This window comes from Lates calcarifer, linkage group LG16_LG22 (assembly GCF_001640805.2).
Source record: "Lates calcarifer isolate ASB-BC8 linkage group LG16_LG22, TLL_Latcal_v3, whole genome shotgun sequence".
NCBI lineage: Eukaryota > Metazoa > Chordata > Actinopteri > Centropomidae > Lates > Lates calcarifer.
In genome coordinates this window covers 12,631,951-12,704,039 of record NC_066848.1, presented here as the reverse complement: position 1 = coordinate 12,704,039, position 72,089 = coordinate 12,631,951, and the positions used below count along the sequence as shown (strand labels likewise).

The following is a 72,089-nucleotide window of genomic DNA, read 5'->3' as shown; positions in this document are numbered from 1 at the left end:
GGTCCCTGCTTTGTCTCACCTCGCAAACCACCTGTCAGACTTCTGCTACAGCTACAGCTATGTGTCTGATATTCTGAGTTTCTGAACAGAGAGGAACAGAATTTCTCTCCACTCACAGCAGCAGCATGTTTCCTGGATCGTGCAGTGGCAGTGAAAGCACTTGTTGATAATGAAAACATATGGTTCAAGAAACGAGAGCACTATGCAGAAGAGCACCTCCTCCTAAGTGCCTTAACTGCTCTACAAGAAAATCTAGACACGTTTGACAGTTCGACACACAGCTGATATTCTAATGTCACAGATATTACCACACTAAGTCCCTAATAATTATTTGTGACAACCTGTGCTTGCCTGTCATCAAGTAAATGAATGCTGCACATATATTGCAGTCTCCAGGCTTGGGTTTAGCAAACTAACATAACCTAGTTAATGGTGTATTCCTTGGCCTTGGAAAAAAGGACTGGTTGCCATCATCACTGGTCAGGGGAGGAGTTTTGTACACAATTTAGAAACTATACATTAAACCTGTTATCCTACCGTATTTGGGAATTAGGTAACAAATCTGTTGCACAGCCTTCCTTACAACAAGTACAAAACAACGTGCCAAAAAGAAAAACCAGCAACACTTGATCGTTTGCTACAGTCATCTTCCCAGACTGCAGAATGCATGACTTCTGGGATTTAAAGTTAACAAAAGCTACCTCTTGTTAAGTTTTCTCTTACAACCATTTGGAAATCACAATGTGTGAAGCCCTCCGCTGATGAAGCTAGAAATGTGCATGTCCCACACACTTCACTTGGCATTCTGAGAATCACTTTGACAGCCAAAGCACTGTTCCCTACAACCATCTCATTACCTCGCTGGTAATTTAAAAGCAGTAGTTTGGTTATAATTACCCAGTACTGTTGCAAGGCACATTATCTGAGCCAGTATGTGATGCCTAGCCCCAAGTAAAACTCCCTTGGTTGAATGATGTTGCAACAACAGCACATTATTTCCAGGGTCTGCAGCAAAATTGTCTGTTGTGGGTATCAATAATTTGTCAGGGAGCTAGGCTCTGTGTTACAGTGACTCCCAAATAATTCCTTTGAAGTGGATTGTGAGGCTGTTGCTTTCCGTCTCCCCTGACAATACTCCTCTCCGTCTCAATCTCTTATTGTCTCTCCATTTCTCGTCTTCCCTCTAGTTCCCTCTCTTCACAGATCATTATGTTAGAATTATTGCTCACTAGTGTTCTGCTCCACATCTGTCCCTCTGTTTAAGTCTGGGTGGCCGACAACAGCCATGTTTGCAGTCCCTGCGGGTGTGGCTGAACTGGGGCAAAGTGGCTCATGGCTTGCTAGATTCCCCCCTCCCCTCCACCCATATTTCACTCATAAAAACAAAAGGAAAAATACAAGGCAAGCAATGTTAACTGGCACAGCAGTAAATTATAGACGAAAGCCATAAAAATTGGAATTAGCTGAGTTTTACAAAGTGATAATTAAAGCAGGAGGCTGTCATTTGAAGCTCAGTATTTAATTAAACAGCAACGACAGAGACACAGGCAGAAGAAACAACAACAGGACAGCAAGAATGGACATATACTTACATTGGCCAGAGACCTCTGAAAGCATATGTCTGTGCAGCTTGTGGTGAGCTGATTCAATTATTGTACACTAGTGATTACTTGCTACCGATTAATTAATAGATAACCACATATATCTCATTAGATCCTGTTTGTTTGCCATTTCATTTAACTTGATTTACTGGTTTACAGCTTACACTCTCTGAGCCAAACTTTCTTATGACACTGCTGCAATTTCATTTATTTATTAATCTGCAAATAATTTGATAACCTCTTAATCATTCGAGTTGTTTTTCAAGCAGAAATTTTCTGATTCTAGTGGATTAAAGGAGAAGATTTGGATATGACATTGGATGTAATAACCCTGGGCTCTCTTGTAATTTACTGTTCACTGATGATCTAAAGATAAGGAACATCATTTGCTCACTTTACCATCGAGCTGATTAGCCACAGAAGTTTACTTGATCTGATACACTTTTCACTGTACATTTTAGTGTCCCTCCCTCCCCTCATTTAGTTGCATTTTTGCTGTCAAGACAAATAATACAAAAAACCTTCAAGATGACAGAGGACCAGGTTGCTGCATTGGAAGACATCATTTAATGCACGTGGTCGCTACACTGCCCCTTTGCCCTTTGCAGGAGAGGATGAGTGTGAAAGTTAGGGAGATGTCGTCCCAAGCCTGTGCTGATAAATATTTCAGGGAGTGAACTTCGCCTCGTCTCTCTGCATCAGTTCACAGTGACCCTGTCCCTTTCACATACTCGCACATAAAGAACAGACACAAACAGGCAAACACACTCACGAGGACAAGTTGTATTAAAGAGCTGCAGTCAGGTAGACAGGTAACCTTTTCCTGCTGCTCACTGCTGCAACTTCACACGGCAGCGCCTGAGCCAGAATTACAGTCAGAGCCTGAGGGAAGAGGACAGTCCCGATGAAAGGAAAGAGGATGGCCAATGAATTCATCCAATGTGTAATGAGGAGACAATAAGACAAAGAGTAAAAGTGTCAGTAAGGGAAGGCAAAGAGTAGGATTTTAACTTGGCTCTAACACCGATAAAAGTAACTAAAAGTAGAATTTACTGCTAAGATCTTTTTTAAATATGTAACTAATTCATGCTAAAAAAGTTTGTATGTCTGCAGCAAACAAATATTTTCATTATCAATCAATTCAATAATTGTATCTCAATCATTTAGTCCTTAAAATGACAAAAAATGGTGAAAATATCTTATTCTGTCCAGCAAACTGCCTGAGATCCAAATATACTCAAACTACAAGGCAAGGAACTAACAATTATTTTCATTTATCTGCTGGTCATTTTCTTCTTTAATCAACTATTTTGGTCTATAAGATGCCACACAATGCTGAAAATTCAAAGATGTATGATTTACTACTATCACAGATAATTTACAGATTCAAGCCTCACAAATGTTAATATTTTGTGGTTTCCTTAGTTGTTGGCATTTAGACTTTAGACAGCAAATGTTTGGCACAAGTTCTTGATAAACACCAGTTACTCAGAATGATCAAAATTGTTGATGATTAATTTTCTGTTGACCGATTCTGTCTTTGTGCTATAAATCAATCTTGCTCATACAATTTCTAAATCACATCCAGTGATGCATAAAATAACAGTTAGGAGCAACACAAACAATAATTTGCACCGCAACACTTGAATTTTCAAAATTAATTAGAAAATGATATACTGAGGTAAGTAGTCTACATGCACAGACTTCAATTTAAAAAAAACACCTGACAACAAAGCAGAAAAATCGAAACACTCCAACCCATGTACACAGCCACAATCACACATGGGAATTGTCAACAACTAAAACCACAAGTCAGTGCCACGGGCAGCAGTAGCCAGCAATACCAGATATAGGGCAGTCTGGTTGGTGTACTTTACTCTGAAAAATGCCACTTAATATTTTGCAGAATCTGGGTCCTGAGTCTAGCCATGCTAGCTGTTCTGTGAAGTACCTCTGCACTTAAGTCTAACACATTTTTGATTAGTGTGTTAACATGCTAACATTACAGATACAAAGAGACTGTCCAACAAAAGTTGACAATGTTAGGGATGTTACTAGTTAATAGTTATTGTCTGATCAACAGTCCAAAAGCCAAAGATATTCTACAATGATATCACAACAGAAAAGGGCAGCAAATCTTCACATTAAAGAAGCTGAAACCTGAGAATGTTTTAACATTTCTGCTTGGAAAAATGAGTTGATCAATTAATCAATGGCTACATATTAATAATCTTCCAATCAACTCATAAATTTATCAACTCAATGTTTCAATTCAGCACGTCCCCACAAGAGATATTTGGTCAATTTCAAACTCTACTACTGCTGTACTCATGAATGTGTCGGTATCATCCTGTGAAGTTTGCAGAGCACATCACCTCTCAGTGTGAAAAAGAGGGAATGACAAATGGACAGAGAGACAGAGAAAAGAAAGAGACTGAAATAGAGAGACACAGGTGCTGACTCATTTTGACCCATACGGCAGAGGTCATATCAATGAGTCGCTGTGGCTGAGTGAGTCCTCTGTCACTCGACATGTAGACGAAGAGGATGTTGAGATCTCTTGAATGGACTTGATAGGGATTTCCTCTGCAGCCTGATGGAGTTGACACTTTTCTACCTCTGTGCCATTTCTGTGAGGGCACTTTACGCCAACCGTCAGTCTACATCAGTGGATCCCACTTTTGCCAAAAAAGGCCCCACCGCAACCTTTCCAATGTGTCCCAGACCATTGCTGAGTAATTGACAAAAATGCGGTAGGCCAAGGCCAATGTGACAACTGAGAAAGTCTGCCTCAAACCCTAAATAGACTATCTGGGGTGAAACAGCAAGCACGAGCAACTGAATATTAGAAATTACATTTATTTCCCCTGCAACCAATTTCAGCTTTGTGTAGCCCGAGTTGAATTCTAAATGCTGCATTCACTGAAAAGCTAGGGAAATGTGTATATTATTCATATGTATTCAGCTGACAAGTGACTACATTTACTGTGGACGTGTAGCTGTCCTCTAAAGCTTGGCCTTTAAGCCACAAGCTTCTCTGAGTTCAGAAAAATTGATATCTGGATGTGATGTCTGAGGTTTATAAAACAAATCGATGAAAAATAGGTCATCCACTGGAGTACAAGACAGGAAAAATATGCCATCATCTCTTGTCTTGGACCATAGCCGTGGTTAGGTGTTTTTGTCATTAATATTTTGTAACCCTGAAAAAAGTTTTTTAGGTTTGTTGTAGAAAGACCTTGATACCTTGATAGTTGCTGTCTGTCTGGCCTGAACAGGTTCAGAGCATGTAATTCACAATTTCAAAAGTAGTTATTCATTGATTTTGTTATGGGATATTTAACTCAAGGAGTATATTTCCTTTGCCATCACTTTTGCAAAAATATTTGCCATAATGGTAGGTTCACTGCCATGATATCATCCAATTGCTAAGAATATTGATGAGCAGTAGGAGACTCTTAAAGCACTAAACTCAGTGAACAAGGGCCAGGCAAGGTTTCCCTCCATTTAAAAGGAAGTTTCATACACTTTCTGCATGCCTGTAGAAATATATTCAAAAATTCTTTGTTCAAGGATGTATGAACTCTTAGAACCTCAGTGTTCCACTTATTCAGGCCATTGAAGTGAGAGTTATTTTCTTTGCTGGAATCATTTTCTCCCTCTCCATCTCGTTGTGTTATGCGTTGGCCTCCAGGGAGGCAGAATTTCATTACAGCCAAAGCCCAGTTTAGCATGTTTGGAATGGTTCGATCGATCTGTTTGGCCCTGGTAGATCACTGTCCGATCCTTTGCATTAGAGGGTTGCAGTTAGGACCTAAGTGTTTGCACCTGCCAGATAACGAGGATAGCTTTGATGAAGCTTAACCCTGTCCCTCTTTGGAGGTGCTCTGCGTGAAAACCTTTTGATCTTGACAACGTTTTTCATTTTTGCCCATTGTTGTAACTCTTTTTCATTATCTCCTCCCCCATGACTGAAATATTATATATAATTAATATTATAAATATTATAATATATTATGAGACCAGAAAACAAGGAAATAATATGTAATATTATAAATATTAATTATATATGGGAGTTTTTAGCACATACGCTGATCTGTAACTAATTGTTCAATGCAACTCAATGTACTGCAACCCAGAAAAAGAAATGTGGTTGTCTGTATACATAATCTTAAAATAATATGGTTCTATGAGAAATTTTGGAGATATACATTCAGAGCATTGACACTTTGAGACCAAAAGATAACATAGTTTCCCAATAAAGCTATTCTTCAACCAGGACCCTGAGAATCTGTATCACGTCTCCTGTCTAACAGTATACTGATGTATCTGAAAAATGGAAAGGTGCTTGACAGATGTGTACTGGCAAGAAAACAGTCTGTGATTGTATCTGTCCATCATGCGACACCTTGTTTCCTGGTCTCACTCAGGAGAATATGGCAGAGCTATATAGTCTGTGTCGAAGTGTATTAGTATGTGCTGGGGCTGACACAACTCTGTCTCTGAATATTGGACAAGTCTATTATGTGCTCTGAGAGAGAAAAGGATTGTGCAATGACATCTAGCACTCAGCAGACACCGAGGGAGGGTGCATATCACACAATTTCTATGTGCAGCACATATAGGTCTCCAATTTCTGAGCCTTTTTTGAGTGCAGCTCCTTTTTGAGCAGATCCTCCTCTGTGAGCCCCAAAGCTGGAGATGAAGGATCTACACTCAATCTGAGCTATGGGCCAAGCCTCAGCAGAGCTTTAAGTACAGATCTCCACTGAGTCCTCAGTTGTTAGAGGGTCTCACAGGCAGCAGATGTGTTTCTAGACCTCACTTAGCCAGACACAGGGAGCTGATCAATGCAGGGGAGCAAAGGCACCACAGAGGTGATGGAGATACCTGCCACCGCAGCAGCACCAGCTGATCTGTTACTGACAAATACTCTCCCTGGGACATGAATCTCCTCCTGTTCCCTCCAACTGAGCTGGGCCAGACGAAGAGAGAGAGAGAGACAGAGGGGGAAAGTCCAAAAAGAATATAGTATGCAGAAAAAGTAAAAGTGTTTGAAGACATGTCCCTCTCTATCCAAAGTTTCAAGGTCGGCCTTATCTTTTCAGTGTAATGTGGATGAAAAGACTCCAGGGACAAATAATCTACAATAAACAGCTTTCTCCTTTGAGAGAGACATTAAAAAGGGGCATAACATGAGTGGAACTCAAACTCAACATGAATGAGCGTCCCTGATCTCATTTTCTTATAGACCTTACATACAGTTTGTGGCTACATGTGCTTTGCCCCCATTCATTCTCCTCTTTTGAACCACAAGATACATCACTTACAAGGATATTTTGTGTGTATTGCTGTTATTGGAAAATGTTTCTTTTATTCCTGTCTTTTCTTTTCCTGTTTACCAATCATCATCATCATCATCATCATGTTGTACCCAGATGGGTGAATGTCAAATAGTTCTATTGCAAAGGCCAAGTGAAAAACATGTCATGTAAGAATGGAATTTATGACAAACACTGACCATGGGTAAAGATATATCGTCATATCTGACCACGTCAACTGCCATTGCATAAATGGCAGCCTTTACTTTTTCCAGAGCTGAATGCTTTGCCTGTGACCTTGCACGCACATACATAATGTATCCTCGCCCATCTCTGCCTCATTTCAGAAAGTTTTACTGTATCAGCCAGCCTGTTGTCGTGTTAGCATCAGTGTGGGAAGATTAACAACAGAAAGACTGGGCAAGTATTCAGTGATGGCATGGGGCTGCCTGGGCCACTGCCCCTGATAGAGTCTTTGTTGTTTTTCAGCCCATGATCAGCCAATATTTTCCCATCTGCTCTGCCACTGGCTGCTTCCTGTGGCTGATCAGACAGCACAGGGCTACCTGAAATTAAAGCAAAAGCAAAACCACTCTTGTGAAAAGGGAATGTTTCTTTGTGTTAAAGCTGATGGATCAACACCTCAAAGTGTGTAGTGCTTTAAAGCAACTTCTCAGTAAGAAGGATCAAGTTGATGTACTTTTTTAAAAAGGTGCTAGGACAAGTATACTGTCCTATACTCTCTATTTGACAGGAAAACCTAATCTTTGTCAGCCACTAAAGCAGGCTGCTGACATCCATCTGTCAAGAATGACATGGTATATTCATGGTGAGTTTTTTGTAATAGATTTTGCTGAAATGTATCAATATCAGTTTTCAACATTTCATAATTGCCTCTATTTTCTTTTATTTTGCCCATCAGATCACTTAACAGTTTATGCCTACACTAGTCATTAGTCATTTAATCAATCAGTCGGATGACAGTCCAGACAGACAATCATTTGAAGTCACTCTGGCTGCTGGTGAGGTTTTCCTGCTTTTTACCATTTCATATCATTATAAACTGACTACCTTTGGGCTTTGGGCAAACAATTTGAAAAACATCACCTTGGGCTCTGGAAACTTCTGAAGGGGAATTTTTCACAACTTCTTCTTCTTTTATAAACTAAGACAGTTGTCGGGTTAATCAATAATGAAAATGACTAGCTGCAGCTCCACTGATGTGGGTTCTTTGGTTTTCAATCTTTTACATTTGTAGAGCCTAACACTGAGAAGGTACTTGAGACTACAGAAAAAAAGAACTGGTCACAGTGTCAACATCAAACAATACACTAATGTAACCCCCAAATAAAATCTTGTGCCTCCTCATCTAATGAGAACACTTTGCAACAGGCCTCACAGAAGGACTTCTCTAGCATGTCACAGTTCTTGTGAGTGAGAAGACAACAAGTAAATGCTGAAAGCAAAATGACTGCCATGATATCATCCAATTGCTAAGAATATTGATGAGCAGTAGGAGACTCTTAAAGCAATAAGCTCAGTGGACAAGGGCCAGGCAAGGTTTCCCTCCATTTAAAAAAGGCAATTTCATACACTTTCTGCATGCCTGAAGAAATATATTCAAAAAGTCTTTGTTCAAGATAATTCATTCAATATTGGCTGAGATCAGTCTATTTTCTGACATTTTTTAGATCAAACAATCTGAAAAAACTATTTGTCAAATGAAGCAATTGCAAACCCTGGCTGATTTGTTGACCTGATTTACATCAAATCAAGGGGGTGAAGATAAAGAACAACAACAACAACAACAAAAAAACTTCAATTATTTGCACAAGTAACAAATCAAGCTAAAAACGGATAATTGTGTTTTCCATAATAATAGTCCACAATAACTGTTGAGATCAATCTGGTAATCTGACTGGCCAACACTAGAGCAATGCTGCTGGTTTAGCTAAAACACACAGCAGTGTAGAAATACTAGGATGCTCAGGATATCTCACAAAAGCAATGCAAATTCAGTCACTTTTGCAGATGCCACCATCAGTGTTGTTGCTGATGTGATCATGAGAAACCAAGTGCAGAGACATTAACTCCACAGCACAAAGAATGTTAATGCTACTCAGTCCTGCCACCACCAGAATAGATTTCCTTTCAATACTTCTTTTATCAAAAGATTATAGTGAACATCATGGTTTTATTTTGTTCAGTGATATTTCCTCATCCTAAAATGGATAATAACCTAAACTAGTCATAAAGTTGTCATTGCTCCATACTGTCTCCCACACAGACAGACAGCACTTTCATAAAACTGAAACTTATTTCCATGTCACCAACAGTCAAAATCTCTGAAAGAACATTAAGAGAGCCACCCCCCACCCCCTCCCCCCAAAAAACATTTCTAAAAGAGCAAGGCACTCATCTCTTCTTAAACTAATTATTCAAGGCTTCAGGCACTTAACACTAGAAAGCAAGCCGGCTGTGCTCTGCATTCAAAATGGACTGAAAATCTATGATATGAGAAGTATTCTGAATCTCCCCAAAATGAACTCACGTCATTCAGGCAAACAATGTTATGCTATATTAAAGTATGCAATGTACTGATGACTCATTTAATTACTTTTTGAGTGTATATGTTCAAGATTGCTTCAGTGGTATTTTCATATCAGCCTGTTTGGCTTGATTTGGCATGACCAGCTTTTTAGCCAGCCTTTTTAGATGTGCTTATACTGTTTGTCTGTGTTTTTCTCTTCATGTTGTTAGTGTCTGTGTGTCTGTAATCTGAGCCTGTGTGCGCTTCATCGCCTGTGGGTGGCTGTGTGGGTGAGTTTCTATTATCCTCGAAATAGAGAAGACAAGGTTTAGGTCCATAAATGCAGGTTTCAAGCCTGAGATTAACACATGCAATACAATTACTGACCTAAGACATTACCTTTCAGACTGTGAGTTTTGCAGATTTCAGACACACTAAGAATTTGAGACATGGTAGATATGGCAAGAAAGCAAAAGCAAAATAGTGGAGATTTTGAGGGTAGGATTTGTGTCCGCTTTCCATACAGCTTACAAATGGACAAGTTGATTTAAGCACTAAACCTGGCCAATAACTGACTGACAAAATCAATAAATCACTTTAGTTATTTGTCAAGCAAAAATGCCAAACTCTCTCTGCTTTCATTTCCTCAAACGTGAGGATTTCTTACAACAGTGACCCTAATATCTTTGGGTTTAGGGCTGTTGACAAAAAAAAGAAAGAAAAAGAAAAGAAAATGAATCAGCAACTATTGTGATAATTAATTAATTGTAGAAGTCTTTTATGGTGGCAAAATATTCTCTGGTTCCAGTTTCTCAGTTATGAGGATGCTCTGCTTTTCTCTGTTTTCAATAATTGTAAATTGATTATCTTTGGGTTTGGGACTGTTGGTCGGTGGTTTCTAACATTTTATAGACCAAATGATTAATCAATTAATCAAAAAAATAATCACAGGTTGCTGCCCCAGCTGACTGGATGCCCTTCTGTCATGTCATCATTTACCCAACCATCTTCATTAATCACATTTATTTAAGACAGTTTAAAAAAATCTAAATTGCTGCTTGGCAAATTTACTTAAAGCTCACGGTAAGCTTACTCTGCAGAGGAGTCTTTTCCCTGCCAAAAGTCACTAATCAATGATCATTAATCCCTTGTAATAAAACACATTTGCTCATTTGTTGTGTTCATCACGGTGACTGTATTTTGTAAATGTGTGGGCAGTAAGTCCTGTGTGCATGCCATGAAATCTGGCCGGTGCTGAGGAAGTGATGAAAATTAGAGGTGGGCGATAAATTAGCAGAAAACAACATCCAGACATCGAGACGATCAGACTGATAGTTTAAATTTGTGTTAACCTGCGGAGGAAAACACCTTTATTGAGAAACAGAGGCACCCTCGACCTCTAGAAATGTGTGGAGAGTGTGGCCTCTTTGGAAGGTATAGTGTTGGTTTAACCCCAGATATCATGGGCTTGACACACTCTTTGCAATTGAAGGCAAATGGAGGAGCGCCTGGGTTATGATTCAGCACTCAAGGTTTTCTAGGTTGCCTGCGGTCTAATGACAATCAACAACCTGGGGTTTAAACCTATTCTACAGTATATTAGACTTTTCTCTATCAGGATGGATGCATGAAGTCAAACAAAGCAGCCAAAACCTTCCTGTCTGTAACACTGGTGCTTGATAGAAATAAAACTTTAAAGGGCACTGAGCTGCCTCCGTTTTACAAGATGCAAGACAAGTTTTGACACACATTTTAGCCTCATACCACAGTGGCTCAAGTTGATTGAAAATAATATATAAACCAGAGCTTTTTTCAGCTGAAGACCCAGATATTGCCCTCAGGAGTTGGTAGAGAACGAAACAGAACTAAAAGGAGAGTGAATATTGGGCTTCCATTCCTCAGGTGGGAGAAAACACTACTCCAACTGAATGACAGTGTTGCTCTGTATATGTTAAATGTGTAGGCAACAGTTTGCTTACAAGTTCATCATATAAAAGCAAAGTTAATGACATGTCTTTGTTGTCTTTACAGTTTGTTTTTGCTGCACTCAAAAGACGTAAAATTGTTTATTGCAGGTTTACTGTAAGTAACCTGATCGCGTAAACATTTCTACAAATGTTGACTTCTGTTAGTTTGAAGGCTAATTAGCAGCTTTTGTCAACTGCTTTGATGTGCAAGTTTTCAAAACGGCAGAAGTCAATTAACAGAGCTCAATGAGTCCAAATCATCTGTGTCCCATTGCATATGCAGAAGTCAAAAAAATAAACTAAATAAAAATGATGACAAGCCAAAGACGAACAACCTGTGCCAAAAGGTGGAGAGCAGGCTCAAGTTGAAATAAATTAAACATTTCCAATGTTTTTGGGTGTAAATGATTGATACGGACATAAATCTTTCGAATCAGCGCAGTATTGAACAAGAACAGTGTACCCAGCAGCCACAGAACAGACATGCAATGTAACTCAGTGGGCAATTGTCCATATAAAAGTATGTCCATTAAAGTGCCTGTTTGTGTCACTCACCAGCTCAGATTGTTATATTTGTCTGACAACATTATGGATAAAATTTCTACAGAGATAGACCTTTTTGTTAAAGACTAAGATCCACATTCAACTTTTTCAAGTCAGATTTAAATTTCAGGAACACGGACAAAACATGTCAATATGTACAGGATTTAGCCTTGCTACAAGGACCTGAATACTCTACACAAGGACATTATTTTCTCCCCACATTTTTTATTGCATAGCTGACAGACACCATTGACAGCCAGCACTCTGAAATGCTAGATGGGTGGTGTGTAGGTCATTAAAGGGAATCACCACAGTATAGCTCAAATTGATCAGGACAGTTATGTACAGCAATGAGCATCTGTGTGTGAATTAAAGCATCAGAGTGAGAGGGTCCTGTCCTAAAGGAGGTAGAAGTCAAACAGCTGTCAGGGGATCCAATTATGGTCATGTTCCTCTACAATCCCACAGCACACACTCAAATGTTGTGTGTCCCCCTCCCTCCCCTCAAAACCTTTCCTCTACACTCAAGTTAAGCCGTCTCGCCTGCAGCGTTTGTGAATATTTGAAAGTATTGCCAGAGGAAGAGAACGAGGCTGGCATTTCTCCTTCAAGAGAAGTGGCCTGGTACCCTGGTGGCAGAAAGTCTTTGCCTGAAAACATAACAAAAGTCAAGTACAAAAAGGCCCTCCGTGCCTTTGTCACTGCTTAACTATTTAGGAAACTCCCCTGCACATTGTCACTGCAGGTCCAAGATTTTAAGCAACAGTGACAGAAAGGTGAGCAAACTGAAAACACAAACAAATCCTTAATTAAAATATCAGCTGGCACACACATCTGGTATTTTTTATCCATCTCTGTGGGACAGAGAACATTAATCAACAGTGACAACTCAGTGGAGTAGATTTAAAGACTCAAGACTGTTTTTTTCACCACGAGTTCAACCAAGTGTTCAGAAAAGATGTTTCAGCAGGGCTACAAATCTCAATGATAGACATTTAATGTAAAACTCATAAATTAAGTGGCATTCAGTATACTTAACCACATCTTAAGGTCCTGTGAAATTACACCATAACTACCTCCCACACACATCACTGCTCAGAGACAAACAAGGAGAGTTAATGAGGAACACAGGAACCCCTGACATACACAGACAATGTGCTATGTTATTACAATATCCCTGTTAAAACTGACAGAGGTGCAAAATACCAGCTGTCAGCTTTGGTCTCACAAAGATGTTCTGCAACACGATCAAGTTCACTCTGAAACTAGTCCCTACATTAACCCTGCTACAACACGCCTGGAATTAAAAATCACATACTGTACAATTACCATTAACAGTGTCCTGTTTACCTTTTATGCACCACTCACCTGTGCACAGTCACAAGAACAAAGACCCAAACTTTTCAAAGCACCCACTTCAAAATACAGTGTAGCAAATGCTCGTCAGCCACTCAACATAATAATAAGGATTTCCTGCAGTTGTCTATAGGAGAGTCAACTTGTCTACAACAAAGACCAACTCCATAACATCATAAAAAAACTTTAGGCAAAAAGAGCAGAGGTGCAATTTCACACAGCTAATGCCATATACTTAATGATATGTGGAGGATATCATCTAATTTAACTGCATCAGGGTCTAAAGTGGCTTTACACCTCTGCTAGACAAATTCCTGAGGGAAATCCGAGAATTGTAAAACATGACCCATTAAATCTGAATATTTAAGATAATATTATACTGACAGCTTTGACAGCGGTCCTCAAGTTTAGTTGGAACTCTCAATAACTTAAATACAAACATTTTACATGCACATATTAAATGCATTTAAATTACAACATTTGGAAATGACTGCTGTCTACTTATAGCAGACTACACATGGTCACATACAACTGTACACCATGAAAGTAGTGGCTTTATCAGCTCACAGGCTCAAGAGATTACCCACTGGACAGGTCTACCTGTCAGACTCCGATATGGGATTATTTGCTCCAAAGTAAATTTCCACTGAAAGAAACTTGGATCCACTGTTAAAATTTACAACATGTCTGTGACAGTAGCAAAACTTTGGTGTTTGATTTCAGTGGGAATTAATTCCAAATTGGAAAAGATCTGTTTCCCAATTAAAAGCTGCTGTTTATGGAACAAAATGAGGTACTGAACTAACAATGTCAGCATGTTAGTTCAGCCCAAAAGAGACTGGAGGGTGACGACACCACCCCCACCAAAACCACATTAAATACAGACTCCATAGTCAGCTACTCTAGTAAGTGCAATCTCCTATGTGAAAGTCAGTCACAAGCTACTATTGTGGCCATTCCCCTGCAAGATCTCTTATGAAGGAACTATGAAGACTATGAAATTAGTGGAATATTCATCTAGAGCATGTGCAGCAGACATTATTAAATTAAGCATATTAAACTCACACAAACACAGTAAAGCAGTGATAAGCAGCAATTGAACACACAGTGGAGTAGGCAGACTGTGAGCTTAAGGCTGGCAATGTGTGCAGCAGCAGTAAATAGTAAGCAGCAGCTGAACAGAAGAAATTATGATATGAAGGACAGCAAAGCAAGCTGTGAAATGAAACCCATTGATTTAGGTTGAATTTTTTTTTTTTTTTTCAATGCTGCTTAGCTGCATATGAAGTGTGTGGATAAAAGCCATGTTAGCAAAGCCATGTTGAGTTTGCCACAAGACCAACATTACAGGGAAATAATCATTTAATTGAGGTTTGCACAAGAAAACAATAATGTTTACATCTCAAAAGCCTATTTACATAATTATCTCCTACCAAGTCTGCAGTGAGCTGATGGAAAATTCCCCCAAAACAACAACAACAACCACAACAGAAATCCAGTCAAGGGGTAAATATGCCTTAAAACCAACTCAGCCCATAACACTGTAATACTCAAATCACGAGTATGCATTTCAACCACTAAGTAAATGAACAACATGAAAGCATGAAAATGCACATGCTAAATAGCCCTTAAGAAAAATCCAACCAGTGCAGGAAGCTAATTCATAAGTCATATCAACACAGTCATTGCGTATGGGTGTATCCGGCAGAAAATTAAAATTAAAAAAAAAAAAAAAAAAAAAAGTAAGAGCCAGCAGAAGCCAAGAGATCATCAACAAGCAGCCAGCAACCTCACAGCATACAACAAAGCCAAAACATCACTGCGGGTTAGTGTAAAAAGAAGAAATCTACCTTGATGGAGTGAAGAAGTGATTTCGGACTTGCTGTGGTCACAAACTTCAGACATCACAGACAGGAAATTCAGCTTCTATCTTGAAGTGACTCTCGGGAGGCCCACAGCTGCGATGATTAAAGGCTAACAGAGACAGTGCAGCGCAAACATCTTAATTTCTCCACAAAGTCTCCTGAAAGCACACGCTGGCAGACGAGCAGAGCAGAGTTTGTTTATATCCATGTATAGGAATAGTAGCGGTAAGTGTTCACAGCAGTGTTAACAGAGCATTCTTTTCAAACGAGCAGTGCAGCAGAGTAAACAAAGCGAGGAATTTAATTAAGCCGCCATTTTGAAACTGACAAAAAACAAAGGTGAGTTACCTTAAAGTTCCAGCCAGGGGAGTACGCACGTCACCACTCCTTCCACCTGATTGGTTAATCGATTAATTCACTTAACTGGTTGCTTCCCACCTTTCTTTTATTGTTGTAAATATTCTGGTCCAGGGAATTATTTTTTCTAATTATTTAATATTTTCTCTGTATTCGTTCTTTATTCTTCTTTATCTGTGTGTGTTTGGGGTTCAGTTAAGTTTTTGATATGATTTCTACGCATGCATGACATACGAAAAGAGAAACAAAGAGTCCTTCCTTAAAGTGGCAAAGTTAAAGTGGCATTCACAGTCAATTCTGTCCATGTATTGGATGCTGGCCCATAGTAGTTGGTATTGTCTTTGGGGAGGATTGAGTTGGCTTGAGTGTTACTGTCAATAGGAGGGGACTGCAGATATTTTCCTGGGTCTGCAAGCTGTTGAGGATCCACGCAGCTTATCGCAGCCTGGTAGAGGAGACACTGATGGTCCGGCACTTGCATTGTTAAACCAGTGGAGTGCTTTTATACACAGTTTTATCTTGGTTAGTTATTAATAAGCCCACAAAGCTTTTAGAAGTTTTTCAATTTTTTGTTTGTTTTTGTCTGTTTTTATGCCCTTTTTATGCCACAGAGCACAAAGACAGAAAGGAGGAGAGGAACAGGAAGAGAAAGCAACAGAAGTTCCTCGCCTGAATCAAACAGGTGATTTGGCAATGACATGTTCATGTGCCTTAAATCTCTAGGCCACCTTAGAACGTCTTTAATTTTAGTAGAGGCTTAAAAAGGCTTTAAATGGCTTCCAGAAGATACATGTATGGCTGAATTTGGATGAAATGTGTATAAAATGATGCAAAAATAATTTATGAATGGTGCAGACATTAAAATCAAGTAGCCTTAGGTCTGAATATTTGACTCAGTGTAAACATAAAGCTTCAGTGTTGTCTGCATTGAATGAACAGATACAGAATTTAAATGTGATAGGTAGGCTGTTTGATAATATGGGAAAAGGTTGATTTTTAAGGCAAAATGAAAAGGGAAAACTTTGCTAAAACACCCTGCTATTAGAGGTGTTCATAGTTAAAATGTATATTATTGAGAAGCACCAATTGTACAGTTTTCTATATTTTTTATGTTACACAAGCATATGCATGTTCCTCAATATTATTCATTAAATTACTCTACTAAACCTGTGTTCTTTGAGTGGTGACCCGCAGCACTCCAAAATTGCAACACTTATTTGACAGTTTATGATAAAAGAGCTCAGCTTCCTTTCAAGAGAAAACCTTTTGCACTCCATCTCCCACGATTCCAAGTTAATGACAGTGTCACGCTACTCCTTGCGCTTAGCAGGCTGTCATCCACCCATCGTCTCTGAAGCGTGTAACCTCATTAGTTAGTGGACTATACACAAGGTGTACAGAGGCTGTATGGTTTGTAATGAATAGAGATGAGTAAAGCTACTCAGATTTAATTTATTTGACAAGAAGGAATATGTCCTTGCTTCAAATCATTTCCTGTCAAGAACAACACAATAAAGTCATATCCAAGCCTTAGTTTACGTGCCTCTTCCACTTTCAGACTTCATATCTTGTATTTTCTCAAAATGAAGGTGTCCATGTACATTGTGGACACCTGTAACCCCCACATTCATTACACCTGGGGTCCTTGAAATCAACAGAAAAGCCTCTGATGGGCCTGAATTTCCTTATTACTCCTGTAGCACATATGTCTGCCTTCTGAAGTTTGCTAAAATTAGAGGGATTTGTAGAATAAAAAACACAAGGAAAAAAAAAGACAAAACATCAGATTTATTTCACAATCATACTTTATTTCAACAGAAATACAACCAGCAGACAGTGAAAACCAGGAAAACAAACCGAGAATGAGGTCTCTCTTTCATCTTGTACTGATATCAGCAGCTTTATGTTTGTGTGTTAAAGTGTTGTTGAGGGTCTATGATCCAGATCAATGAACAGCACGACTATCAAAGTAGTACCTCTCACTGTAGGACTAGCATTTTCACCTGCGGCCTCTCATTGATGGCAGAGCACCATCCTCTGATGTTTAACATTTTGACTCTGATCTACAGTTCAACATTTAAGGTAGTGGAGTTTACTGGTCTAACATGGAAGATGGAAACAACATATTATAGATAGATAGTGAAAGATGATAGAGCTCCAAAGGAAAATTAGCCATAACATCCATGTCATATTTTTGGTTCAACCCTTATTGCTGTTTCACATCGCTCCCTAGAACACTATTGCACTATTAGCTCTGCAAAAAAAGACAAACTGAGAAAGAAGAAAGAGTAAGAGAAATCAAAGCAGGTACTGTAAAACCAAATGAAGTCTAAATAGCTTCTAAATCCAGTCTAACATTTATTCAGCATTAACAACTAATGTCATTTAAAGTGCCTCAGATTAGAATTCTGTTTGCCTTATTCATTTGCATAAAAATATAGTGTAGCGTTCCCTCATCTTTTTGCTTCAAACAATATTGCACAGTATTCTGGAGACAGTGCTGAACAGCTGAGAGCAGCTGATACTGAAGATTACGAGTGATAAATAAAGTGACCTTGCATATTATGTGAAGAAAACATGAACAGCTACACTTTGGTATGTGCCTTATCTGCTAACACTTTAAACGTCTAGTGGACATTCAGTTATGATGAAAATGACAACTGTAAATCTTGAGTGTTGGACTTGAAACTGCTGTTTAAGTACATCAGTAGACTATACCGTGTCTGTTACTGCTTGGACAATAAATAAACTAAACCACAAGTCAAGTATCGCAGTAGAGTTGCTCCAAAAATAAACAAAAGCATACCTGCAGTTTCACGCTTTGGATTTTACTTTAAAACCATCATTAGAAGCAGGTAGCGGTGGCTAAAAAACAACAACTGTTCCTAATGATGGTTTTGAACCAACCTGTAAAGACAGACACATTAATCACCTTATGAAGTTGATATTCAAACATATTAGCAAACAGTAGCTTACAGTATTTACTCATTCATCAGATACAAAACAATGAACTTAAAGGAAGTACCTTTAGCTCATAGTTTTAGCTTAGGTGAACTGTGAGTGTAGGTGAAAATTATCTTTTGAGTTTGTCTTCACAAGTGACTCCTTTTACATATGCATAGTCATTTGATCCATTGTTAATGTAAAAATATTGCATATAGTAGCTTTAAAGTAAAACCAAAAGCTTGTAACACCAGGTATACTTCTGCCTTTGCAGTAACTCTACTATATTGTCTAAATATCAGTGGATTTCCTGGTTACAAGTCAAGTAATGTATCTTAATTGATGTGCATCATACCATAGATAAATCATGTGTACTAAGTGCTGAAATGCAGTCCTGTGCCATTCAGAGAAATAATATAGAACAACATGGCCGCTTTGGTAACTTTTTTTCCTGTTGTGTAATGCAGCACAAGTCTTTTTGCAAAATGAAGTGAATCAAGAGCCCATAGTAGAATTGATCCAAGTTGGTGCAGAGACTTTTAAGCCCAGTTGTGGTATTGTTATAGCAAAGCTAGCAAGACTGATTGGCTTGACTGCTAAACTGAGCAGGGACATTGATTTGGAGATAGTGAATACAGCACAGGGATAGAGGGATGGCACTGCCCTGCTTTCCCTGGCATGGGTTTGCCTTTGGCCTGTGGGCAGACACATCACTCTCTCTCTCTCTCTCTCTCTCTCTCTCGCACACACACAAACAGTCTTCCAAGAATGAAACACTGGCAACCAGAGGTGTCTGGAGACACACAAACACACACAGCAGGCAACATTGATTTCCTGTTTGGCATTACTAAGCAGTGAGTGACACAGCTGAGGGGGTCGGACTTTTCTCTGAACAACAGTGCACACAAACAAACTACACTATGTATTCTGTCTCCCTCTCCTCTCTTATACACACCTTCACGATATTTTATAGACAAACATTCATGAGCAGAAAAGACTGGCTGAAACAGCTTATCATGATCATGGCGCCTTCACTAGTCCATCCCTACATCTCTTAATCTTGTCTTCTTCCTGATGCTCCATCTTTTTGTCTCTCGCCATGCATCTTTCCTCACCCTCTGTATGCATCATTCTGTCTCCGTTTCCGTTTTCATTAAAAGAAATGAGTTTTTCTTGGCGTCACAAAGCTGTGTTGACTGCTTGGATGGTTTGGCACGATGTTGAGCCGTCCAGCAGGTAAACATGTTTTTATCAGCCACGTGGATCCACACACAGAAACAGAAACACACAAGCCTCTACCTATTTCCAGGGTAATCTAGAGACAGCCATCTTTTTTTCTTCTTTTTTGGGGGGCGGGGGTACAGTGGACAGATGGATCAATGTGTACTTGGAGAGCTCATTTTGTGAGAGCTAGCAAAACACTAACACATTTCTATGCACTTCGGTGTATAGAATTCAAAGCGTGCGTGTGTGTATGTTGCTGTGCTCATGCGGCTGCTGGGAAGTGTTAGCTGATGTGTGTGCTCCTCTGAGTTTGTGTCTCTTCTAGTTTTGTCAGAGTACCTGTACATGAAGGCGTCTATGTAACTTGTGTGTCCAGATGTGTATGCGTATTACGTGTATATGTGTGTCTGTCTCACTCTGTCTCACTCTGTCTATGTAGGGTGCATTATTGGATGCAGTAGACCGGACAGTGCCAGAGGCGTACACCAAGCGGTCACGCGGCGTGACAGAGAAGAGAGCAGAGTTGCTGTCAGAAGGCCTTTTTAACACACTGCTGCTCTCTGTTAGGGGACATTTCAGGAGCGTCTGACTGCAAAGGGGCTCCGCAAAGCAGAGATAAACACAATTCTCCAAAATTCCCAGAGAAACACCTCTAAAGCCCTGCAGGCTCCCTACCTGAAAATACCATGCTAATACCTTTGATGTTCCCAAAGAGATGTGCAAGAGAGCGAGCAGAGGAAAAGACGGGGGGGGGACCACAGCTAAGACACTCACTCAAACACACACACATACACACACAGACAAACCAGACAGCAGCTTCACACGTCTAATGAATCCCTGTTCTCCAATTTCCATGTGTGGGTCATTGAAGAAGATAGTTCAAGGAAGTCAGTGTGCATTGCCAAAACGTCCCTCTTAACAAGTTATTTAATTGACTTCATAATTGTTTTTTTCTGAAATCAAATGTCACTTTTCCCACCTGACTTTGACTCTTTAAATATTCTTGCATAAAATCTTGATGTCTAAAAATGAGGCACTTGATGTAACCAATTTAAGTTCTCAGCACTTTTGCAACAAGTGACATTTCTTCACAATACGGGCAGATTTTTTTGTGTTGTGATTGTCTCATGAAGGACTATCACATCCAGTAAGATATGAAATTAGCTTTGTTACATGCTGTCGGCTCTCTCATCACACTTCTTGTTATTCTTCACTATTTTCCGACAAAAAAATTCACAAAGTAACCCTGAAATAACAGACACTTTAGAGTGTTCGAGTGCTTTGTGTGTGTTTGCACGTGGATATTAGAGAGCCTATGTTGTGCTTGAGCTCACCTAAGTGTATGAGAGCTTTATTATGCTGCTCTTTTCCACAACACCGTGAAAGCAAATTCTTCGCATTTGCACTGTTCCACCTAATTATATCATCACCTCCAGCATGATACTGTTTTCTTATAGGCCCATATTTCTATCTGAGTTGCATTTACACAGAAGGTGTGTGACCCCTTTTTGCTAATATTTGCACAGTTCAAAGTTTCACCCAGAAACATGTATGCACCTACAGTGTGGAGCTGCTTTCCTCTTTGTCATCTTCTTCTCTGTTCCTCATCTCTTTACACACACATACATTTATACAAGCACATGCAGCATTTTCATTCTGAAGTGACAGCTCCGGAGAGCTTTGACAAATTTACTTTTCACTCTCTAGCCCTTATTTCACTTCTGTTATTTCATTCTTTTTTTTCTTTCTTTCTTTCTTTCTTTCTCACTTCTTGTTTTTTTCCTCTGTCTTCCTCCGGGCTTTCTATTACACAGCAAAGGTTGCGTTCATGTCACCTAAATGTTTAAAACCAAACGCACCTGTGTGTCAGAGGGCACAGCCGCGTGAGGACAAGTGAACTTAGACTTTAAGATGTGGTAATAGCTGGCGGGTATTACAAAAGAAAACAAAAGGCTGACTTCTCTGAATGGCAATACTTTTTTTTCATCAGCATCAGCAGCATTCATGAGCATGTGCAAATGTAGTACACTGGATATTTCTTCTTCCATAAATTCCCCTCAATCTGAAAACTGTCATATACTACTTTGGATTGTTGTGAAGATCCTGCTACATACTTTACTTCAATCAGTCAGTCAGGCTGGAGTTGTGGAAGCTAATTTGGAAACGATACTGTACAGCAGTCACCATACCAATGTCACTGACACAGGCAGTCCCTGAATGGTCCATATGGGTTAAGTGTGTTAAACTCAGTGTATGTTCCTTTGACACTCAGAAGGTATAACAACCACACTGTTAAATGGCTAGGGGAGAGAAGGGGATGAATATCAATGTCAGAGTGATTCCAGTTTTAGGTTTTGATGGGTGGATTGAGGCTCCTCAGGGAATCTTTGGCTTGGGGAGACATGAGCGATTCAAAGGGATCAGGATCTTGGCTGGCCCAGGGTCTTTGAGCGTCTCTTGATCAGGCTCCTCCAGGCTGGAGCTGGTGCGCCGCGAATCCCTGCAAGCGTCTGATGCTCTGCGAGGCTGAAGCAGTGAAGTGCGACGTGGTCCTGGAGACTGCACCTGGGGTCCGGCGTTAAAGCAGGGAAGGCCTCTAGACGGAGGGGGCAGCTGCTTGGTCCGGTTAGCCAGAGGCCCTAAGGAAGACCCCGGCTTCAGAGAGGCAAAGCCACCAGTGCCCCCCGACTTGAGTGCAGGGAGAGACACACGCTTGTGAAGGCGAGGAGGCTGCAGCATGCGAGGGCAAGTCAAATCAGCAGATCTGGGAGTGACAGGGCTCTGCAACATCACGGCGGGGGCTCTCCACTCACGCTGCGATGCAGACTGAGCTGCTGATGGTGGAACGTCTCTGGCAGTTACCCCCTGCGGAGCCCCATAGGCCGGGCAGTGCAGGTGGGTGCTGAGGAAATGACTCAGCTTGTCGGGATCTGCTGGGCCAGACACATCTGCCATAAGGCCTTGAAGAGGTCGGTCAGCATCTACATGGGTTCCTTCTTCCAATCCACTCCTTGTGAGGTCACTGTGGCCCTCGGTGGGGGGAGTTTTTACTATTCTTCCCGGGTGGAGGTGCTCGTTGAGGCAGGGGTTGAAAGGCTGTAGTATTTGAGACTGCAGAAAAGAGGAAACATATATTAAAAGGGTTAAAAAATGAGTCATGGAGCAGTGTGTGTATAATGAGTTAGGACTGTGTTTTTATAATGTTCCAGAAAAAGCTGCTTTTAAATATTCCACCCTTTTTTGGGGTCTTTGATCCCTATGGAATCCAGGCTTTTGGAATGTTTTGCAGCTGCAAAGGAATTTCTGAATCAAAAAGCAGACTGAAAATTCAGCGTTTCTTTTACTTATTTACCGGTATGTACTCTCTAATATCAGAGCCTGCTTCCACTGCCGGTTGCTGAACTATTCCTAGAATGGGAGCGGGAAAGTCACAAAGGAAGCCCTGATTCAGCACTTAAAAACCAAACAGAGGAGAATAACCTTGCCATGTCAGTGCCTGGAACCTACTGAAGTCTTTGAGTCATTTTGTGATCGCTGCTGCAGAGGGGCTTCAAAACATCCAGAGTGAGCCACAACGCCTGCTGCCTGCACGAGAACGTGCTGAGCTGTTAACCACGGGAACCAACCATTGTGTTATCCTTCACTAGGGGACATTCAGGGTACTATATGCGCATCAAATCATGAACACCTGTATCTTTTAACAGCCTTGCAACAATTACTGTCTTAGTGAAGCCAGACTAAACAAACGCTCGTTATGACTTCACAGAGTTAGCATTTGTTTCAGAGGTCTGAATTGAATTATTTTAAATTATACAACTGTTCATGACATATCTCCACAGCCCCACAAAAGAGCAATCTGGATCACTTTCCTTTTATAAGAGGGACTACTATAATCCCAGATGTATAGCACCATATATGTAACAACTATAACAACCATTCTTGACCACATTTTCAGATAAGCAGCAGAATATAATTAGTCCATCCAACAGAGTTGCCCAGATCAAGGAAAAAATAATATAATATATATTATTATATAAAATAATCAATATTGAACTTCATATGAATATCTCATCCAGTATAGGAGTATATTTTCTGAACGGCTTATAACCTCAGTATCTATAAAAATAGTTATTTCTTATGATAGCCTACATGGTTTGAAACTGATTCTAAGGCATATTGATGCCATCACTGTCAGTTTTTATCACAAAAAATCAGAGGACTGGGCTTTTTCTATCAATATCCTTGAGCAGAATCTAAAAAGAATCTAAATCCACCTGGGACCATCTAAAGCTACTAAAAAGCATGAACTTGGTTTTATCAGAAACATACCCAGTGTGGAAGTAAAAGGGTCTCAGCGGATGGAGCTGTGGAGGTGAGGCAGCTCTGCCTGTTTCTATCAGTCATCTGTATGTGAGTGGGAGTAGATGTCCGAGGCCACAGCTCCATCTCCTGGTCCCCTGCCACAGTGCGTCCACTAGCCTGTTACAAAAGCCCTGTCCACCTCTCAGTGTCAGTCTGCTGCTGCATGTTTTTCAAGCAAGGTGATAGTGTTTATAAAGTTTATCATTTAAAAACTCTTAAGTAAAGAATATTTTTGTTGCCTCTTACAATAGCTCTGATTAATCTGCCACTCCAACTGTGAGCGTGTTATTTTTTTTGTTTTTTTTAGCTGTGACTTATCACTCATTTCTATCATGATTCACTCTTATGCTGTGAACACTCCCTACTGACTACCACAGCTTGAAACAAGATACAAAAATTACAGTTTGTGTCACCAACGAACATCATCAAAATGAATCCGACTTCATGAAAAAGTTGAATATGATCTTATTTCCTGTTTTCTTCCTGTCTCATCCACAGAATACAGGCCTTGCAGTATTTTTCATTGTGGACAGTGCTGTTCATGGTAAAAATATAAACCAAAACATCAATTGTCATAAGAAAATCAAAAGTATTTGACACTTTTAATTGCAAGGTTTCCAGTGACTGCATGTATTTATAGCAGCCCCAGCTGGAAGAAGCCCCCGCCTGTGATAGTGACACACAGTATCTACAGGGTCAGTAATTATTTGCATCTACAGCTGTCTGCTACAGACACTAATAATTAGCAGCAATCATTTTGAGCTCTTCACTTCACTGCCAAGAAGTAAATATCTCAGATCTCTAATGATAGCTATCATTTTAACAGACATGCGCCAATGTGAGGCACCTGGGAGATGTCACAGCCCACCAAAAGCAGTTTCATCTGCAGCCGCTCTCACCATGAAAAATGGTACACGCTTAGGAAAGATACATGCAAGAATATGAATAAGATGATAATAAGATGTAAATAATCCCCTTTTTGTCTGCCGCAAGACAATGGGACTGTAGCACATAAGCAGATGAGAGCGGCAATATGGTGGCACTCCATTTCAAAGCTAGATGAGACTTCATGCTACGATTTAATACAGGTGGTTATGAAAATGGCAATTTGGATTGTATTTGAAATTAAGCCGTGGAAAGAGCGTGACAGCAGAAGATGTGAGATTACGTAAATTTGTCTTCTGCTTGCTGTGCTTAAGTGCCTTTGATAGTGGAGTTAGAATGAAGGCGATCGCTCTGGACAGTAGTAATATCAGTTCATGTCCAATATGACAAGGTTATTCTTAGAATTCACTCCTTTCAAAACACTTTTTCTAAATCTTTCAAGGTGAAAAATAAGAAATAAAATCCACACAGAGAGATTTACCAATACATGCATAGCAGTTCTTATATATCGACTTTCATACGATGGAATAAATGAAAAAAGAAAACAAAACAATGTAAAACAAAGAATAACAAGAGCACAGTAACACCCAAAACTATTTTCAAAATCAAACAAGACTGAAAGAGTAAACTGAATATAAAAAAGAAAAATGGCAACTAAAATGGTGTCTTTGTAACTCCAAACTCTCATCCATTAAGAGGAGCAGATCAAAGTAAAGAAAAACACAAAGTCAAAACTGAAAACCCAACACAAAGCATGCAACCGCAGACGTAGAAGAGCATGCTTCTGTTGTGCCACATGACACCAAACCACAGCTCAGCGTGCAGGAGTTGTGGGGTCTGTGGGGGCAGCATGTTGACTTCATGTTAAAGAAAGGATTACTGTACCACGCTGTGTCAGTGAAGTACTGCACTAGGTGCTCCACGCCTTGCCATAGGCATTGTGTGTGGGGAGGCAGAGGTAAAAGGAGAAGAACATGGGAGATTGAGTTTCAGATTTTTTGAGTGACTTGAGTACAGAGAAGAGAAAAGGGGTTAAAAGACAGGGAGAGAGGGATGCCAGAGAGACAGAAAAGGAGGGCACAGACATGTAAGACAGACACTTGTCAGGGTCCAAAATTAACACGCAGCCCATGCTTACAAGAAAAGGTCACATATTAGCTCGGCAAACAAACCAATTTAGCGCACAATGTAATTACAGCTACCTCCATTCAATGAGACCTGTGTGAAGAGTCCAATTTCTTCTCTAAATCCAGAACTGGCAATTTCTATTTTCTATTCTACAGACCTTTATTACTGGCAAGGACTCTTTGCTGGTTTGTTTACAGCCAGAGCTCCCAGTGGGGTCAGAGCATTAGTGGTTTATCCAGTGAAACAAAAATACTCTTGTTTTCCTCCCATCCATAGTTTTTCATGTTATATTTAAATATGACTGCAAACCAACTATATTCTAGTATGTTTCAGTGTCATTGCCTCTTTCCTCCTACTCTTTTCCTCCCACTGTACAGACCTTCTTTTGATACTCTTGTTTTTTTTGCTTAATTAGACCATGCTATCTACTGGCAAGAGAAAATGCGCTCTCACTGAATGCTGGGTTGTATTGACATATTTCTCAAAATTGTCTATAAACACAAATGCACTCGATATCAAAATAACATAAGATACTACAAAAAAACAAAAAAACACCTGCGCCACATTTTTTTTATCACCTTCACTTTCAATACAAAGCTGAACCCTGCCGGGATAGATCAAAGAAGCACAGCGTGGGCTCTTCTTTTTGTTTCCTTTATTTTTTGCTCTTCATTCTCTCACATAGGTGCATTTTCTGAAGTCTGTTTACTCTGTCACTCTTCTTACGTGCCTCCCCTACTTGCTACCTCATCAGCACAGCATAATACAAAAGATTTGCTGTGGGATACATTGGGATAGACGAGGTTGTTGTGAATGCACTGTCATTGCTCCTGCAGTCTTTCTCAGTGAAGTCACATTTTTTTAGTGTACTGAAAAGTGCAGCAAAATTCATTTTTATATCCAAGGCAAAGATCACGTTATAGTCATGAAGAGAGATCTTCTTATTAGGGGGACTATCATATCACTTATTTCCATCATATATTGACACTATCACTACTGCAACTTATGGTTATTATGTGATTTTTGAATGAATATCAACAAACAGTGGAGGGAGGTAAAGTAAGCGTTAGAAATACAGGTACCTGCAGGTTTTACAGCATCAACAAAGTTATCTGGTTTCTGAATGAACACAGCTAATAACAGAAAAAGAAAATTAATTGTTAAGGGAGAACAAGTCAGACTGGTTTTAGTAAAACAAACAAGAAAAACTATTTTGCATGTTACTAATCTTGTTCCAAATGAATGCACAAACACAAATGGTCCTGTAATTGCACAGTGAAAAAAGACTGCGACTAACTGGAACAAAGATTTTTCAGTAGTTTAGAGAGTTTTAATTGGAGATACAGCTAAGCTTTTTCTGGCTATTTACAGACCCCTGGATATGTAGTGTTATGAAAAAGATGGAGAGGAGGCTGCAAAGGATGTTAGTGACTCACTCTGTCTGCGCTGGGGCATGCTGGTACGGGTCAAGCCCTGGTGCTGTGCCTGCCACGGGGACAGCAAGGGGGCGGGCAGCACACCCTATGCAGAGAAAAACACAAAGGACAAAAGGCATGACGTACCAGAACACACACAACGCACACAGAAGCAAGCTCACATAGAAAAAAAATGCACTCACAGGCATATATATATAGTGTTAATGAGAATGCATACCACAACTGACAAAGCACACAGGCAGTCATGCATGCGTATATTGACACACAGACGCTGATACCACGTCCGTGTTAAATGCATTCATGTTTGCTGCAAAGATCTGCTCATTGACGTACACATTAAAGTACAAATGTACTAGAAAGGTTAAAATAGCACAGCACTGAGAAATGTTCAGCACATATTCACACACAGTCACATAAAAAAAGCACTGTATACACTTTTGAGTTTCCCACCACATCACTATATTAGGCTGCTGTTAACAGGAAACTGTTCAGTATCCAAACACACAAACATGAACATAAAGCAAAACACACTTTCACACACCTTCTGCCACTATAATGAGTATGTTCGCTCATTTAGAGTTTCTAAAAACCCAGGAGATTATTTTCTCACTTTGTTTGGTGGAATATTACGTTATACTCATTATCCTATAAAACATGTGCTACCTGGAGACTTCCAGTCATCTTTATGTCATTTCTCCCTGGGCCACTCTGGAAACAGTTTTTCCTCCTACTGTATAATTGTTATACCTTTTACATAAATATAGAGTCAAATCCATTATCAACCATCCCTTGTGCCTTAGCTAACAATCCATTCTAGAGTCCTCTATCATAGGCAGGGACAAAAACAAAGTGATACTGGAGTGGTGGGTTAACCAAGACAAAATCACTGCCATAAAACTTTTCCACCCATCACTTTGAAAACTGACAGGAGTTTTATAAGATGCGAGAGGATGGGCGGAGATTTTTTCATTAAACTGTAACATCCACACTAGCTGTAGGTTTGATGTATTGTGAATGAATACGCTGTAGATATCTTTCTTTAGTACATTGGTCTTAGATTACACAGCTAGATGAGATTTGCTAGGATGACAGATTTGCACTTACAGAATAATTAATTACAGGAAGCAAATACAGGATTTAACTGAGGCACAATGTGACAGCTGGAATGGTACATAAATGGTACATTTCAGTCCTCTTTCTTATCACATTTACTGGCTATACAGTCCACTCTCTGACTTTGATACTTATGCAGTCTGTTTTGTTTTACCATCGTTTGTAATTCTGCACACAAACGTGTGCTGAAAAGGATACAAGCCCGTTTTTCAATACAACACCTAACTTCAGGTTAAGCGATTCAAAGATCTCTGGCCTCCATTGGGAGAGTCAAAGTGAAGGGGTAGCAGGGCCATCAAGTTAAGCAGACAGACAGACTTATAAAATGCTACTCCTTTCCTCAGCTGCAGAGAGGGCTGCCTCTCAAATTCATCTCTAACATAGAACAGAGAGGCACTGAATCTGTGAAGAAGGAAAAAGAAACAGAGATAGACAAGAAGGGGGAAGATAGCAACTTCCCAGCAGGTCCAGCCCAGGCTATTTTAGAGCCCTCCTAGTGCGACTGCAGGAGGGGAGAGGAATGAGTTCCCCTGATCTGCTCTCGTCCATGTCCTTCCTTAAAAACCAACAACTGTTTCAGCAGGAGGTCTCGACAGAAGCCTCCCGTCGAGGCTTCATTTGCAGAGAGGAAAACCTTCGGCGCTGAGAACAAGCGAGCATGTTGGAGGGCTCTTGAACGATGCTGACAGTGTCTGGCAGCTTTATTAGACCTAGGCAGCAGCTTAGCCTGTCAATTTTTTACAGTTTTCCATTGCTGTAAAGGCTCTCCAATGAAGGGCTGACAGAGCTTCACAAGGGCAGGGAGACAGAAATTGGGAAAATATAAAAGTTTTTTCATATTCCATCACTTTCATCAAAACTTCTTTCATTTCTCGCCCACAAACACAGAGACCCTGGGTTCAATGCCTGGTAGCAGTACTTCCTGCTTGGTTCAAAACCGAACAAAGCAAGCAACGGTTCTCTCGTTGCTGTGGTGGGACTGAACTCTGGCCCTGGTCCTGGCGGGATAGCCCCGAAATGCCCACGCATTACGCCCTCCAGGTAAAGAGTGAGGTAATGCAGGTGGCACATAGTAGTCTATAGCTCTCTGACGAACAGTAGAGTTAGCAGTGGTAGGAACTGCTGTGGAATTTGGCAGTCCAAATTTGAAGAAAAGGTTGTGCAAGCTCAGCTTTATAACAAGAAGCATCCAGTTAAGTCTGTAATCAAACATGACAAACTATAAATTTATTCATAAGCATAAAGCCTCAAGATTGTGTGTCATTGTGACAATAGGTGTGTTTGTGTTCATTAGAGAGCATTCAGACAGTGTTTTGTTTTTTTTTTAAAGAAAGAATAACTTTACACTACCATGTTTGTGCCTCCCACTGTAAATCTGGTTTGTTATCAGTTATCAGCTTTTTGAGTGTAAAAATTCCAGTTACACTTCAGAGGAGACTAGGACCATTTACTGTATGTAACCAAAACCACTCAAGGACTGCAGGCACTTGTCTTTGTGTATGTCTTTCTTTTAAGCGCTTCAAATAAACTTGCTTTGTGCTGTGGTAAAAGACATGACATTTAGCAAATGATAAACAAAATAGAGTGACTTCAAATATAACTCTCTTTAACAGAAATAACTACCATATCAAAAGTGGTAGTAGTGGAATGTTCACTTGAGGCCCCTCTCACAGTCACTCTCAGGATTTGTTTGGCTACCTCATCTGCGAGTCCCAGAAGCAGATGGTGAAACTCGGCGAAGTAGGACAAGAATTTAAATGTCATGTAAAAGTTGTTCTTTGTGATCCTACAACCTTTGCATCAAATAACAACAGAATTTAGTAGAACCCAGGATGCCGTGTCCTTAAAACAGCCTCTCTCTGCTTGAATCCCCTAATCCACTACACAGAGCTTCTCTTGGTTGCCTACAGCTAATACCTCAGGTCTAGCCACAATGTCTCACTTCACTGTCTTTGGCAATTAAATCCTCACCTGTCCAAGATGACTCTGCCATGTGAGTGTGTATTAATGAGTGTGTATGTTTAAGTAAGTAAGTGAGTGTGTGTGTGTGTGTGTGTGTGTGTGTGTGTGCATGCGCGCGCGCATTTGGGATGGTGTGTCTCTGAGGCAAGGGGACAGACAAGAGGGGAAGTGGGTGGAGAGGTAATGTCAGGATCTGAGAAAGGAAAACTTGTTCTTTCAACCCACAGCTTAACACTGGATCACTAACCCTGTTCAATCCTCCTGCCTCTCACTTCCCTGTCCTCTCTCCCTCTCTCTCCATGACAGCAAATTGATCTAATTACAACAGAGGTAAGAAGGAGAGATGTAATGTCAAAGAAAGAATGACAGAGACAGAAAAACTGGGAAACAAAGACAATCGCTGAAGCAAGGAGGAAAGAAAGACAACAACAGAGTGAGAGAGCAAGAGCGATAAAAGGACGTAAAGGGAGGTGTGAGAGGAGAAGAAGAACTGAAGAAGAGGATGTTTAAAAGGCAGAGAGGGAGTGGGAGGGTAGCTGTAATTATCCTCTCTGTCTGCCACTGATGAAACACTGCCTATTGCGTTGCCATTGTTTCACTGCTGCCGCTCATCTGCGTGTTTGTTTATCTGGGTTATTAACAAGGTCGGCTCCCCAGTCCTCAGTCTGCTGAACTCACTGTTCAGTCACACTGAGTGTGCCCCGCACTTGAGTACAAGAGATACATGTGGCACATCCCACTCACACACACACACACGCACACACACACATACACACAAACATATGCAGACAATCAGGGTGTTGCTTGCTCTCTCCCTCTCACACAAACACACACACTCAGAACAAACAGATAAACACAAACACAGGCTGCATACTTCTATTGTGCTGCGTCTGAAATGGCTAAAATCATACCGCTTGTGCTTAATTTGTTGTGAAAGGCAGAGGAGGCACGGTAAACATCTCTGCTACTGCGATCGCTCTGGGGAGCTTTTCAAGATGACTATTTTTCCACGAGCGATGTTTAAGTAGTTTCTCACATCATACTACATGTGCATCTTCAAATGTGTCCAGTATTTGTCTGCACCTTGTACACTGACAGTCATATGCTCATACCATATTATGAGACTTATCTCTCTTTTTTCTTTTTTTCTTGAGCACGCTTTTGGGCACAAAATTGGATTGTAAGCAGATTAAAAAGGGGACAGGAGCTGGTGCCCAAAGCAGTTGGTTTGGATATGTTGCCAAGGCCCTCCTACAGACTGTGAAGAAGTTAGGAGATGAGCACGTCCCTGGTCTCCACAAACAGTGAAATTGGTTAGAGCACCCCTACAATGCAAAAGCCCACGTGCTTTGGCAAAATTATGGCACTCAATGGCTCTTTTGAGGAGAATATATAACCCGCCAGAAGATGCTGCATGAATAATGCACTGCACACCAGAAAGTAAATGTACTTAAATACCCATATCAGAGGGTCATAGGCCATGAGCTTACTCTTTTGTTATGCTCGTAATCTGAGTTCAAAGCACGGAGAGATTTTTCAGAAGTCCATGTTCAAGTTGTTGGCAGGACTCAACTCAAGATCCCGGGGTGTACATTTTACCCTCTGGGCTACTGATAAGGCAACTTGATATCAGCATTAAAGCTATAAAAAGATTATAGCTTCTAGCCTTTGACATCAAAATTATTCTTTGCTGATCCTTCCAGCCTAGCACTGGGAAAGAGCTACTCTGGTGCTCTGATATAGCGGCACTTTAGTTGTCAGAGGAGAGGAAAATCAACAGAGCACAGCAAGAAGGGGAAAAAACGAAGAAGATGGCATCATATTATGAATTTGTTTTTGAATTTTGTGTGTGATGGAGGGGAGAGTACCGAAAAGTGAATGCGTGAGTGGAGAAAAAGAAAATAAAATATGCGTGAGGAATGGCAAGGGTTAGAAAGAGACTACTGTAGCCAGAGAAGCACACTAAAAAAAGCTCTTTGAAAGACCGTGTGAAAAAACGTGACAGGTAAAAGCGAAGCATCGCACGAGGAACACTGTGAACCCAAGCTCGCTGAAGGTGCTAAACCTGTCAGCGCAATAGCAAGAGCTTTGATACCATCTACACGTAAGAAAGACAGAGAAAGAAACATCCTTTTCTCTCTGTTATTTGTTTACTCTGTTACTCTGTTTCTTGTTACCTTGTCACAAACAACAACACAAAACTTGCCGCTAACCTTTCAGAAGAACTGCATGCTCTGAAAAGTTAAATGTCACCAACATAATGCGTTTGTCCCCTCAACACTGCAAAACGCAGTGCGGGAAACAGTCTCCACTCTGGTGATGGCATAGTCACGTAGATTAAAAGCACAGGAAAAGGGAAGACAGTAGTGAAAAAAAGAAAGAATAGAGAGAAAAGCAAAAACTCAGTCTTGCTGTGTTTCGTGTTTCAGTCTGTTATTATACACCAGATACTCCAGGTCACAGACAGATGCTCCCACCATGGAGATCATTCCCACAGAGTACAGCCAGCCCTGCTTTGATAGTTGCCATAGCAACTGTTAAACCATATGCTCTTGAGGTAAGCAGGGACCTAGTGTAGTTATTGAGCTTGCTTGTTTTGTCCTTTATTTTTTCTGTGTAGCCTTTGTGTACTGCATTAAAATATACTTTTGACTGAATGTTACCAGTGTTCAGCACCCTACTGGCCGGGACTCTTTTCTATTATTTGTTATTACAAATACATACATATCAATAACACTGGAAATCTCTTTGGTATCATTTTTAAAAATTCTATTCTTTTCTCTATGTAATCTCTTTACACTCCTTGTGCCTGCCTCTTTGTATATGAGTGTGTGTGTGTGTGTGTCACCCTTTTAGCTAAAAGCAGGTCAATTAGGGGAGTGTTTACTAGGCACCCTGCCTGTGGCACTCCTGCTATTGAATCAATACTTGGCTGCCACACAGCATGCTATTGTGGCATGATACTGAACACACTGAACACCTATCCATCAATCGTCTGCCTATCTCTCTCTCTCTCTCTCTCTCTCTCTCTCTCTCTCTTCTCTCTTCTTCTCTTCTTTTTTCTTTCTCTCTTCTCTCTCTCTCTCTCTCTCTCTATCTGCTTCCTTCTTTCCTTCTTGCTTCATCTTTCTCTCTTCCCCCCTCCCTCCCACTGTATATCTTCTCTTGCTCCATCGCTCGAACATTAACACCAGCCTCAGAGCTCCCTGTTCAGTGTGAGATCTGGGTTTTGAGAGTGAGACAGTGACAAGCCCACTGACAACCTAATAAACTGAATTCTGTGGAGAGGACGGGGTGCAGTCATCTAACAGTTGAGACATGGCTGGCCAAAAAGAGGCAGCAAATGAATGGGAAACTGACTGACTGAATTAAGTGGAGTGACTCAGCAACATACTGCACATGTGCACTTTGGTCACCAGTGTATCCTGATGTGAATATTAAGCTGAGTTGTGTACAACTGCACCAGGCAAGCGCTGATATATGGTAACATCTTGATAATTTTTTTTTTTTTTTTCCTATTTTAAAGAGTACGGTCTAGACCTGCTCTTTATGAAAAGTGCCTTGAGATGACTTTTGTTGTGATTTGGCGCTATATAAATAAAATTGAATTGAAATGAATTGAATAAATGCTGAAACAGGTTCAAACACATATATCTTATGCTTAACCAGTTTTAGATTTTTAGAAATCCTGCTCTGCAAAACAACGGTTGTAAGAGTGAACGCCTAAGGGGTAATGTTATCGGTACTTCGGATGTTCACACTCACAGCATGGCTGGGTGGTCTCCAGTAAGTCTGGGTGGCCTTGTCATAATGGTGATGCATACGTTTGTCCATCTGTCTGTCGCTCTGTCGTAGTGAAGAGGGAGCCCTCTGGTGGTGGCACTGACACCTGACCTGACGTCCTTGAGCAGGCTGCGGGGGAAAGAGTGAATGAATCGATGAAAGAAAGCTCATTACACAATAACTGACTGTTGTATTGTTTGTTTTATTTTCAAACTGTGCCACTACTTTTCCCACTTCCACTATTACGTTGGTTAAAAGCTTGTCACTCTGTAGAGCAGTCTAATCTAATCAAACAGAGCAGGGGAAAACATAAAAAGACAAAACCAAAAGGTAATGAATGCACACTCTTTTCAATACAATACCACCCACAGTGCAATTATACCCACCTCAATTAAACTTTTAAATCATAAATGGCTCAAAACTTTAAGAAAAGTACTCACAATAGATTTTATTTACAGCATGAAAAAGATATGAAACAAAGACCCTCAAATGTATTATTCAGAGTAGGATCTGTGAGAATTCTTTGATGGGTTCAATATCTGGCATTTGGAATCACCAGTTGTCTAAGTCTACAACATAAGCAGTAAACATAGCAGTGAAACCACCCACATGGTAGTCATAGGTAATAAAAGCTTTAAAATATCAGTCATAATCACATAGTGGTTCCAAGTAGAGGCACTAGAATATCATCTCCTCCTCGTCCACTTTTTCAGACATGGTTCAAATCCAGAGGAAAACTGGGAGCTGACAGATTATCATGCAGTTTAGATAAGAACTGACAGACATGATGACCTCATCAGGGAAAATCAAACCCAGGCTGTAAATGGCTGAGATTACCTTAATGTGGTATTTTAAAGATGCTGCAGAAAGTTAAACTTGCTTTAAGCCACTTTAAGCACATGTTCACTCAATATTTCCTCCTTTTACATCAGTTAAAACCTTTCTTGTCAAACCACTTTGACTGACTGCCTGATGTGTGTGATACATGTGATTAGTCTTTTTTAAAAATCGATCTCAATTCAACAGTGAAACAGAATACCATAGCGAAAAATAATGTGCATTAAAGCATTTTGTAAGCTTCTTTGTAAGGGTTTAGTACTAAATGTCACATTATCTAGCTTATACACAAATAAATAGCAGCGCAACTTGTACTTGGCTGCAAAGACTATGACAGAATCCAACAGAAACTGCTAGTTTTTGCCAGCCTTGGTGAAAACTTCAACGCAGCTCAAACAAGAGGAGCGCATAATCATGAGCAGTCTGCCTCGGCAGTGGTGGAGGCAGCATCCAAAACTTCATTCTGTCAAGCAGGACCAAGAAATCAGCTTTCTATCTTTGATAGCTCCACTTTTCTCTCTCCCATTATTTCATTTTCTTTCCCATTCTCTCCTCATGGCACTCCAAACACACACACGCACACACACACACCGTATACTGCAATAGACTCTCTCCCTACCACATACAGCTCTTCTATTGTTTTCTCATTACTCCATTATGTTCTATTCAGCCCACTGTCTCCCCTTCTGCCTCTCAGCAGTTTCTCTGCAGCACTTCACATTTCCTTGATTACCTGACTCTTTACCAACAGTGATATTATCTTTTAACCAATTTCAAGGAGCAACAGCAGGTCCAGTATCCTTTGCCTTTCAGCTTCAAGGTATCATATGAACCGCATGACTGGCAAACATCACAGACTCTCAACCAGTGTTTCTCTAATTGTTATTTTCTCACAACTAAAGATTCAAAGTTCGTCAGCACATTAAACTGATCCAAGCCTTATGTTTTTGTTTTTTTTTGGCTTTTTTGTTGTTCAAGCCTGTACTGCAGAGACATCAGACGCTACGAGAACACAGAAGAACACAGAATACTGTTTTCAACATTCCTTATAACCTAACTTCAGGTGCCCACGTAGTGCTTCAACACAGAGTCAGCACGGTAAATATCTCTGTTTCCCTCTTATCCTCTCTCTACTTCCCCCGACATCTTTACTCTCCTCAGCCTCCACACTCATTAATGTCAGGCACAGATCTGAAAATATGTCCTAGCTTTTCCTTACTCTCTTTGCTTGTTGAGGGTGGAGTGCAACAATATTGTGAAGAACTCCACTGTGGGTGGGTGCTAATTCTAATTGGAGGGATAGCATGCAGCAGGGAGGCTGGCAGAGATAGGCTTCACTTTGACATTTTGGTATTTCTCGATACGGCAGGGATTTGAATAATGTCAGCCAGACATACGGTTGTTTGGCTAACAAGGGAGTCTGGTCAAGACACTAATGAATGTTAGAGTGAAGATGGAGCCAGCTAAAAGCGAACAGAACGGAGATTATTGGTAGGCAGTCGTAACTGTGCAAGTACACACACTAAAGTGCATGTAGGAGTCCAGCAACATACCCCTCAGAAACTGAACTCCCACCTACGATGAAGGGTGCTTCACACTGAAAGACTTTACATTTATGGAAAATAATTCCTCCTGCCCTTGTTCAATCTATTCCTTCTTTTCACTCTTTCTCTTCATAAGATCTGATAAACCTGGAATTGGTGTAAACAAAAGATAATGAAAGGCAGTAGTTGTGCCCAGACATGCTGAACTATCTCAGATCTGTGCGGAGAACTGATGTCAAAGAGGTGAACTACAGGAAGAGAAGGTGCATGCTTGCATCAGCTAGAAGCCACATGAAAGCAAACAGAAAACATGGGTGCTGGAGCTTTTATAGGCCTGTTTGTGAATGCTTAAAGCGCACACACCTAGACCTTGCAATACTAATCTGATGATGAGCCTGTATTGATATTCTACATGTTGCCCTGACAATCACAGTGTATGAACCTTGATCCTTTATTTCTATCAGTGGTGGGAGTCATCATAGTTAGGACTGTTTTGAGAGATGTGGACTGTTACTCATAATGCATCCCTCATTTACAACCTGTGTATCATATCATAAGGAGGATGTCGCTATTTGCTCTACACCTGAGCCCAACGATAACTACTATGAAGAGCAAATATGCAATAAAATGCTACCTTTAAAACAGCAGGGGGACAATGTATCTCTGGAACTGGCACATTGCTAGTCTATTTCCCCCATATAGTATACAATACCCTTTTCAGAGTTTTCACTTGTAGTAGTCCTGTTCACGCCAACTCACCATTTGTTCCCGCTGATGTTGTTGTTGTAGCTGTTGACACTGCAACGTGAGCTGAGCAATGGTCTTGTCTCGACTCCTCAGCTCCTCTCTGAGCACCTGCACTTCCTTAATCAGCTCTTCCAACTGAAAACACACACATACAGCCTACAGTAGGGGTAGCAGACTACCTCAGTTGGAAACTGGAGAAAAATAAAAAATAGATAGATAGATATACAGCATATCCAATCAATCACTGCTGTAAAGCTAAGGTAAAGTTACTTACCTGTGATGCAGTGGTATTGTCTTCAATCTCCTCGGGAACATCTGCTGGAGAATCTGTATCCTCGAGCTGGAAACAAACAAAACACACACACACACACACACACACACACACACACACACACAGACAAAGAGTGCACAGTGAGTTGGATCGATGACAATTGCCTTAGGCATGCCTCAAGAGCAATACTTTGCTATGATGGAATAATTTTACTCTTTAGCACATATACTTTGGTGACCCTGAACTGTCAACCACCAGTGTTAGATACCTTAGGCAGAGTTGCTGAGTATGTTTTTGAACATTCAATACATTTATTTCATCTAGTACAAAAAATATATTTTCCCCAAAGCAGGTCTAGACTTCAGACTATGTATACAGAATATTCAGTGCAACACTCCAATAACATTCTTTGATTATTTTCCCAATCAAAGTTTGATTAAGTTTTTAGTGGATGAAATGTCAAAAATGATGAGAATTCCATGGACAAACTAGATTCAGTCTTATGTCTTATCAGACCAGGAGTCACCAAAAGGTTTCAGTGACGTGGAATTGAAATAGAATAGAAGAATAGAAGTTGTCATGTTGTGGAGAATCATCCAGTTGCTGCTGATAAATATTTTCTACCTGAAACTCACTACATTCCACCTGCTCCTCATTCAGGTTGCAGCCTTGATAAAACAAGTGCTGTAGCGTTGAATGTCTGTTAGCACAATAAAGCAAAGACCAGTTGAGATTCAGCAAAACTGGAGGCTCATTTTACAGTAACTGCCTTGAGCTCCTCGTCACAAAAAACCTCAATTAAGAACAGAGTTACTAATGGGCCAAAAGAAATATTTTACCTCTTGGGGCTATACAGCCAAAGCGTTTGACTAATTGCAATGAACACAATGAGCATATCTGAAGGAGACATTTGATTTAAATGCAAACGCAAATATCACTTCTGTATGCTGTGGAGGGTAAATTGAGCCAAGGCATTCAAGATAATTCCAGGGCGTGCCATGTGAAGTGCTTGTGCTTCTGTGCATTTCTGCGATTGCCTAGATGGGTTTGTGTGTGTTTTTTTTCTAGGGATGTGGGTTTTGTGTGTTCATCTTTTATGCGAGTACACATTTTTATGACTGACATTTTCTCTTGTCTGCTTCCCTGTCACCTCTCTCCTTACCTCTAAATGGATTTGTCCTACTGACAGAAATGGATCTATTAAGTGATCAGTTTCACACAGACATGGAATAGACATACTGTAGATGCAAATACACATTTCTGAATACTGTACACACAAAGGCAGGCATCTAATAAAATCATACTGGTGTCTGACTGGTATTATTATATTAAAACCACTAGAAGGACTTTGCTGTCTCTTTACCTATAAACATCTGTCTTGACATCTTTCTTTGTTTATATATAGAATCTATGTACAGTACAGCAAAACTGTGTAATGAAAGGATTTATTAAACCAATGTAATTAAACATTCAAAAGCTGTTTAATACTTAAAGTGGCATCACATTAACAATTAAACCTACCTTAGTTCAGTTTTGTCAGAAAATGCGTATCATGTCACTCATGCTGAACATCTGAGAGCAATGATGCAGGGTACTCCTGGCAAACTTAAGAAGATTATTCAAACTAACCCCCTAGCAAACCAACACAAAGCCGTATTTAACACGCAAGACGGCAGCTCAAATCAAATCCTGACAGGAAATCCTGACACTTTGCTACATGTGGCCTAATTATAAGACCAGCATGTGATTTGTGTGTGACATATTCAAAGGATGATGCAGCAGCATTAGAAGGATGACAAACATTTAGTGGTAACAGAGTTTTCTGTCACTGTGCACACTAACACATATATGCTTTGTGTGAGTGTATTTGTGCATGCACCTACCAACGATATGCACAACAATGTGCTGCTGACATGTATGCACATGTGTAAGTGTGTGCATGTTTAGGTATACGCAAGCATACATGTCTGTGCTTAATCGTTTCAAATGCAGATCAAACCTGTAGTAATGTTTTGAGTCTGAGCAGCTGGTTTTTCAGTGAGCTGCAGTCTTGAGTCATGTGTTCAAGCGTGAGTTCATCCAGCATCGCCATGTAGCCATGCTGCCTGCCTTCAGAGGGGACGGGCCGCTGAGGGAACCTTGAAGACTTGAGTCCATCATAGTGCTGGAAGACGTGGGCCCTGAGAAAAGGATGAATAGCCAGAGAGAGAAACCGTCACAAAGGGTCAGACAGACAGAAAAACAGAGTGTTGCTGGATTTATAGCGTTTTTTCTTTTTTCATTTCTACTTCTTACTTTTTTTCTGGCAATATTTTCTAATCTTTAAAGCCTAACCAACCTGCTATCACTGTGGAAGTGATCCGGTCCGCTCAAGCGGTGATGTTTACGCCGCTGGCCCTGCCGACCGGCCCTCTCTGAGCGCTCAATGTGGGACATCCTGTCAACGTCTATATAGGAGGAATTTAGAGCAGAGTGAGCCAGAGTAAACAAACTTAACTGCATATCTAAAACAGAGAGGTTGCAAGTGAGAGATAAAAAAGTATACACAATGTGCTACCTGACCTGAGATGACTTTAGCTGCAGTAAAGCATCTAACACATGTATGTGGTTGAAGATGAGCTGGATAATGCAAAGGTTAGAATTTGTTTTTCTCTCCATTTCTCTACCCGTTTCTGTCTTTTGCTACCACACTAAGGCACACATACACACACACACATAAAAAAATGCACGCCCATCAGTCAATTTTTCATACCTTGTGGTAATGAATACTGTTGTGTGTATTTCAAATACTCTATTCTAGTATATCTGCATATAAATCACGATCTGATCCATCTCGCTCTCTATTTCTCTGTGCTATCTCCACAATCAAATGCAAACACACACACACAGTGACAGGCCATTTCATTTTCAAGGAGGTAAAAGGACACAGTATTTGGCAACACTCAATAGCATATAGCTGTGAAATGAACCATGACAGCAACAAAATTGACAACTAACAGAGCGCGACCCCCAGGAAATCAAAAGGACCCTTGACTTTTTGTATGCCAGGTAGTCTTTGAACAGAGAGAAAGAGAGAAAAAGAGAGAAAGAAAAAGAGAGATAAAGGAATATTGGCAGATTGAATGACCCAATTCAAGGAATTCAGCAGCGGTGGTTAAAATACTTTACCCTGAGTGTCACCACATTGCACAGCAGCAAACAGCCTGTTTCTAACTGAACTGCTACATTCCAGGAAACAACTCCTTTTTCAGTTCAGAAAAGGTCCTCTAAAAAGTAACACATTGGGAATATATTCCAACTGGAGAGGAAAAATCCATAAAGACAAGAGAAACTCAGAAACTCAGACGGAGAGTGGAGAGAAACGACTCCTTGTCCAGTCAGCTGGTGAGCAGTTAAAGGGCCAGAGAAAGAAAGTAAACCCAGCTCCCACCCTGCCTGGTTCTGTGTTTGTTGACAGCCTTGTTTTTCTGGGAACTCCCTAGGAACTGGAGCTGGGGAGAGAAGACTGTGGTCGTGGTGGTGAGAGAGCAGCTGGGGTGACTGGTTTGTGTCCAAGCTAGGAAGTCACCAGCTGAGGCAGGCAAAGGAGAAAAGCTGGGGCCTCTTTCTCTCTCTCCGTCAGGGGACCTGACAACTGGATGAAAGTACTACACGAGGCCCCTTCTGTCCTCCTCTTTTTTTTTGTTTTTACTCCTCCTCTCCCCTTCCCCTCTTCCTGTTTTGTGGCAGAGTCAGGGTGTCTTTAGGAGGGAGGAAACACCCTTCCCTATTCCACGTCTCAGGGCCTGCCCTGTGGGCTGGGTCTAAATGGACTCTTCAACCCATCTCTCTTTCACACTGCTTCTCGTGACACTAGCTCCAAGCCATGACATAGAGAGCTATAAATATGGTCACTTCCCAAAAAGGAGTAGGAAGGGATGACACTTCAATTCACATTCCTCTGGAGTGAACATTCCTCTCCTTCTCTCTCACTCTCTGTCTCCCTCTCTCAAAAACAAGGAGATCACTGTTTACAAACTAAAGAATGATATCAGGGCTACAAAGGAGCCTCAGTAATGTATACCCAGTTGCAGGATTATTAGGTCCACCTACCTAAAACTAACGCAGTCTAATACAATGGACCTGTGATAAATCCCCAGTTTGTGAAGGTTGCATTGCTCAGTTTTGGCTGAAGCTGTTTTAGAGAGGTGCTGATTCAACTTTATGGTCATTTTGAAGGCTTTAGTTTACATCAGTGAGGTAAAACTAAATATCAGAAACACCTCTCAGTGTGGGAGAATACAGTTCAGCTGCATCACAATCTACAGCCTCCAAAATGGCTATAAAGTTGAATCAACAACACATTTTTGTAACGAAAACAAAACAAAAGCCAGACATTATGGCCTTCACAAAAGGTAGAGCTCACTGCAGGGCTGTTGCATTAGACTGCATTAGTTTTAGCAATGTGCATTCAATAAACTGGCAACTGTGTTTCTACTATATGAGCATGGGTGCGTATGTTTGTGGCCATCTGTAAGCTTGTATGTGCACATGTACGGTCAACATGAGTGCCCTCTGTGCATTGCATTTGGTGGTGCTGAAGGGAGTCCTGTCATTCCACATTAAGCTAGTGCATTAAACACATTATCCATGGATGGTGCTTTGATTGGACTGGCTTCAGGACTGACAGGGGAAAATTCACTTCCTAGAATTCATTATATTCCATGACAGGTGAGGTCAATATTCCTCAACCCCTCACTCCTTTTTCCTCTCTCCTCTCATATATGTGATACACAGTATCTGATGAATCCATAATAACCTTGTCAAAATCATTATTACATGGCAATAAAGTGACCCGATTACCTTTAACATTTACAAAGAAGCTATTTCACTCAGTTTTAATGAGATTGGTACTTGATTGCATTTGCAAGGAGAAAATGAGTGACAGAGAAAACAACGATATCAAGATGGGAGTGGTGAAATGTGTGAACAGTAAGCTATTAAAGTAATCATGCTAACACTGTTGTCAAGGCAATCAAATGTAGAATCTGTTCCTGCTAAGCCTGTATATGTGCTCTTGTTGTGCTGGTACCATATACAAGTGAGTGTGCATCTGTTCACATAAACAGAGCCAGCTGGCTAAATACTTCTCTAAGTCAGCTGCCTAGCTGTCATTCAAAGCCAGTTGTGTGGCAGTAGCAGAGTTGTAATTTAATAACTCTTCAGCAACCAAATATTAAAACAGCAACAGTGCAGAATATACAACAAGTTGTCCATTAAAACATTTTAATGGATGTTGCAGGGGCAAATCTTCACCCAAGGCAAGGCAGGATTCAATTTATTCAAGCCATTGTGTGCCATAGAGGGATACGGCTGAAAATAGAAAGCTCAAACCTTGGTAATGCATTAATTTACAATTATGATCAGAAGAGTTTTGCTGGAGGAGTCCTCTTATACAAAAATAATGGACAACCTCCAGCCAATGAAATGGAAGCATTTGTCATGGCCACAGAATAACCTCACAAATTTGAATCCTGTATAGGGTAACTGCAATTACATGGTGTTGTGTGTCCATGTGTGAATATGTGTGTGCTGACCATGCAAGCCATCCTCTGGGAGGTCCACATCTAGCATGAGGTCATCATCATCCAGCTCTCCAGTTCCCCGAGGGTCCAGGTTGTTCAGGATATCCTGAGAAGTGCAAAAATCATAGGTAACACTCACTTCATTCTATTAGATAACATCATAAGCACATCATAGGCACAATATGAGTGCATTAGAGTCATTATGTTTGTTTGCACCCAGCCAAAAGTTTTTGCTGGGAGAGAAATCTAGACATCAGGGGTCACATACATGTAACTGCATAGATTTAGAAAAAACACACACAATGCACAAATATACAACTGCAGTCTTTTCCTGTAATTTAATAAAGCCTTCCAAGCATATTTTCATGTGACACATCATTTCAAAATTGTGTAGGTGCACATAAACCTCATTCCAACACCTCCAATTAGCCAGAAATGGATGTTCAAATACCCCTGGTAAATCTTGTTTTGACATAAATCCGGATCCTTCTGTCCTTGGTCTGGCATTAGCAATGTCTCTTAACAGCACCACAGCAGCTTTTTGTTGCTATGCATCAGGATATATTATGATATATAGAACCCTTAAAATTTTAGCACACAAAGGTTTAATTTACACTGTGATATACAGTAATCCTATCCCTTCTTTACTCTACCAATTTAAGTGCCTACATAAATATACAGGAATGGGACACAAAAGCAGGAACGACCCCCATTATGTAATCTCCTTTGAATAGTACCTTTGTGAAACTTACAATATCTTATGAAAACTTATTTAGAATGGAGTGATATGCTATACTCCTATCTTATTACAGATGCTGTATATTATTTTCATCATTAACAATAGCAATTTAAGAGCCATTATCAGAGACTTTTGCTATGATACTGTTTCGCACGATTCTCTCACACTAGCAGCCCAACAGGAGGGAGACACTCTTATTGCATACATCAAGCCACAGATAACAAAGCAAGCTTCTGGAAAAATATCACTCAATTATGAATGATAATACAGCAACGCTTTGAAAACCCAACAAAAACACTTCTCATAACAGCCTCAGAATATGCAGCTAGTCTGTCTGCTGCACTGCTGTGTACAGAATAATTCAAAGCACATCCAAAAGCAAAGGAATGAATCAATAGTTCAAAGCTTTATTTTTCAAGGCAATTTTGTGCTTCAAGAAACTAAATTGACAGGGCTTTGACTAGAAGACACAAGCATAAAATTACTCATTATTGAAAATCTCATGTGTTGAATGATAACTGACTAGCACTCAGTGTTTCAGACTTAATGAAGAAGGAATAATGAAGGAAACAGAATAAGCAAAACAGCATTCCAAATACTACCAACCAAGACATGGGTGGAATATCTGTCGCGTGATGAGTCCATGAACAGATCGACCTGTTTCATCTGATTTCTGCTCTCTCACTTCCTCTGTCCTCAGATTTCTGTCTCCGTTTTCTCCTCCACCCTGTTGCTCTCTTGTCTCTAACCTCCCACCCTCTGAATATAACAGTTTTAATACTACGGGTGAAACAAATATTAGATAAAAAGCAATATATGATACTTTTATCTAGACAGAGTAGTTTCACCGACAGTGAAGCAGCAGCTGCAGGCCCTCCGCTGCTGTTTACACAGCATTCATTCAGCCACAGTACTGATCTGCACTGTGAGGTGTTGTGTGATTTGGTACTGAGCTATGAGTTTTATCACTTAGGTGTGTTACGGAAAACACAACCCTCAAATAAGCCTCTAAAAGAATCTATGGGTCAAACTTCCAGCCATAAAGCATAAGCGGTTACGCTGCCATCAAAGAGACCTGCAGTGGTTGAAATGAAATTGTATAATTTCTGCCATTTTTTTCCCCACATACTGCGCACACATCAAAAAGGATGAATTGTAAATGAATGCACCAGGCATAAAAATCTCATTACCTCATTCTCTGAAACGACAGTCATGCTTATATTAATATTGTTAATTGTATTATATCGACTGTATAAACTATAAAACTGAAAGAACATTTTTTCGAAGCAGTAACAGACAAAATATAGCTGCTTTGCAGTGTATGTAGTTGTAGTGGTATAGTAGCAATAACCTTAGGAAACAAGGTTAGAAAACAGAAACAAACCCTTTTTAAACTGTGATAATTTTAGAAATAATAATTTTAGAAAACTCGACACTTATCTCTAAGTGTCGAGTTAGTCACATCAGACTTTATTGCCAAGTAAGTTTGCACATACATATATACTTGTCTTCCTCAAGTACACTTCAACAAGAGGAGCAAAGGACTGAAGGATAAACCCTATAAGTAACAGCCATCCTGCTCCACCACCCTAACTAAAGCCACCCTGATTTTTTTTTTTTTTTTCAGCATCATTCACAACTTTGTGTCTCTGTCCCTCCTTTTTCATTGACTGCCTTTGTTACAGCGTGCAGCTCCAGAGAGAAATGACATTTCACACTGCTGGCAGGACAGCAGCGGCAGCATAAAGCACTGAAAAATCTGGATAATCTCTCTGCAGAGGAGCGAATGTGTATGTATGTGGCAAAGCAGATGAGGTGTATGTCAACAAGTCTTTGCTCAGCCCAAAGTGTTCATGTATGTGAGCAAATCACACTCTGGAAAAGCTATGAGTTTATGTTAATTACCAATATTACATAACAGTAATGCTCTATAGGAATATTCAGAGAGACTTGTGCATTTAACAAAGAAGAGAAAACAAACAGTTCTATTACACAGTTATAAATGTTCATTCTAGACTATGAGATCAACAGCTGTTATTAACTATTATTAAAATTTATCTGAAAAGCAGCTTTCAGCCAATCAAAATGTAACTGTTGCACTTGTTTTCACTCAGGGAATAATGATTTGACTCGTGGCAATATATGAATTTGACACATGAGATGCATATTTTTTTATGCATCTTAGACGCCCAGAGGTGCTACATCAATCCAGACCCTGCGGCATGAGTAACATTCAGAATCTGACTGGAAGGTCTTCCAACATACTTAGTTTCATGGCACACTCTCTGCTCCCACTGTAACATCACCCGAATCTTCAAACAAACACGACTGGATCAGACACTGATTAAAACTTCAAAATCACTGTGAAAGTTTTGAGGCTGACAGTTTACCCTTAAATGACCCAGATGTCTGCATGATAGACTAAGCAAAAATAAAAGCTCATTACAGAAACTTTAATTCTACCCATTGCTTTCTTCGAGAGTATCTTTTTGGGGATCTCTGGTAGACTTTGGGCTTTCGTGGCTTGAATGTAAATTAGCATCATGGCACACAATCAGGCAGAAAGGCAAAGTAGGCAGCTCATTTTCAGTTCGATCAAACAACTTCAAAAAAAAAACAAAACAAAAAAAAAACACACCACACACACACACACACACACACACACAAACTTCAGCTTTATATAAGAATGTAAAATCAATAAGTGCCAGGGAGAAGTTTTTAGACTGACTGTACTTGTTCTTCTCAGACATCTCTCTCTTTCTCCTCTCTTTCGTTTCACATGAAGTAAGCCGCTCCTTTCAACCAAGTATCTCTCTATTAGTTTCTAGTGAAATTCTCAGTTGAGCTATTCTATCAGAGAAGGGGGTAGAAATCAACATGAAACACATCAGGATTTTCCAGGATCATTAGTTTTGTGAAGGTCAAATACTTTCCAAAATAATGTCCTGAAAAATACCCAAAACCTACATAATAACTAATGCACTGTATACATTGAGACGGCCTGGGTTTCATGAGGATGTGCTCAGCTATTGTGGCCGTGTGTGTGTGTGAGTATATGGACTATAGATTATGTATCTCTTGTGTGACATTAGCACACCCACTTAACAGTATAATTCTTTATACTCTGTATCTTGAGACCAGCGGTTTTGATGAAGGATATGTCCTTTTACTCAAATCATTTCTTCTTGTCATTGGAATCCATTTACCGGACTCATTTGCAGCTCTTGACCTAAGGGTGTTTCTCAACAAAAGTCAATTCCCAGTGCCTGGGTTACTGAATATAACTACTGTAAAATGTATCATGTAAAATGTAGGATAATCTAAATCTAGTTCACCCAAAGTAAAAGTCTTATTGGTATTACTGGCCTTGACAAGTGTAGTTAGATGTATGTGCGGCAAGAGCTTAAACATCTGCAGAATTATAGCAAATTATGGGTTCTGAGAGAAAAATAAATAATACCAGAAAACCTTAAATAAAGCAAAAGTGTTACTTTTTTACTATTTACTATTTTTATATTTACTCCCCTCTTTCAGTTCTTTCAACTTAGGCTTTGATAAGCACCCTGTCAGTTTAGAGTTTAGAGTAAAACGGTATACTGCAAAATGTCATATGAAAGCTAGTATTCAAACACTAGCAAGGTCTCAAAAAATTAAACAAATACAGACCAGTTCCAACAATTACCTGCACTACTGTGTATGGGCTCACATGGGAATTTTTTTTTCTACAGCATTATTTCAATTAGTGGTAACATGTTACTTTAAGTTGGATTATGACCCCTGAGCTTCTGGACAGCTTTTACTCTGAAACTAATGGTGTCAAGTTAGTTACTAAAATATGATAAAGTCTAAAGTAGGAAAAATTAAGAAATATCTCTATTATCTCTAATTATAACTCATCTGAAACAGCAGCCCATCTCCTGAGTTAAGATGGAAAGAAGTCCCAGTTGTGGAATTTAGAGTAGAAATGAAGTCATAACTGCACTATTTATTTTAGATTATATTATTGTTATTCTAAAATGTTCAACTTTAATTACTTTCTCCTCCACATTTGACAAGGAATCAGAACATTGCACACATGGCAATATCCTTTCTATAAACAGTTTGTTTCTGTTGGGTTGTGCTATGCACAGGCAAATATTCAGAAAAAGATACAGAGGCAGTGTGGAGGAGTCACGCTGAGCAATTGTTTAATTGTTTAATGAGTGATGGCGGCTGTAGAGGAGATCAAAGAAAACCTTCAAATCAGCAGCATGTTTTTCCATGGTTCTTTTCATTTCATTTGGTGCTCAAGATTGTATGTACTGTTGACAAAATAACAACAATGTGCATCTGTGACATATTATATCCTATATTCTGCACCAGTATCTGCAGCCACATATGTACTGACATGACATGACTGATATAATACAATTAACAATATTAATATAAGCATGACTGTCGTTTCAGAGAATGAGGTAACGAGATTTTTATGCCTGGTGCATTCATTTACATTTACAATTCATCCTTTTTTCTAATCTGTAAGATGAAATAAAGAAGGAAGTGAGAGACAACAAAAATACCACACTAAAAAGGAAAAATTATAGTAGTGACTGAGTTTGCCAGTGATATAGACGTCACAGTTGCAATTAAAACCCTTAAATAACCAAACTGATAGATAGATTCTGTACTAAAAAGAATATTTTGCACAAATCTGATTCAAATATAAAGACACAATAGATTAATCTTTATCTCAAACTTTCTTTCAGAAAGGCGAGTTTTCCTTTCCCACTTAGCAAAATGGACAGAGCAGGTTCAACTATAGATCATCAGGGAAAAACAGGCCAACTATCCATCAAAACTGGATACAGAATTTCATCAACACAATTTAAAATATCATAAGGAGCATGAAATGTAATGAGACTACAGCAAATTAAATTGGACATGAAGGGGAGAGACAGTCAAAAAATGAGACATCTGAAAGTGCTTCAAATGTCAATGCTGACTACATGAGCAGTACAAGAATCTGTTGCACAAAATAGTATCTTCTGAAAGCTTTCTATATCACTAATACTAATATAATGCAATATAATCAAATTATAAAATGAGTTGTAGGAATGTGTTGGCTATGTATTGCAGCTCAATGGCTCTGAAACAAAACTATGAGGTAGGGGTATAATGCATATGATATTTATATACATATTATGTATGCATAATAGGTACACATATTATGCATTACAAACTAACCATTAAAAATTATGTAAGCAAGATCATTCAGTGCGTCACCCCTCCCTGTACTTAACTGTAGTTTGAGACTATGCTCAGAATTCAAGGTATAATGTTCTCATTTAATTCTGCTTAAGTAAGACAGATGCACTGTGTGGGCAGTAAATATTATGTCCAGTCATGACACTGGTGGTAAAATCTATCGTCAATAAATGGATTATTCATAAGCAACCCAATCTTGTCAGTAAAAGTTGTTTTGCTTCTATCTTGCCAATTTGCTGATATATCATTGGCTTTATCTAAGCAATTTAAGATTTTCAATTTGTGAGAGCCAGTTGAGAGACGAAGTGGTTATAAAAGGCAGTGTGGTAATGATCTGTAGTAAAATAACAGGTCACAACTGTGGTTGCAAACTAAATCGAGTCGAGTGACTGATAGTGATAGAAGTATAGGCTATAATTTTGGGAATGACTCAGACCACTGTCTTTACAAACAAAAACTTGTGTCTAGTGTGTGTGTGTGTGTGTGTGTGCGTGTGTGTGTGATTGTCTCTAATGAAAGCCCTGAATGCGCCAACAGAGGTGCACACAAAACCATTGTTTTCTTTATAGGGCTGCTGCTGTCAATTTAAAATCAAGACAAACAGAAGCAGGTGAGCTATAAGCCTCATTAATGCAACAGCATAGCAGGTTCACTGGCAGCATGTTCCATAAATGGCTGAGCACTCTGCAGACAAAAGGCTTAAGCACCTCACTCATTCAAACACTAATGAATTGACCTGTCTCAACCTGGCTCCACAACAGCCTAAAATTAGAGGCAAAATAAATAAACCAGGGATAAGAGGCAGCAGCAACTCTGAAGCTTTGAGGAAGCAAAGAGGGAAACCAAAGGATTACAGAACTACCAGGAGTTTGGTTGTAAAACAGGAAGAGAAGGAGGCATAAGAAGTTACAGAATTATGAGAGGGAAAAGGTAAACATTTTGCATTCAAGGTCTCACGCTGTGAGGAGGGAGGTTGGGCTGTAATTTCAAGGGAAACAGATTTCTTCTAATGAGAGAAACTCTAAAACACATGATTAATGAAATCATCAGACCTTCAGTTCTTAAGGAAACAGCTCCAACCCAAAACTTACTACAGTACAAAATTTAGTTTGGCTAAACTAATTCTCAGAGTTTCATATTCTTATTCTGACTACAAAGTTTAAACTGTAATAATAATGTAATGCAACTTATGCCATATTTGAGAATGTTAATGGTGTGTGTGGACTAGGGATAGACCGATTATCGGCTGGGCTGATTATTGGCGCCGATATTCAACATTTTGATGCATATCAGCATTTTTTTTTAATCCAACGTCCGATAAGAGATCAGTTTAAAAGATCAATTTAAAACTGTGTTATTTTTGCTCTGATGCAGCCACGCCTCTCTGTCTGCAGTCACTACTCTGTCTCCAGCATTGTCCCACCCACAACACCATCTGATTGGTTACACACAGAACCACGGCACGGGTAACAGCCAATCAGCAGTGAAAGTTTATAAGAAAACTTTATAAGAGATGCTGCTGACCCTGGGAACTCCCTGCACTTTTTGTTTTTGTTTGAACTTAAAACGACATTTCAGTTATATTTGGTTATATTGAAATTTTGGAAAACTTTATTTACTGTAGAAAACTTTAGGGAGCTATTTATTTGTTTAAGTTTTCATTTAACTTTATAAGACATGCTGCTGAGCCTGGGAGCTCCCTGCACTTTTTGTTAGAATTTAAAAAAAAGATGTCTATTGTCTAAGATAAAAGAAACCTTTAACATGTTGCAAATCTGAAAAGCTGTTTAATAAACATGTGCTTAAAGGCATTTAAATGAAGTTAAGTGTTGGAGTTTGTATTATTCAAAATTTTGATGCCAATATTTTCACTTTTACTGCGATTGAATATTGGCTCCAGATATCGGTTATTGGCCTCCTTGACTACTAATAATCGCTATCAGTATCGGCCCTGAAAAAAACATATCGGTCTATCTGGACATCTGGACAAGATGAGTTGGTAATGGCAATTTCTGAGGTCATGTTTTTTTTGGTGCTGTATAACTCCTGTAGTGAGGGGGAAATACAGGGGGATGACAAAATATTAGCTTACTTAACAGTATAATTTTATCCAATAATGCAACAAAAACTATAACCACGCCATGAATATTATCCGTCTGACTCAGTTTCAACAAAAAACAAGGTTAAATGTAGTGCATAGGTATCTTATCAGACAGGTGCTGCTGTTATTGTGTCCACCCCCATACAAGCAGCAGAAGGCATCAGCAGGTGAACTCCTGCTATTTCAACCTGATCTCTTGCCCTTATCCTACACATTAATGATTGCCTGTGAGTTGCCTGACAAAATAAAATAAGTAATCTCCAAAATACCTAAACCGCTTTAAACATAAATTGTGCCCAGATCCACCGATGCTGTTGCACTGCATGATAAATTACACTGAGGCTGGGGAAACATTAACAGTTACTGTGAGAAGTGGCCCTTCATTTCACAATGTCAATTTTGTAATGTCGGTACTGTACCGCGCTACATGGTGCATCATGGGAATGTTATTATAAGCTCAGGTAGCCCACTCCTTGATTTTGCACAGAGGCATATGAATGCAGATAGAGCCATATATAGCCAGAAAAATACTGGCACACACAAATCAGGAGCACTAGCAAGCACACATACATTGTGTTGTCTTAAGGATGCACAGTGCCTCCAAGTGGACTGAGTGCGCCACTGCAGCGTGGCAATGTGAACCTGCTGGGAGCTGAGTACCCCATCCATTCTCTCACACCAGCAAGAAAACAATAATAGCCAGTTTTGGTTACACATATCTTATAAACACCAGTGGCGCTTCTTCAAAAGGGGAGGGTTTTTCTTTCTTTTTTAGAGCCATGATTGAATGCTTTGACTATGTCATTAAGACTGGGTCTAATTACCCTGCATTTCACTTTCTCCATTTAATTGAGAGCAGAAGCCTTTACTTTCTGAAACAAGACCCAGAAAGAAGCAAACTCAGCTAAGAGCACATCATTTAACTACTGATTAACTGTGACACACATTATTTGATGCCTCAGCTCTGACTTTACAGACCACATAGATTATGCAGGATAAACCCCTAAGAATTACTAATCATTCTGGACACAGGCACTGCTTTGTGACAGGATTATATTCATGGTTTTCTTGTCCTCATTATGAGGAACTATTTACTCAGTGAACAAGGGAAGGATGACTAAGAGAGAGAGAGACAAACAGATGGAAAGGAAAAGGCAGAAAGGGGTGGGATAGAGGGAGCTCAGTGCATCCAATTACAGTAAGTGGGCCCATTTCCTCTAATCAAACAGCTGAGTTAAATATCTCAAAGGCAGATTCCCCATAGAGCTGATCTACACACATCAGCAATCAGTCACTCTCTTTCTCTGGTGCTACCCCTTTTCTTACCCTTTTATCCCTCTAGCTCCCACTTACTCAACAGCGACCATCAGACCTCTCTTACAGAAATGACTGGAACCATTCCCTGTGGGATTGTTATGTAGAATATTGTATAGGTGTACAGCACAGTACGTAGATTTAGAAGGACCACAAGATGGGGAAATATACAAACTGTGGTCTGAGCTATTGTCTCTGGTCTGCTATTATGGAATGTCAATAAGACTTTGCCTTTTCAAAGGTCAGACAAGTCTCCCACATGATGACAGTTCAACTAATCTACTACACAGACATAAACACACATAAACACACACTCCTTACGACATGCTGAATGACTCTTAATCAGATACACATGGTTAAACCACGTGTGCTTGTACTGACAGAAGCAGTGAACATATACAAAAAGAATATGCGCACACACACACACACACACACACACACACACTGCTCTCTGCCCCATTTCTTATTGCATTGGTAATTGCTACAGATGAATTATTATAAGATGTACACATTGCATTTTCAATGACTCTAAGCTTGTGTCAACATCACATGGTGAAATTAGTAAAACACAAATCTTATTATATAATTTCTAATCCAGCTCATTTTAAGCTCTTTATTGCATTCCTGAGATCAGGTGCCATGGTGCAGGAATACAGAGAGCCAAAGCAAGGCCAGCGATGCTATTAACACACAGTTGATGGCCAGGCCAGCATTCCTTTCAGACAAGAGAGATGTTGGCATGAAACTGATGAAGAGAGCTGGCAGGAGGCTCTAAGACAATTCACTCTTCCTCCTCAGCCTTTGTTCTGCTTGTTCAATCCCAAATTATACAGGGAAGGAGGAATTATTTAAAAGTGAAACTGATTAATGGACCAAGGCAAGTACAGTGTGCTAACAAGGCCTCAAGTTGTAACCAGGAGACTAGCCTAAAACCTACAAGCAGAATATATGTGCTTAGTAATGGCCTCAAAGTATATAAGATGATTAAGGTAAGCCCCCTATTAAGGGAAATTCAACCTCATGACACAAAAAAATAATGCAAAGATCGTTGCTATATAATGTTTGATTACTGAGTGGCTCTGTATGTCAAAATGAATTTATACTTACTTTGCACACATACCAATCCTTTTTAAATGGTAGCTACACACTGACAGTGCTGCTGAACAGCATGCCAAATTTGGCTGCATCAACTCAATTAACAACTAATTAAGATCATCATGTAACACTTCATCTTTTTTTATTTTTCACAGATACAAATAACATAAATTCACAATGTGGTAATAGTAATACAGAGTTTGCAAATGGTGGGTGTATTACACCCATTAATATCTATAAACTCTAAACGCACTGTATATATGCCCACATGAATGTTTTATGTATCCCCCTATGTATTATAAGGATCTTATGGTAAATACATGCAGTGTAATTGAGGATGAAGTATATTACACTTTATAAATGTATATTGTAGACCTGCAAGCTGTGTGCTAGTGAAAGTCTTTTGACTGGGCATTTAATACTTGAATTCTAATGTCTGTAGTGCCTGTGGTATTGTTAAGAGTCCATTTGTATAACGCACATTGGTTCACTCTTTAAAAAGATCTACTGTGCTCGGAAATGAACCCACTTCTCAGTCACACAAGCCTATTCTTTGCCAACTTTTAATCAGTTAAAGCTGCAACAGCTTTAAATGTTCTCTGATGTTTTTAGCCTAAGTAACTGTATCATTGCTAAAAGGTTTTGGCTCCTCTCCACCTATTTTCCTTTCTGAAATATGCTACAAAGCAAAAAAGGGAGGAAGACTGGAGAGCATGAGGGCTTGTTGGCAGAGGCTACAACAAAAGTTGTGTGTGTTTACTTCCTTATAAGTTTTGAATAAACAATTGAGAAATTATACTTCAAAACAAACTTGAAACTATTGAATGATTTACTATCAATCCAGCAACAGGATATTTATCACTGTTAACACACACTGTTTTCAAATCCTTTTCTTATAATCCTGATTTTCACCTAAAACCCCAAAACAGAGGGGTGAAAAAGTGGGACCTAGAAGTAAAATTACTTTGTGAAAAAAACAGATTTTAGGACTGAAAAACTAACAAAGGCTATGTTTTTTGCACTGTGTACATACATGTCAAAAGCTAGAAACTGGGACTCACCATGCTGTTGAGCTCTGAATCATCATAGCTGTCTAATGGATGAGTCCCTGGGCCCCCAAGGGGCTCAAGACCCTCCTCATCCCACATATACGTTCCACCAGAGCTGTTGGAGGGTGACAGCTCCACAGATGAAGCCTGGGGGACATCACTCTGCTCTGGAGACAATGCCAGTGGTCCCTGGGAATCCTGCATGGGACTTTCTTCTTTATGTCCTGCAGAAGATATATAAACTCAGGGCTGCACATGTGACATAAAAATTTTGTTGAATTTCAATTAATTTCACTCACCTGCCAGATCTAAAGCATCCCAGTCAATGATCTCATTGAGAAAGCTGTGTAGGCGGGCTTGGGTAGTGCCGCCAGTTTTCCTGTTGTCAGGCATGTCCCCATCACTGTGCACATCTCCCACACTGTCAAAGTCATCTAGGAACTCTTCACTGGTGTCACCTCGGTCTAGAGATGAGGCAGAAGATAAGGACATGTCCTCCAGCGTTTCACCTGCTGGCTGGCCAGAGCTCAGCCTGAGCATACCACTTCCTCCTCTTTTTCCTCCTCCATCTCCAAAGCTTCCATCACTGTCACTGTGAGAGTCTGCTTTTTGAGTGTCACCAGTCAGCTCAATGTCTATAGCTATCCCTGATAGCTCTCCACACTCAGGGGCAGTTGAAGGTCTGATATCCCCTTTGACCCTTCCTGGAAAAAGAGGCTTTTGCTGCTTGGCCTGCCCAGATCGAGCTAGCCTATAGGCCAAAGATCCCCCACTGCTGCCCAATGACTTGGTCAACACACAATTGGGGAGCAGAGGCTTCCGCAGAGCATTGGGAGTAGTGGGCACTGGAGGGTTTGAGAGGGTAGGCAGAGAGGAGGCAGCTAGAGGAGTTCTGCTGTACTGAAGTCCTCCAAGTCCTCCACCTGAACCTCCCAGGCTTCCATTCAGGCCTCCGGGTCCTAAACCTACTCTTCCATTGCTCAGCTGAGGGGGTTTGAGGAAAGTATTCCGTGGAGGCCGGAGCTGAGTGTTGGCCAGAGGCTTGGCCTAGCTCAACAGCTCTGTTAAAGGAGAAGGATCGTGTCATTGGCTGGCTTGTAGGCGAGGGAATCTGCTTAAAGTGAGTGAAGCTGTTCGAACGCACCATGTTGTCCAGTGCCAAAGTCTTCAGGCTGTCACTGGACTGGGACAGGCTGTCTTGAGAGCTGCTTCTGGGAGAGCTGGAGCTCAACCTTGGCCGGACAAGGCGGGAATCTGACCCTGTTCGAGCAGGAATGCTGGAGCCATTATGGCACATTTTTGGACCTCCATTCAATGGGCTTTGTCCTAGCTTCGTCCCTACTTTAGGACTCATCTTCATGGTTTGCTTGGGGATCGCCTTGGGGCTGGAGACAGCAACCATTAAAGCACCTGACCTCCGCATCTTGGGCGTCCCTGGAGAGCCGTTCTTTACCTCTTTCACTAATGAGGGAAGCTGTGCCTGAGCCTTGTCTTCACCTCCATCCTCAGGGCTGGTGGGGATGGTGGGGCTGGGTATTGTCGCCCCCTCATCTCTCTTCCATTTCAGTGAAAAAGAAGAGGCTCTGATCACACCATTTGGGCGTGTTCCTGGGGGAGTAGTCTTGCCATCCTGGGTTGGGGTGGTAGGCTGGGTGGAACCATTGGATAAGGGACTAGCGCCACCAGTCGAGGAGCGTCCACCAAATTTAGGCAATCTGGATACCATGGTGGACCTGATCGGTGCGTTTTCTTCCATTAGATGCCAACAGAGGCATGGAGAAGCATCAAATCACACACAACTGGGGAAACAATAGACAGAATAAGAGATAATTAGATTTATGTGCACATGATTTGACTTGGGAAACTGACAAGCAGCTTTATAGGCTGATTCAGTCCTTTAAAACTATTCATTAATGCCATTAGCTGCCACATTGTATAGCTTTTCTGATACTACCTAAAGCTGGATGTGTCAAATGAAATGACTCAAAGCAATGTTGTTCCTTGTCATTGTCATACTCTGTCTAGAACAGTGATCCGATCTTCACTTTATATTTGAATATCAGTAATACACAGTAAAATGTCTGAATCACGCCATACAATATACAAGTTTAATGTATCATTTTCATCTACTGTCCTACTGTACTGCACATTCACAAATCAGTTTTCTACATTACACTAATACTAATGCCATTACCTTACTTAGTGGTTATTGAGTGGTTAATATACAGTAGTAAAGAGACTTCCTGCCAAAAACACTAATATGTAAAGTCCTTTTAAAGGGTGTGTGAGAGCAAAAAGTCAAATGTAAATTAGAGACAAAATGCAGTCAGACACACAAGTCTGTCTTAGTAATAATACTAAGGGTAGACCTGTCCACCTACTGCAGTGGTTGCATGTCTGCCTCCTTTTCAAAGATCGCTCACAGTGAAGAGCATTAGGGATTAATCTGGCAGGCTTAGAGGGTGACTTGAGACTATGCCATAGCAAGTCTGTCTTTGTCTGTCTTGATGCTTTCACATGACCACATGAGAGACATAAAGACTAAATGAGTCTCTGTTTCTATGCAACTACAACAAGAGTTAATAGCCACAAACTTCAATCAAACGTGCTAAATCTGATCGAGCCCCCAGTGCTAAATGGTATGTCAAATGAACATAAACAACATTATTAACAGGAAATTAATAAAATAATGAGCCTTAATGTTTTCAAAGGGTTTCTCACATGACACGACCTGTAGTTGGCACTAGCTTTGGAGGATATGGCGCCAACACGCCTGGCCAACAAAAGAATGGGCAAACGGACACACAACACCTAGGGGACGAGGGGGAACTAGTGCTGGGAAGGTAGCCAGCATACTGTGAATAGTGAATGGAGGATATACAGCATATAAAGCCACTGAAGGGAGAACAGAGGGCTGTTTCCTTTTACTCATTGTTAAATTCATCAGCCATGTGACAAGTGTACATGTGTTGGTGGTGCACCTGCATGTTACATCCATCTGGCTAGTGCTGGAAGATTATGAATAGAAAAATTGGTAAGATCCAGATGGCTGGTGCGGCTAGCATAAAGTGAACCCAACTGCATGAAGAAGCACAGCAGTTACTGGAAACTAACCTACTGTTGCATCAAATTATATTAATATTCATAACTACATAACTAACTTTTTAAAAATGCCTGCTGTATTGTTGCTTCACAGTAGATAAAGCAGTTACACCCATATGAGTGGATCCCTTGACAAACAGGCACAAAGACACAAAGGCAGATACTGGAGCAATAATCCACTCAACTTTTGAAGGATGGGGGAGGGGGTACACAATGTGGGTCTCTTATTCTGGAGAGAAAAAAAAAACTGTACCACAATTCCCCACATTCCCATGCACAGACACACGTGTCTACAATCAAAGAGGCACACTCATCATTCTCTGCAGAAGTGTCTGGCCATGCCACTATCCTAATCTGCTTCATAAACACACATGGGTACACATACACAAAAACACACAGTTACAACAACACACGCACACACACACACACAAAATCAGGTCAGCATGTGCAAGCAGGGCAACCAAAGCCTCTTTGCCCCAGGGAGGGGATGGTAACTGTGTGTTCAGTGGGGAGCAATTAGATTAGAGGTTTTTGCTACTGTCAATGGCCCCAGAACCTCTCAAGTTTCATTCATATCCAGAATGACACATTGGTATTACAGAGCAGCAAATCCACACTCTTTTGTGGCAACTGTTTATTCATCTGGGTCACCTCACTCATTACCCAGCAACTAGAGGATTTCTGTCTGTACAGCAGACACAGAAGCTGTTGTCATATGTTTGTTTCTTGGCCTGCTCTGTACATATAGGGGCGTAGTCAATGAAAAGTAATAATATTTTCAACTTTATTTTTACTGCAACAGGAAATAATAAGAGAAATACACAAGGCCCACTCATTTAGCAGGTGCTCATAAAGTAATATCATTTGTGTGATCATAAAAGAGAAGTTAAAACATCCAAATAACTGATTGGCAGACAAGAGAAATGTTATTGGATCTCAAAATATTAAATTAATATCTTATGATGACTTCCTGTACATATGAGCCTAAACAGACTCTGTGGCAAAACATGGTGCCTTTTTAAACTGGTACAATAACAATAATAATGCTGTTAAAATTACCTTTCATTGCTGAGTACAAACCTACATGCATTTTGCTTAAATAAACATGTTGTCACAAAATGATTATTTGGATCAGTAAATATCTTGTCAAAGAATTATATAAGTATGACAAAGAATCTGACATTCTTTACCAAATTTTAGTAAATGACATGTTCTGTTACTCAGTGCTACAGATAAAATGTGGCTGATACCCAGCTCTAGTCCCAATACTAGTACAAAGACACAGGTCAACTGGGGAGGATCACAAATAAAGAAGATCCTCACCCGACTGACACATATTCAAAGGTAGGGCAGTAAACCGTGCAGGCCATCTGTCAAACACTCATATCTGAAGGCCTGCCCCTCCCCCCAAGTATAGTACTGTAAACAAATATCCCAGAGCTTCCCTAACATCAAGTACAAGGCCTGCATTAAACCCCATGTAAACCAAGGCCTAAGCTGTGTTTTCCAACTGAAGTCAGGGTTATAATCGCACATCTATATAATGAAAACATAATTTACAGAAAAGCATACTGCCGCAATAGAAGAAAACCTCGAACAAGCCCTTGTGCTGTTGGTCTCATTTTAACCTGGTTCATCAAGGATATCTAAGGAGAGAGTTTAAATAATTAAGTTTGTCTTAGTTTTCTGGTCTGAATTCTTCACTGCACTGAGAATGTCAACAGCAAAAACAGAGTTTTATCTCAATGTCCCAAAAACCGCCCTATTCTTTAGATCTACTCTGTGATATGGAACATATTAACATCAAGGTTTGCATCTATTATCATCTGGTGCATGTATGGTTTCTCCATGTTTTCACTCATAATTAAGAGAGACTAAGAAAAATCACAATGAAAGAGAAAACAGTAGGCAGAAGAGAGAGTGAGAATGATACAAAGAGAAGAAAAATGGACACAGGGATTGACAGATACAGTATAGGCATAGGCCATTTACTGGTTTACATATACCTTTACCAATGTTCCAAACATTCTGTGTTGTTTAAAAACAAAATAGATTATGTTCAGAAAAAGAATTGGTTTTCTTACCAGGCATGTCAAAATAACTAATGAGCTTTTGTTTAAGGTTAACATACTATCATAATCTCATTCTGGCCCATGCCATGCCTCATTGTGATAGATATTTTCTACCTGTCAGAATGCGCTACTCCATTGTGATACCAGAAAGAATGCGCTACCCTACTGTGATAGGTGTTCTCTACCTGACAGAATATGCTACTTTATTATGATACTGGACAGAATGTGCTACCCTATTGTGGTATATATTCTCTACCTGACAGAATGCACTACCCTACTGTGATACCTGACAGAAAATGTTTTTGTTTTGTTCGTTTGTTTTTTTAAACAGAGAAGAATTCAGTTATCTTTGGAGTTTGTTGAGCTGCAGGTTTAGGCTAAATTAAGGGACTGCATTTATTTATTGATTTTTTTCAATAAATTCTATTATCTTAGCTTAAAACACATATTTACTAATGTTCCACACATTCTGTGTTGTTTAAAAATAAAATAGATTGTGATCAATGGGGGGGGGGGGAAGTTGTTTTTCCAGCCATTTCAAAATAACTAATTTTAGAGCTTTAATCGCAATACCGCTAAACCGTGAGACTGTGATATTTTTGCTTAAGGTTATCATACCGTCAGAATCTCATACTGGCCCATGCCTAGTTAAGTAAGAGTAAGTACAGGAAAGACATGACTCCAGGCAGACTTTTCCCACAGAGAGATCTTCTGCTAGACCTGCAACTTAGCATCTCAGCAGCAATCTCTGTGTGTGAACTGAGCAGGAAAGTGAGATGACATCTTTTCTTACTCTCTGTCATACAGGGAACAAGTCTCTCTGCCAGTGAGGCTATTTGGCCTTACTGCATTTCCAACTCAGAGGACAGCCAGACAGAAAGCACCTGGCAGGGATGCAGTAAGGCTGAAAAATCGGGATCTGCAAGAGTAAGGTCATTCATTACTCTTCTAGCAAAGCTTTCACTTTTGAACTGCACATGTACACACACTACAGAGATGCATTCTTCAGGACTAACAGGATGGATGCAGATAGGATTCGACAGGCTGAGGGCTGTGATCTATTGCGTCATTGGTGCTACGCATGAATGGAGGTGCTCTACTACACACAGTAAATCCCCTATCCTGCTGTTTATCCCCACAGCCGGTCTGTCCCCATCTCCCAGTGCTCATAGTTCCCTATCATTACAAAGCCACAGCACAATCTCTCAACATAGCAGCATGTCAGGCCACATCCATCTTTCCCCTCTTACTTTGCCTTCAATTTTGAAAGACTACAGAGGAGAGATTTTTATTTGACTTTATTCCGACTGTGGAAACCCCAGAGAAGGATATGGCATGAGGGAGGATAAAGAGGATATGAGTTTCCTGGGATCTATGTATATTTCTGTATCTCCTGATACAGTGCCCCTCTAAGCAAAAGTCAATTATTTTTTCTATTGTCTTTTAGAGAGAACACAGAAAACAATGTCAAAAAATAGAAAAACAGAAAATTTTAATATATTAGCACCATGAATCTATCACTAGATGTATTTCATAAAAGCAGTTGTATTGTGTTGTTGTTGTATTGACTTGTATACTGTGTATTCCAAATATACGTTTCCATATATTTTCCCAAAGCTTCTATATTGTTAATGTATGTCCCCACTTCCCTGGCAGCTATTTATTCACTTTCATTTCTGTGAAAATCAACTTTGAGAGAAGTATCATAGAGTTGGTCAGTGTTACTGTGTGTTACCTATTGTAATATGACTATTATGGTTTAATTAATATCATTGACTGTTTTTCCTTTTCCTGAAATGTTAGTTACTTTTTGATGTGGCTGTATTTAAAGCAACTATAAGATGAGGGGTCTGAAAGCAACAAACAAACTGTCTCATCAACAAAAACTTGACACTGTCATGTCATTAGAGGAATCTGAAGGATGCTATAATCAGATTTTAAAAATCCACACAGACTGACTTTAACTATGTTTTTGCAGTGGTGGCTTTTCTGTGGTTTAACCATTTCCTGTGTAGAGTAGTAGGTAGCTTATGGTGATATTTTCAGAATAGCTTCCTATACACAGCAGTGCATCATGAGTGTTTTGTCACTGCAGAGGTTAAAAAATGCAAAGACAAAGTAGCTTGAGTAATATAATAATATATAGTAGCAATAAGTTGCAAAGCACTTTTTCCTTTGAATACAAGATTTGGAATTTATCATGTCTTGAGCAACTCAAGTCCATGTGGATTGTCATTCACATACATAATGAAAATAACTGAAGAAGGGAAGGTACAGTGGGGAAAACAAGGAGGGAGAGACAAGACTGGAGGGTTGAATAGAGTGAGGGAGAAAAGATGAAATCCCTCCTCTAGCACTTATTCGTTCTTGGCATGATTTGCAGACAGCTGCAAGTTAGAACTCCTCTGTGCCCCCCTCTTTCTTTCTAAATCTTTCTGTCTATCTTGGCAAATCTGTCTTTCATAGCGCAGAACCAATCAATCACATGGATCAATAGTTACATAACCCCTGTCTGAGGAGCCTAGTATGTCATCCAACTGGCTCTGCTCCAAGACACCAAGACATTTGTTTTAAAGGCAATGGACCACCCAAAACACACATATAACCAGTATCTTGCGTTATTCCACCTCCATACATACATGTAGGCCTGATTCTATTTAATTCAAAGTGTCTGATCTAGGAATGGATGACGGCACAATAAGGATAATCAGACAATAAAATGCAGGAATGACTTTCTCACCTCCTACTGAGTCTAAACCAAAATGCAGTCTCAGTCTCACATATATTGACAGAGTCCAGTGTCTCAGTGGAGTAATAACTAGGCCAGTCATCTGGACAGGGAGGTAGTGGCCCATAACTCTCTCCCTGAAGAGATTAACAGAGTGCCATTAGAGCAGGCTAATAGAATGAGACAGGGATGAAAGCAACACTGACGCTGGACTAATGTGTATTGAGTGAAAGCAATACTGGGCTGAGCTGCACTGATGCTAAGTGATGCTAATCCAATGAGACAGCATAGAGGCTTTGGTAATGCTGTATACTAACTGTGGTGGATCAAATGACAGAGACCAACAGAGGAAACAGTGAGTGGATATAAGTGGACAAAGTTAAGGTGTGGCAACCGGACAAGCACAGACACAGACATCACATAAATCCATCTTTCAGTGGGATTCAAGAATTTTTTTTTTTTGCTTGTATAAAAAGTACATTAGAAAATAAATGTTACCTTGACTCAGTGAACTAAAGTTGACTTGTCCAATTATTCCCATTAAGATAAGAGCTAAACCAAGCAGCCAAGTCACTTGTTTCCTCCATCATCTAAACTGAAAGTAGGGTAGCGCCCCAAAGAACAGGAAGACCGTCTTCAGAGGTCGATCTGTCTGCTGCCTGGTTCTCTCTCTCTCCTCGCATGTGTCTCGGCGCATGTGTATACGCAAAACACAACGCGTGCAGCGTGTGGTGTGTGGTGTGTGCTATGTGCTGGTGGGTGTGTGGGTGAGGAGAACAGAGCCTTCATGGGTAGATTTAATATTTGATAGGGCATCTTTGAGGAGCCCCACCCTGTGTTCTGCAAAATGAGAGGAGAGGATAGGAGAGGAGGAACTGTGCTTTTGAGAAAATACACCACAAGAAGAAAAGAAAAACATTACACAGACACATTTCCAGTACAAAACAGATTATTTTCAGCAGGAAAAGTAGTCTGATCATTTGGTACAATGGCACACAGTCTAAAGAGTAAAGCCATATAATCCTCCCAATGCAAGAAAATTTATCTACAAGCTTAAGTAGCAATTTTCAGCGTGCACGCCACTACCCTATAATGTCATGAGATCACCAGAGGGGATAATAAAGGAAAACAGGTCCTGCCTAGCACCCAGCTGCACATGAAAAGTCACTCCAGTAAAGAGGAATTTGTTGTGGTTCCCGTAAAGATTCAGTGTGAATTCAATTTCCCCTTCTCATTTCATGCTTGACAGCATACTGGTTCCACTCAGTCAACCATTTTCTGCTGAGTGCCAGCAGTAAAAACCAATAGGGGCATTGCCAGTTTCTCAATATCTACTGTTTTATAAGAGACTGTGATGTCACATGCCTTGATTAATCACAGCATGGGGTCTAGACCAACCCACATTACATTAGCAAAAGAATTAAAGGCTTAAACACAGGGTTTCTAAAGACTAAATGAGCTTTTGTATTTTTTCAATGCAATGCTTCTGTCAAGTGCCTCAATCAAAATCAGCTGTTGCACGACTATGTCGTTATATTGGTGCCGTTCAAAGTAGATGATTTGGAGAACTAATTCTAAACATCTTCCACCATATGACCTTCAGTGGGGGAAAGAACAACATTTTTTGTGCTACATTAATTGAGGATATAGAAAGAGAACCAAGACAGTGTGACAGTATGACAGTAAGACAGTATGAACCAAAATGAGTCATACCACTGACTACCTACAACACAGAAATACCTTTCAAAAAGTCTTCATTCTCTGCCTTGACTCATCCATAAGAATAATTCTGCCACAGATTCTCTATGGTGTGATGCTGAACGGTAGACGTCTTGGTGGGACTTATATAAATCTAATTATCTCCACTGCTATAGCAGCCCAGATGTCCATACTCCCAACACCATAATTACATTTCTCCTAACATGATGCTTTATCTACAGTTTTTAGTGTCTGCTTGTATGTGTACAGCACGTTTAGAAAGACATGTCACAGTTCCCTTATTATTATTTGTACACCAAAATAAGAAGGCCAGTCTTTTTGTGGTTAAATCAGAGTGAGAGGTGTTTTAGTTGCAAATACATTCACTGTCTATGAAAAAAAACATGCTTACATGCTGGTGAAATTAGACTGAAATCAAACTCAAACTTTTAATCTGCATAAGATGTTTTTTTCCAGGAGTCAACCAAACCACAAAAGTAAGTTGAAAGTGTCGGTTCACTAACTCTAGACTTGATGTGAAAATAATTACAACAACCAAAGATCATAAAGATTGTTTTATGTCATCTAGCTGACACCACAGCTCATCCCACTGTAAATAATTTAATTTGTTATTTATCAAATGCAAATACCATACACCGCTTCCCAAAGTGACAATCAGCAGCATTTTTATCACTGTATTTTGATTAATGGGACTAAATTTTTTATGTTGTGCAGGTAAAATAACCACTGTGAAGATATCACCTTAAGATCTGTGAAGAATAAAATGTAAATAATAATTAAAACAATCAAAAGTTGCATTTCCACCAATCATGTTTACGAGATCAAATAAATAATTTATTTTCTATAATCATGCATACAGCGCCCTCAAAATATCCTATGACATAACATCATGATCTAATCTAACACAGACTGTATGCATATGTAACACGACCTCCAGCACGGATCTCCACCCAGTCACTGGCCAAGTGGATGAGTGAGATCACTTTACTAAATCTTTATGTGCAGCACAGAATTCATTGTACATCGTCAGATAAACAATACCTAGTAAGCTGAAAACACCTCCAATTTGACTTGCAGCATACAGGAAGTAAGTTATGCTGAAGCATTTTTTAAGATTTCACAGATAAGTGTCTGTATGATGCAAGACATGATATGGAAACACATATAACACATAAGACATATAGGATTATGCACTGCTATTATAGCAGTCCAACTGAAAGATAAATCCATTATAAACATGTTTTTTCGCATGACTCACAAACACTTACACAGTAAACAGGACTCAGAGTCACATGCAGAGTTCATGGCCATCTCAGCTACCATCTGCCTTTTTATTGCTCTCTCTGCTGTATCAAAAGCTCCTCTTCACACAGACATGTGAGTTCATTTGAAACATCTCCAGTTTACCCACTGTGCTGTTTATTGGACATTTGTTTTCATGTAACCTGTGCTTACTCTGACTCACCCTTTACTGCCACATGTTACAGTACAAAACACAGGCCTGCCATGAGAGGTGAGCGATGTGACTTTAAGTGAATGAACCTAACCTGAATATGAAATACAGTATAAATGGTGAGCTTTTAATCATGTTCCTGATGGATTTATCCTCTGTGAATGGACAATACACTGCTATTAGGTCAACTTCCTCCATGCCTAACTTCCCTCTTTTCCTGTGCCTCCTTCCTTTCCACTCAATCAGGCTGTCTCGCTTAACAAACGCTTCCCCCAATATCTACTGCTTCCTTAGGCAACACATTTTTGTACAGTAGCTAGCAAACAGTCTCACATGAGGCCAGGGAGAACAAGGAATCTTTAGATCAAAATCAGGCCACAGTTGGTGGTTAACATCTATGCTTTGGTGTCCAATTGTTCACACAGTTTATAGCTAATAGGTCAACGGATGAAACTAGAAGCGAACATATCCAAGTGTGGCTGGAACAATTGCGTAAGCCTTTCCATTAACCTCAAGAGCCTTCTGAGATAAACTGACTGAATATCACAGGTGGTGGCTGTGGTTAGATACTCCCCTGCTGTCTAGACTGTTCAGACTCACGATAACACAATAAAATTCATTATGTGAGGATGTTAGATGATGCTGCCATTGAGGACTGCCATGCAAACACAATATTTGAATATCTACTTCGTGTCTGTGCAGGTGACTGCATGGACTGACATTTAGGACAGAATTTGTTTGAATTTGGGACATGAGTAAAGGGGTCAAATGCCACTATAGTCTCACAACACTTCAGCCATCAGATCCAGTGCTTCAACTTCACAGGTGCGTCACAAGAAATACCCTGTGTAACATAAAACTGTGTACCTAGTGAAAGTTTTACTGAGTAAAATAGCAGTTTAGAAGCGGAAATGATATACCATTGAGTGACCCATTCAGCATCAAAAAGAGCTGATGTGCCAAGTGAAACTGGTCCAGTAACATGAGTACAAACACTGAAACAACTTTTATTCAGAGGGTTTTGCTCTGGAAACAAGCCATCAGGCCTGAGAAAAGCACCTGTTCTGAACAGATGCGTGCTAATTGAAGTAGGTCACATATGGTGATTGAGAATGACTTGGCAGCGTTTGAGTATATAAGCTGAAAGCAAACTTTCACCCTCAAAACATGTGACACGGTCTAGAGCACATTCATCACCCTGCGACTGATCCCAAGGACATAAAGTCTCTATAATATCACATGACTCAAAGCCTCGAAGGATTACTGAACAAGACTTAAAGGTTTTAAGGAGAGTGACCCTGCAACCTGGTGTGGTGCAAGCTCAATGCAGCTACCTGAAGCTGATGAAACACAGACTAACTGGGTGAAGCAGGGGCATATCCTGTGTACTGTATATCTGTCACATAAAAAGATATGAGCCTCAGTGACAGCTGTAAAGACACCTGATGAGATATACACTGAATATGCCATGCTTCTGCTCTCAATATAAAACAGCATGCAGTTCAAACATCATATAAAGTATTGTCAATAGAAAAATAATGACAGCAATTACAGGAAATTAACTTGTGTAATTAATTTGATGCAAGTGCTAGTTTTTATCTGCTTTAATGTAAATTATGTTTTTCTCTAATTCATTTGAACTTTCACATTCACCCAACTGTACTAGGCCCCTGCTCAGGTAGATATTCAGCAGCGCTGGAAGATGTAAAAAAAAAAAAAAAAAAAAAAGAAAAAGAAGAAAAGAAAGAAAAAAAACACAGTCTGTGTAAACACCCACACAACTCAGAGAAGAGGTCTAATCAGGCAAAGTGAAGATACCTATGTGGGTGTACCCTGGGAAGGCAGAAGCTTTTGATTATGCACATTTGTCTTCAAATAAGCCGACGACTACATACAGCAAGATATATTTTATGGCTTGCATAACAAATGTCCAATCTATTCAAATATAACTAAAACCAATATAATTATTGAAGAGGGCAAATAGCACAGTCAACAGTCACAGATTATACTGTCACAGTAGGAAAAACACAGGTATAAATAACAAGTTAACAACAGCTGAATTCCATTCAACTGGTTCTGTGTCTGGGTTCCAGTATTATACATACTGTCTCACTTTCACACAAACTGAGCTATCTATGCTTTTCCTGCTATGGCAAGTTAAAAATGTCTATGGACAAAATGATTTCAGCAGCTGTTCAGTGTATCCTAGCAATAAAAGGTATCATCAAGCCAATAACGCCATACATCTGCTGCTACCACCCTGCACTGTCTTCTAAATGACACCTGTGCAAACACTATTTGAATCAAAAGAACAGAGGGATCCATGTGCTCAACTCACTCCACATAATATTACTGCTTTCTGAAAGCACATAATAGAAAACATCAGCTGAAAACAACCTATAATCTGATATAATAGAAGAGTTCAAAATTGTGCCTCATAACGCACCCCAAATAAGAGGACTGTTAAGGTATCACTCATCACTGTCCTCAACCATGCCATCCATCTTTCATTTCTTTCTTTACCATCTTTCATTTTTCTTTTTTCAGCATATTAGCTGTTTATGCTCTGTTGGTGCTGTAGTATATAGGCCAACATTTTTACTCTCCACTTCTAAATGTCTATTACCTCAGGCTACATCTTCAGCTGTTTTCAGATGTTTTGGGGTTTTTTTCCATCTGAATACAGTATAAACAATCACCTTGTTGAAGACACCACAGTCATCCCACATACTCGCAAGAATCAACACTAAAATAAAATATGAAGGCAATATTCGAAGACTACTCATATATATTAGAGCATTCTGGTATTTTGATTATGATTTTGAGGGCATTTCCTGATCTCTGAAGGACATTTTTGCCCCAAGCGCCTGACCCTGTGTCAGTGTATCTGGGATCGTGTGTCTATACTCTACTACGCATTGAGCTATTAAAAGCCCTTAAACATCTGTGGTCTTACCGAGGGAACGACGGAACTGATAAGCGTGGCTAAGTATAGCTCTAATGATAGGCCCCATACAGAGAGAGAAAAGGGCACAGAGGATCAGACAAAAGTCAAAGTCAAATCAAGTCGCTAGGCTCTTAGCACAACACCGCAAAACACACATGAAAGACCAGATGCAAAGTTATAACCGCAATGTATTATCTTGTATGACTTCATCTCTGCATATTTTAAGTACTCCACTATTAGATCCTTGCTAGTCTAGTCTTGAGGGTCAGAAAAAAAATACAGGAAAGAACAAGGATTAGTGAGAGATACACTATGTCTGTTTTGTTCTAATATATGAAAAAAAGATAATATACAGTAAATATAACACCTACAGTGGAGAGGATGACTGCAAACTGCTTATGTCTACCAGTCTGACGATACAAATCACTCACCTTGAGATGCTGACTCGCTCAGTCTGTGATTTCTGGCATTGTTGTACAAATGACTCAACACTTCTCTGAGCTGCCAATAGTACCTTTTAGCTGTACACAAGCACACTTGATCATCTTATCTGTTGGCCTCAGAGGCTGCCCTTCAAAAATACTATGTGGAATGACTACTATTCACAGGGTAATGTGTATAACTTGTATCTTCATGCATAGCTAGGTTACAAAGAACAGTGACGCTGATGTTTAGGGCTCAAACAGTCTAGAAAAACATTCACATATTGAACTGCAGTTTGGGGGGTCTTTAGCAGGCAGGTGCACAGTGGAGACATTCAGCTGTTGTTTTGGGGGGAATCCGATTGTAAACACACCCTCAGCCAAGGTGGCGCTCCAGGAGCCTTGCCAACAGGTGCCTGAGGAACACACACATAGATTTGCATGTGTGTGTGTGCAAATGCAACCCCACCCAAACACTGGGACACCATAGGAGTGTCCGTCTCACTTACACTAAGGGCAATCAGTCATGCCTTATCCTAATGTGTACTGGCGCGTTTATGCCATGGCGCTTTGCACTGTCTGGGCTGTAATGGATCATAGCCTAAAATGGTACACACATACACACACACACACAAAAGCACGCACAGTCACACACACTTGTCTTGACTGACAGCAACTTCAGTTGTGGTATAAAAATATGAATATGTGAGGCAGCACCGCATGGTATAAAAACTCGGGTTAAATTTGAACTCTCCCGTCTGCTGGATCTAACTTTATGACATGAGTGGAGCATGAAGGCGTATGAGTCATCTTTAGTTACCCTTTAATCCAGACATGTGCATGAGGAACACACATCTCAGTGGAGTATCTCAAACAAGGTTGAGTTCCCTTTTAGTATCAACTATTGAAACATGTACAGAGATAGTGTGACATGGTGAGACACTTGACATAAGCTGCAATTCTCCAAGATTATTCCAAATCATCTACATTATGAAAACAATGTGCTCAGTTTCTGTTATATAATTAGTAACTTTGTGTATTATTACATAAAGACCTGGCCATCATCATTCATGGTACAGTGATTCTTTCAGGGTGTGTTATGACTGTAGGGGGCTGATGTTGTGACGTTAGAAAACATGGCCTCTTCTGCTTCAATGGGCAGCACAGAGGAGGACCACTGACAAGCTCAGCATACTGAGACATACTCTCATTATATTTGATAGTATACTTCATTGTACTCTCTGTGTACTGTTAAAGTGGCTACCATGTTTGGTAGCCACACGTAACCAGTCAGAGAGATTTAATACAGGCAGTATTGATAACACACCTCAACTGTTTTCACACCATTTCACAATTCTTACAGGGCTTATGTAAGCTTGTATGATAACACTTACCTGAATTATGCTGCTAAAAGCATGTTTGTAGCCTCGACGGTAGGTCAGCAAGGAGTCCACTTGTTCGTTGTATTGTAAATGACAACATGTTGTAAAGTAGAAGTACTATAAGCCTTTCACTTTCAGTTAAAACACTCTTTGCACTGATCGTGTTATTGTCAGTCCATAGCCTATAGTAAATAAACAACTTCAATGTAAAGCTATGTAAGCTTAGTGTAAAATATAAGGTCTATTCTGTACCAAGTCAACTACGTGGAGTAATGGACAATTAAGACGAGCAGACTGGAAAATAAACATGCAAACGTTGGGGAATGTTTCGCTTTTCCAATTCAGTATATCCAGTGTGACGTTAAAAATATCCCTAAGCTACTGTACCACCGACCCGTTAGTTTCACTGTCACAGTGTCAACACCGACCAACTGATGATACCGAGCGTTACTGACCGAAAAACACGGTCCGTAAAGCGACGAGCGAGCGTAAACAAAACACGGCCACGTAAAAACGATGTGAAATCCTCACGTAAAACAAATCCTAGTCTTGTAAATACACTGTCCACAAACAGACGGCCACACGGTACCGACTGACTCCCCAGAGCAGTTTATTCCGACAACCTCCTCCTCTCGCTTCCAGCGGGGCGGAGCGTAGAGATGTCACCTGGGTCTCAAAGGGTGGCTTTGCCTGCTAACGTTGAAGTGCTCGTCTGCCTGTATCTGTGTACAGTTTGTGGTTTGTTGTCTTTATGGTTTATAAACAAATTTAGTTTTTCGGGGTCTATATTTTTGTTACATCTTGTAAACTACAGCTTTCCCGCCAGCCATTGACGTGACGTCAGACTACAATAACCATAGAGGAGCGCGCTGAGCTGTGGTCACTATGGATTTGGCGTTATTGTAATTACTTCATTTTAAGTATTAGACAGTAGTAGCACGAATATGATGTAACACTCTCTAATCAGGTTCCATTTATAAAGGATTCATTGGCTTTAATTAATGCATTCATTCATTACTGAATGGTCATACTCGTGGTCTCAGCTGCAAAGAAATTCCAGAAAGAGAAACAAACCCACGAAAATGATTCTCAAAACATTCATAAAGGGAAACTAAACACCTACAAAGAGGCGCAAATGACGCAAAGCCACCCCGGAAATATGTAAATCATCAAGACACAAAACATCCGCAGAGACACAAAATAACCTGGAAGAGACAAAAAGATGCAAAACATCCAGAGAGGTGCAAAACAACCACAAAGAAACACTAAACAACTAGAAAGAGATGCAGAATGTCGTAAAAGTGACACAACACTTCCTTAGTGACACAAAACTACCATATAGAGACACAAAACAACTACAAAGAGACAGAAAAGACACAGAGA

At 40.0% G+C, this 72,089-nt stretch overlaps 1 protein-coding gene across 1 annotated transcript; it reads right to left on the bottom strand.

Annotated features, from left to right (window-relative positions):
• Positions 1 to 17,327: 17,327 nt before the first annotated feature.
• ccser2a (coiled-coil serine-rich protein 2a) lies at positions 17,328 to 71,344 on the bottom strand. Its single transcript, XM_018696948.1, is given in 11 exon segments — positions 17,328 to 22,818; positions 34,359 to 34,505; positions 37,517 to 37,639; positions 37,779 to 37,844; positions 39,775 to 39,955; positions 40,114 to 40,222; positions 43,352 to 43,445; positions 54,894 to 55,105; positions 55,181 to 55,928; positions 55,930 to 56,680; positions 70,719 to 71,344. Coding segments are annotated over 10 exon segments (3,123 nt in total). The 5' UTR covers positions 56,638 to 56,680; positions 70,719 to 71,344; the 3' UTR covers positions 17,328 to 22,083.
• Between the last annotated feature and the right edge of the window lie 745 nt (positions 71,345 to 72,089).